The sequence below is a fragment of the Anabas testudineus genome, chromosome 6, assembly GCF_900324465.2.
Source record: "Anabas testudineus chromosome 6, fAnaTes1.2, whole genome shotgun sequence".
NCBI lineage: Eukaryota > Metazoa > Chordata > Actinopteri > Anabantiformes > Anabantidae > Anabas > Anabas testudineus.
Genome location: NC_046615.1, coordinates 128,259 through 200,347, shown reverse-complemented (window position 1 = coordinate 200,347; position 72,089 = coordinate 128,259). Strand labels below are relative to the sequence as shown.

Here is a 72,089-nt window from a genome sequence, read left to right as displayed (position 1 = left end):
TAGAAGTGATTTAACTTGTTGAGAAAAAAGACATCTCTGCTATGGCAAAATTCTAAAATCTGGAGAGACCCCAGGCTTTGCAATTGCACTGGTCTTGATGGCAGTGTATCATGTAAATGGCAGGACGTTTTGAACAGACAATTTAACATCACTAGGCCTTTCAGCAGATCTAGAACAAAGGAAACATCATAATAATATTATGGCAGTAATAATGCTTTGGAATTCTTCTTAGTCAGTAGAAATCTACACTTTAACTATTGGTTTAAGTGTTTATGCAGTTTTTTGACATAACTAGTTGAGCCTTAAATCTTCCTTCTTGTTTGAGTTTGTGTGAACTTAAGCTCCACTTGAATTCACACACACTTACAATTAGAATGTACGCTTGAACACACATGCACTTGGAATTAAATCACTGCATGCATGAATACATACACGTGCCCCACACTTATGCTTCAGCACACACACTGACACATTCATGACACCCAGTCCGCTGCTACAGAACACACTGCTGCTGGCACATATTAAAAGACAAACACACACAAAGACAGTATGCATACTTTAGCACACAGAGACATTACAGGAATAATGTACTCAGTGGCACTACAGGAAGAAAAATGCTGCAGGATTTGCAAAGACACACTGCAGGGATCAAGTCATAACGTTTGGTGTTGTGGTGTTAAAAGAAATAAACTTTTTTATACAATTGACATTACACGTCTCAGCCAATGAAGGTCTCAATTGGTCTCAATTTAAACACTGTAATCCTATAAATGAGAGAACCTGGAGCATGTTCTTACATGTAAGTCTCAAATATAAACTGGCTACAACATAATTTAAGGAATCATTATGAACAAGTATCACTCACTGACTACTGTCTTATAGAGATTCACCTTGACTGAGCAAAACAGTTGTCACCTTCAATAATCAGCAGTAACAGTGAATGGTACAGCAATAAATTTGTATGCTAAAAGGACAAAAAATGGCCTTAAAGACTTAGACTTAAACCACTTAGCTGTTTACTTTTTGAATGGATCTTTTTGCCTTTGACTGATTCACCATGAAAATTTCATGACACGCAAGGGTGGCTGATTGTTAAACCAACTACAGTTATTGCTGTATAGGCTTGATATATCTAAGCAGCCAAGTAACATATACAGCTGGTTAGTTATTGTAATATTAATTATGATGAAGTGACAATGAAAAATATATCTGGATAGTGCAGGTCTGTAACCCCAGTTTCAAACCAAGCTCTGGTTTGAGACGGGCGTGCTGGTGTGTAGCTAACTCATTGTCATCTTGAAAAAATCCATTGATGGAATAACCTGGCCATTCAGTTAGTCAGTTGACCATTTAGAACTACAGCAACCGCAGATGAAAGCACTGCCCCCACAGGCTTGTACGGTAGGCACTAGGCATGATGGGTGCATCACTTCACGTGCTTTTTCTCTTACCAATTTGCTTAGTTAAGTCCGGGTGGTGTTTTCTTTATTTTTTGGACGGGCAGTGTATAGTGGAAATATAGACATACTTGAGTTGCAGTAATACATAGTAGATAACATCAAGGAACCCCTCATAGACAATTTTCTCATTGTCTGTGGGGTTTGTAAAATAATTATAAAAAGGCACTGCCACAAGTACACTGCTAAAACAATAAAATTATCAAGGTATAGCATCAAGTCAATTCCACGTCTGATCTGGTCAGTTAAGTGGCTGGTGTTGATGAAAACAGGTGCACTACAGATGAGAACAGGTTCACAGTGAGCACATGTGACAGACATGAAGGGGTACGGAGACATTATGTTACCTTCAACATTGTTGCGCATGACTGGTGGGTCATAGATGAGGTGCAGTCAGTGATGGTCCGGGGAGGCATATCCATGGAGGGATGTACAGACCTCTATAAGCTAAGACAGCTGATCCCACTAATTATCATTAACAGACCCCCAGGGCCCTACTCTGAATTTTAAGTCATTTCTGTAGACAAAGTGTTAATTGCTGGAGATTTTAATATTCACTTTGAGAGAGAAGACCCAATGAGAACAGCATTTATGCCCATACTGGACTCGCTAGGAGTAAATCAAAGTGTAGTCAGGTGAGTCAGGTCAGCTGCATAGCAGCTCTGCCATCGGTGTGTGAATGTGTGCGTGCTTGTGTGTGTGAATGGGTGAATGAGAAGCAGTGTAAAGCGCTTTGAGTACCAGCTAGGTAGAAAAGCGCTATATAGGTGCAGACCATTTACCATTTACCATTTAGTAGGACCCACTCTTCAGATTTAATAATATCCTTCTGATTAAGTGTAAGAGATTTATTCACAATTCCACTTTTTGAAGTTATCTCAGATCATTATCTTGTTTCAATTGAAGTGTGTCATATTAATGATGTATACCGGTGCTGCGCTACTACATTAAGCGTACATTCACATCAACTACCACACAGAGCTTTATCAGCAATCTCCCAGAGTTATCAACTTTGATTGGATCACCGTCTGACCCCACAGAACTTGATCAGGCAACTGAATATTTAGAGTTGACATTTCATTACACCTTAGATAATGTAGCTCCAGTTAAAAGAAAAGTCATTAGAGATAAGAAACTAGCTCCCTGGTATAACGATCACATGCGCACTTTAAAACAGACTGCTCGAAAATTAGAAAGTAAATGGCGCCAAACTAAATGAGCTATAAAAAAGCTCTCAGTGCCAGTCATTCACCCATTCACACACACACCGATGGCAGAGACCTGACTGACTCACCCGGGCAACTTGGGGTTCAATATCGTGCCCAAGGACACTTTGGCATGTGTCGTGGCAGCTGGGAATCAAACCACCAATCCTGTGATTGGCAGTCAACTGCTCTACCTATTGAGCCACAGCCACCCAGGCTGTTATCTAAATAGAAATAGCATACACAAACTGTATCAGTCAGGATTTAGGCCTCATCACAGTACAGAGACAGCACTAGTTAAAGTAGTAAATTACCTCCTCTTGGCCTCTGATCAGGGCTGCGTCATTATGTTTGTTTTACTCAACCTCAGTGCAGCTTTTGACACTATTGATCATAGTATTCTCCTTCACAGATTAGAAAATGTAGTAGGTATTAAGGGAACAGCCCTCTCCTGGCTTAGATCCTATTTTACTGATCGTTATCAGTATGTAGATCTAAATGGCAATTACTCTACATGCTCTCCAGTAGAGTTTGGTGTTCCACAGGGTTCAGTTTTAGGCCCACTGCTTTCTTCCCTATACATGCTTCCTCTGGGCAACATAATGCGTAAGCATGGTATTAGGTTTCATTGCTATGCTGACGACACACATTTATGTGTTTCATCAAAACTAGATGAGAAAAAAACAGCTTAAAGTTGAGCAATGTGTAAAGGATATAAGAGACTAGATGCTAATTAACTTCCTTCTGCTTAATCCTGATAAGACAGAAGTTCTAGTCATAGGACCACATGCAGCTAGAAGCAAGATTTTAGATCATACTGTAACTTTAGATGGACTTCCGTTCTATCTAGCGCAACAGTAAAAGACCTTTGTGTGATTCTAGATTCCAGTCTTTTATTTGAAGCTCATGTAGACAATATCACCAGGATAGCATTCTTTAGCCTCAGAAATTTTTCCAAGATAAGGAATATTTTGTCACTAAACGATGCAGAAAAATGACTTCATGCTTTCATTAGCTCTAGGTTGGACTACTGTAATGCCTTACTCTAGTTGTTCAAGTAGGTGCATAAACAAGCTTCAATTAGTTCAGAATGCAGCAGCGAGAGTCCTCACTAGAACCAGAAGATACAAGCACATCACTGCTATCTTATCTGCACTTCACTGGCTCCCTGTGAAATTTCGCATTGATTTTAAAATACTACTCTTGGCATATAAAGCATTAAATGGTCTCGCACTGCAGTATCTGAGTGAACTGCTAGTGCCTTATGATCCGCTACTTCTACTTCGATCAAAGGATGCAGGCTGCTTGTCATGTATTATGAAAACTACAGCTGGAGGCAGACCTTTTTCTTACCAAGCCCCAAAGTTATGGATTAGCCTTCCAAATAGTGTACGGGACTCAGAAACAGTCTCAGTGTTTAAGTCTAGGCTAAAAACCTATTTATTTAGCTAAGCATTTTTGTAAATAGATTTGCCCTAGGTACAGTAAAGACTCACGGACGTAGAGCATTATTGTGAACTGGTGTGTTTAGATGCTGTCTTCCCCACTCTCATTGATCACTCAGGTTTGTTGACAGTGGAGTCATTGGTTGCTTTACATCTCTGGGAGCCCTCATGTCTTTGTTTCCTTCTGGCTTAGAATAACTCTGGACTCTGTTTGTTTCACCTTGGACTGCACAGTTTGTTGGACCTTGTTTTCATTTGTGAGTTTATGTTTTTATCTGCCATTGCAGTGTTCAAATGTTTGTTAGTGTCTTCCTTTCTTAAGCAGTGACTTTGTATTTCTTATTAGTGAGTTTATAGTTCATAGTTCTGTGCATTTGATTAGTTGGTACTTTGTATGCTTTAGTTGGATTATTAGTTTGTATTTTTGCCTGCTTTACCACAGTGTTTTCAGTTACTTTGTAAGTCAGTTTATGATTTTGTTTGTATTTTTCTATCGTGTTGTTTTTTTGTTGCTTTGGTAATAAATAACCTTTTGTTTTATATTCATTCTCCCTCATCCGTTTTGTCAGTTTGTAACAACTAGACTATTAAATGTATCTAAGATTGTTCTGGTGAGATTGCAAAAGTGATAACAATATATAAATTGAGAAAATTATGTAGCAAGGTTTTGGTAGACTGTGTGCTGGAATATGTGTGTGTCACTGGGGGCCTTGTTGATAAGTCTAGCATCCGTGGGAAGAATCTTGTGGTGTATGATGAAGCACCTATGTGAAGCATCTAGCTGTTTATAAAAGATGAATACACAGAGTACATGTTAAAATCTATTAAAATAGTTAGCAGATTTGCTGGTGTCTGAAGTATATGAAGCTTTATTTAGGAAGCAGCTGCCTGGGAACTTCTGTTGACCAGCTGTGTTTTTCTGGCTCAGATTCACTGCAACACACACATCTCTTGCTGGTTCAGCAGTTTAAATCAGTGAAGTGTTTCAGAGCACAGCAAGATGCAACCCATCATCAATCACACACACACACACACACACACACACACACACACACACACACACACACACACACACACACACACACACACACACACTTTATGTCAACTTGATGTCTCTGTGTCACTAGGCCATTATAGAGAAGCAGGTGGTGGGCACTGTGTGTGTGTGCGCGCTAATTTCAGGGATTTTTTGTTTATGTGTGTGTGAGTGGTGCAGAGCTCAGATGAAGAAGAAATCTGTAGTATTTGGGCAGTAAGTACAGACATTTTAGGTGCAGGTGCTCAAGCCACAAAAAAGGGCTCTCTCTTGACAGTTATTTATGAAAAATGGTTTCCTATAGAAGCACATTTTATTTAAATATTTCATTACAGTAGAAGCTGTACACCATTATACTGCTAAATAAACTCAAAAGCAGCTTCTTGGTGTCTTGTCCTTACTGCTTACAATGCTGTTTAATAGTGCTAGATGCACTATATTAAAGCATTTAATTTTTTTCCACTCTATTACGCAAAGTGAGTCAGCAAAAGCAAGTCCAAGGGAGAGGGAGAAGGACCTGTGTGGTTTCTGAGTTGTTAATGTCTTGTTCAAAGTCAATACATTCTTGGTTTTATTTGATGCTATAAACAAAAGTTTAAAAAAATTAACATGAAATTAGAAATAGAAAAAAGAACCACCTTGAGCCCATCTGTGCCTGAATGTAGTTGAGTTTAAAACTAGGTGGAGCCAACAATGTAGGGAAGAAAGGTGTCACTGAAGTAACAAGTTTGACAAAGTCACAACTCAGATAATAAAATATTGAACAGCAAATAAGCTGGAAAGACACATATTTTTATCACCCTTAAAAACTACAATAGTCTTTATAAAGACTAGAATTAGAATGTAGAATTATTGGCATTGCAAGATAAGATAGTTGAGTTTAGGCTGCTATTTACTGTAAGGAATGCCATATTTAAGTCGTACAAAATCAAGTAGTGGCTGTTATTATAATTATACAGCCCACATAGATCATTAAAACAACATGGTGGCTTGTGCACCTTAGCAGAGTTTCATGGCATAATGGTTAATCCAGTCATCCAACTTGAATTTTTTTTATAAAAAAAAAAAAAACTGTATTTACAAACTTCTAATGAAGGAATGTGAATTTGAAGTAGAACAGGAACAGTGCTTCAGAGTGTACATTTAAGTAAACAAAACAATGTGTTTAACTGGTGTCTCACATGTAGAGTTTGGAGAGCGACCAGAGTAATCACAGGAGGAAATTTGATCCAAAGAAAGTTTACAATTTCAGTTCAATTTATATTTATATTACAAAATCACAACAAAAGTCATCTCAGGGCACTTTTTATTGGTTGGTAGGTTTAAGTCTTTACAAAATATAACCATATAGGAGGAAAAATCCTCTTTAATGAAAGAAACCAGGTACCAGGCTCAGGGTGGGCAGCCATGTGCCTTGACAGGTTGGGAAAAGAAGTGGAAATAGGAGAGAGAAAATAACAACAGACATAGAAAAAACAACAACAAGCAGACATACAGATGTAGCATTCATCAGAATTTTTTGCTATGGTGTGGTTGTGGTATGCTATCATTGGTGAGACATCAGTAACACACTATTTGGAACCCTGCACTAGGCTAAAAAAAATCCAATCTGTGGTTTTCCATTCTGCCACTTGGTGTTGCAGTTGCTCCCTTATCCCCACTATACAGTGTGGATGTTCCCAGGCTACAGTGTATTTGGCTAGTGAATTGCCAACTATATCTTTTATACATTTACTGCACATAGTAAATACACTGCCCGCTAAAAAAAAAACAGTTACACACTCTAATATTTGGACCAGCTTTAGATTTGATTATGGCACACATTAACCATGGCATTGTTTCAAACCACATTACTTCTTCCATTGCTCCAGAGTCCAATGTTTATGTTCGCTAGCAATTGAATTTTTTTCAGATTAGCCTCACTGACATTTTTTTTGTTAAGGCCACACAGCTGTTTAATCCCAGTCCCTTCGGTTCCTTTCGCATTGGGGAAATGCTCTTACCTTCACTATTATAAACAGCCATGAGTTCCACTGTGTTTCTCCAATTTGATTTCACCAAATGTTTAAGTGATAGCTGATCAACATCATTCAAGAGTTTTTTCCAACCACATCTCTTTCTCAAAGATGATGGCTCCCCAATGTCCTTCCAGTTTTTAATAGTGTGTTAGACAATTTTAGTAGTTTTAGCAATCTCCTTACATGTTTTCTTTGCTTGATGCATGCCAATAATTTAAACCTTCTGAAACAGATAAACATCTTTTCCACAGGATCTGACTTCTGACATGGTTGTTTAAGAAATGAGAATCTACAGTACTCACTGCATCACTTAGGGTTAAATAACGTGTTACCAGCCATGCAGTGGTGATGTTTCGGTCTTGAACGATTCGTTCAATATGAACGACTTGGAGTGATGAGTCCTCTCAGTGAGTGATTCGTTCATTTCCAGTTCATTGCAGTACCTTCTCTCGCCACATGGCAGAGAAGGTAAGCTCCATAAGCTCAGTCAGCAGGACAGGAAACAGAAATGATCAGTTCACGACTCACTCAACTGTGAGTCCGTACTCAGGTCCTCCTTCTTTTGTCACGTGACAGCCAGGCCGCTCAGGCTCTGTGTCAGCAGCACTACAGTCCGTTTACTAGTCGTTCATACGGATCATTACGGATTCGTTCTTTTGTTTATTTGTCACGTGACAGCTGTAGCTCCGCTACGGAGCTGTGGACTGAGAAACAAGGAAATGAATGATGTCTGATATCTGACGGTCATTTATTTATCACCTGACGACCAACATACATTATTTATTCATGGAATCATAATTAATTAGTGGTCTTTGATTCTTGTAGATGTGTGTAGTGATTTTGTATGAATAATGTAAATTATGTTTGTACATAAATACTTTCGAAAATTATAAACATGTTAATTGTGCTATTCTCGCCCATAAAATAATAAAATGTAACATTATTAATAACAACGACAATAACATCAACAATAATAATAATAATAATAATAATGATAATGTCGCGTTTTGGACACAATAAGTGCACCATGTAAATATTTTCGGGAACTTGTTACTTGTTGCTTTAAAAGTCTAACTCATTATCCAAATAAGTTTAACTTTCACTCGTCCTCTACCAGCCCTCACATGAAAAGCAGCTCAGGCTGCGGCAGCAGTAACTCGCTCTCGTTCTTCGTTCATCGTATGTAAAGGCTGTAGCAGCAGTTCACTCGTTCGCGGATCGGGCTCTTGTTCATTTGTCACGTGACAGCTACAAAGTCACTGCTGTGCTGTTAAACAACAATATCAGGGAGGATGCAGGAACACAAGTCACTTTATTGTGGTGTGTATTTGCTTTAGGCCTACTAGGGTTTCACATGGTTTGAATTGCTTGTGGCATTTTGTGTATGATAATTTGTCAGCTGAACAAACCATGTTGTCATAAGTATATAGTGTCTGAGAACCGCGGCCATTTTTACATCGCCCACTAGAGGGTTACACCGAAACCCGCTGTAAAATGAACGAAATGAACGTTTTTCCCACCTCTACCATGCAGTAATGGGGGGCTCTTACTTACTTATTTGCTAAATGCAGGTGGTGACCTTTTTTTTGGGATGAGCAGTGTAGTTGAGTCTATTTGTCATGTGTATAATTTATGATAAAAAAAACACATTATTTAGGTGTGAATGTGAGTGTGAAAGGTTGTCTGTCTCTGTATGTCTGCCCTGTGATGGACTTGCAACCTCGAACTAGGTGAGCTACAGGGTGTACCCTGCCTCTGGCCCAATGACTCCCATGACCCTTCAGCTCATTGGTTAAATTTGCCACATCTGTCACAGTCATTCTACTTGAAATTGAGTTTTTCTCTCTCAATAATTTTATTTAATTACAGTTTTAGTTTTCTCAAGTCATTCGTGATGTTATCCTGTGAGGAAACACCGCAGGGAATCTCTAGCAATTTAATTTCCTGCTCTAATTCTGATTCTCTCTCCACTTCTATCCCACCATTGACTGTAAATTTTTAGTTTGTTAACTTTGTGTCTTCTTTCTCCCTTAGTCCTGTTTACTCTTCTCTGTCTCTCTTTTTACCTTTCTGCATACGGCTTTGGAGCTGTATTTTTTGCCATTACTGGTCCTACCAACCTGTCCAGGGTTTTTGCTGCTTCTTGTTGTTTTTTGTTGCCTGCTGTCTTTTCTCTCTCCTCTTTCCACCAACCCCAACCAGTCTAGCCAGATGGCCGCTGACCCTTAATCTGTTTCTGTTTTTTTTTTTTCTGTGAGTTTTTTTCCTCTCTACTGTCTCATAGTGCTTGCTCAGGTGGGATTGTTGGGTTTTCTATATAAAACCAAATTACTTGTATACTTGGGTTTTTGAGTACCCTGATTACTAATGTGTATGTAAGCATTATTTTAATTATTTCATATCCAAGTCTCCCCCAGAAAGGCTGGTTGGTTATGGCAGCAATCAAATAATACTAGAAGCAAAAAGACCTTTTCAGATATGCCCACAAATAATATAATTATATAAACATTATTGTCTGGTCGCAACCAACTTGCCTCCGTCATTTTGCTCTCTGAATGATCTCTGACTCGGCTATCTGGACCTAGACTTGAACATTGGACCATGGAACACTGTGAGTTACACTGTGAGTTTCTGGAAATTTTTTCTGCCTGCTTATTACAGTGATTTTTTTGTTTGTTGTCTTTGTCTCATGCTTGTTCCAACATAACCGAAAACTCAAAGTCATACCAGTTCATGTGGAGAACACCAAATAGGAAAATAGGAACCTGTCATATTGTTCCTTGAAACCACTACTCCCAGAATTCATAATTCAAAACATGCTAACTAGAGGATTCAAATGCACCATAGCACATAGTCTAAGAACAGGCCTAGCTAGTCGGTGACTACCCAGAGCTAAGGCCAGGGAGCAGACAAACAGGCTAATCCAAGCGTCTGCTAGCTGCACAGAGTCGTCACTCAGGGTTCAGCAAATTGAGACAGTGTCTGTCCCCCAATCTAAACAAAAAGTTAGAAAAACCCAGAAAGTCTGTTTTAGTAATTTAATTAACATAGTGACTTGTACAACAAACTGGACTGGACCAAAAACTCATCAGCATTGTACAGAAAGGCTCAGAGCCGGATGTACTTCCTGAGGAGACTCAGGTCCTTCAACGTCTGCAGCACCATGCTGCAGATGTTTTATGAGTCTGTGGTGGCCAGTGTCATCTTTTATGCAGTGGTCTGCTCGGGCAGCAACATGAAGGTGGCAGACACTAACAGACTAAATAAGCTGATTAGGAGGGCTGGCTCTGTTCTGGGGGTGGAGCTGGACCCTTCACATGTTGTGGCTGAAAGGAGGATGCTGACCAAACTCCTCTCAATCTTGGACAATCCCTCCCACCCTCTGCAGAGTGTGTTGGCTGGACAGAGTAGCACATTCAGCCAAAGACTTATTAACATTAAATGTTCCACAGAGCGCCACAGGAGATCCTTTCTACCTGTGGCAATCAATCTGTACAATTCCTCCCCCCTCTGTAAGGGGTGGGGGAAGTGAAACTGTTATATACTTGCTGTGAATATATTGACCCAATTTAATTTATCTATTTACGTATTCTGTATATATATATTGAGTTTTTCGGTATTGATGTTATTGTGTATTTATGTTTGTGTATTTATGTTGGTGTATTTTTTTTTCTTTTTCCTTGGATCTTTCCTGGTTGTGGTTCCTTTTCTTTCTGTCTGTTTTGAGAACAATTTTTACAGACAATTTAATTGATGCAGATGATAAACTAACCACAGCAGATCAGTGCCTAGAATACTTTACTCCCCTTGAAGAGAATAAACTAATTTCTCTCATCTCTTCTGCAAAATCATCCACTTGTACATTAGACCCTATACCGACACATTTTCTAAAACAGAAATAACAGAACTCCTGTTGAAAATAATTAATTCTTCACTCAGCAGTGGGTGTGTTCCAAAATCTTTACTTAAATTACTCTTACTTCGATCAAAGGATGCAGGCTGCCTGTCAGTACCTCGTATCATGAAAACTACAGCTGGGGGCAGAGCTTTTTCTTACAAAGCCCCAAAGGTATGGATTAACCTTCCAAATAGCATTCGGGACTGAGTGATTTGCCTTAGGGAAAGACTCATGGACATAGAGCATTATTGTGAACTGGTATGTTTAGATGCTGTCTTCCCCACTCTCAACGATCACTCAGGTTTGTTGACGGTGAAGTGATTGGTTGCTCTACATCCCAGTGAGCCCTCATGTCTGTGTTTCCTTCTGGCTCACCCTTTTAGTTAGGCTGTCATAGTTAGTCCTGCCGGAGTCCCTGCTGTCCTCTACATTAAATATACATTTACCTCCTACATTATCTGACTGTAATCATACCTAACTGTTGTCTCCCCGCTTCTGCTCTCCCCTCTCCTCTTCCCTCTCTCTCCCTCTTTCTGTCTCTCTGTTGAGCTACACGTCGTTCCACCCTTTGCCCTCTGGACCTGTGTGACTCATCCTGGTGCCCCACTTCTGGTCTGAGATCTCGTCGCTTGGATGCCCCGTGTGGTCTCTATGGGATGCGTGTGGTGACTGGGGTTGGTTCCACGCTACCACGAAGACGGTGGACGTTGGTTATTATGATTCATATACATTTATTGCTCATGTAAACTTCCATAGTTTCTTTGGTTGTGTAAAGCTGCTTTGTGACAATGTCAATTGTAAAAAGCACTATACAAATAAATTGAATTGAATTGAAAAATGCAGAGACACAGGGAGGACAGGGTGCAATTCTCACCCTGTCCAACAAAAGTTTAATAACAAATAAATACAGTAAAACACAGATCAGGCTGGAAGAATGCAAATGACAATCCTGGTAAAAGAAATACAAAACCAAGGATCTCTGCAAAGCAAAATCAATACCAAGAAAGAAATTAAGACTGACTAACTACGCTAATACAATGCTTACTGGATTTGATGTAACAAGAGCTACAGGTCGGGGGGAAGGTAAGTGGAGGTAAGAAGGTAAATGAACAAGGTAGACAGGTGACGCACTAGTGTAGTCCAACTGAAACTGGACTAACTTGAATACAGACACATAGATGAGGGAACACAAAACACCTGCTAAAAACACACACCTGTTGCCACTTAGACCAGCCAAGACATGTTCTCGGAAGAACAAATAAAACCTAAGAGACCAAGACAAGATGCTAACGGAGACCCAGCCCCAGCTGGTTGAAGGTGGAAACCATAACACCCCAGACTATTACACTAGCAAAACCAAGTTTGACTGTTAGTATGATGTTCTTTAATATGAAATGCTGTGTAATCCTTGCCCATTTCTTAAGGAGGACAGAACAACTCAAAAAACAGTTCCGTAGTATTGAGTATCATCCAAAGGGGCGAGTGAGAGGGGAGCCATCTGAAATCCAAAACAAGTTTTAAGAAACAGGCAAACAAGTCAAATTGAAACAAGATCTGAGAGCAACTTAGAAAACCAATAGAGCAGGCAGAAAATCTGTGGTTTGAGGTAAAGGTCAGGTCAGGAAACAGATATCAGGCAAAACAGGAGACAAATGGCTGGAGAGTAGTTTCAGATATGAAATGGCACAATCTGGTCAATGGTGGGGTGAGGGCTGTAGAGGTGCTTATAAAGGCAAGGGCACAGTTGCAGCAGATCATAGTGACAGCAAAACCAGGGAGAGACAGTCAATTAAACTAAATATGCTAAATAACTAACTAAATATGGGCATTCAGAAAGAACAGAGGAGCAGCAACTGGGTGTTTTTGAGTTTGTGAACTGGAGCAGAACGGCAGGGGTGTGGCCAAGTCAGTATGAATAAGAGACTGTGGGTACATTCGAATTCCCTTAATTGATTATTCCTTGATCCTCACTTGCCCCAGAAGTTGTTCCGCTCCTCCATCTTGAAGGACATCCTAAAGCCTCTTATTTCATTCTGAGGAATAAGGATTGAGGATCCTGCAATATCATCATTTATTGATGATTATTCTCATTTATTGATGATTGATGACATCATTTATTTATCTTCATTTAAATTATTTGATTTAATAATAGCTTTCTGCAAACTGATATAATTAGAATCTGGATTAATGTGTCACAAATTTAAAAACAGAAAACTAATAACTGTAATGCAAATAATAGTATTAAAGTCTAAATTAATGATACACTGAGGACAGTAAAAATACAGAAGCAGGTTTTAATAAATAATCAGAACAAAAAATGCAATGGAGACAGCAGACAAAAGTGACAACAAATGTCAGACTGACGGCTGATCCATCGACATCAGAAACATACATCGCTCTAGATGATGTTTCAGAAGAGAGAATTTCTCAGTTGCCTTGGTTTGTCCCTCCTTATACCTTCTTCTTGTATACCTACATGCATCTTTAGTGGGAGGCACTAACACACAAGGAACAGCTTTTTTCCCTTTATGCATTAAATCATTATTTAAAAACTGCATTTTGCATTTACTCAGGTTATCTTTGTGTAAGATTACAGTTTGTTTGATGATCTATAAGTTGTGCCAGATATACAAGAAAAAAATAAGAAAGACAAATATTTTTCACAGCACTGTATATTTAGACTTACTCCCTGTGAACCTTTTCATTCACGACTTTAATTTTTTATGAAAGCCAAAATATTTTTTTTGGATCTAGGTATTTAGTGTGGCTAGCATGTAAGTTGTTTATTAGAGACAATAACAGCACCAGTGGGTTCAGTTAATGAGAGAACTCATTCTCTAGTTGTTTTTTAATGATTACTACTTTAGTTAACACCTTTATAATGAACAGCTGTTCTCTATTTGTTAAATGTGTGTGTGTGTGTGTGTGTATATCCTTCAGTTGGTCTGTATGTAGACAGGCTACATGGAACAAATATGATGTTTGGGTTAGTGATTCTGACAGGCACATTGTAGCTGTTTTTATTATTCTGCTTGTTTCTAATGTTTTGTATTGTCTTTGATAATTAGCATCATCTTTATGAACACAATAAGGGCTGTGCGTTCATGTGTGTGCATATTTTTGTTTATTTGGTACAATTTTAGTTTGATGGCATTACTATATAATTCGTTATGAAACTGTTATGGCACTTTGGTATTATGAGGACATTTTGATTAGTCCTTACAAATTCAAGAGCTTTTTCAGGGTAAAGCCATTGTTTTAGAGCTATAGTTTGTGTGTGTGTGTGCATCTGTCTGGTTGTTCTTTTCTGTCTTTAAGATTCAAGATGAGCCAGCGATTGCTGTTGTTATCATCTACTGTTTCTTTCGCTCACACATTTGTAATGAACAGCTGCTTTACAGCCGAGTTTGCTAGCCAACACACACTCACAAACATGTATGCATCATAAAAGTCTGACAAGGCTTTGTGTGTTCAAGGTCAGTAATAGGAGTTTTTTTCTCGATTTAAATTAGCTTTACAGTTAAATTTATTAAAAAACACACTTACAAACTATATTCTTGCTTTAGATTGTTGAATGTTAAACCTCCCTTTATCTTATACATTTTAAAATGCCACATAGGGCCGATAGGGGGTGAAGGCAAACTCAGATGCAGCACGTTGGTGGAAGCTCATGCTCACATTAATTAGCAGAAAAAAATAGATGAAAATACAATGGGGGCAAATTAGAATGACCTAGAAGTAGTTAAATAGGGACTATGTGTTGTTTAGGATGACATATTGTTAGCTGATGTGTTTTCCTGCTGAAAGTGGTACTATGACTAGTTTTGAATGTGGGTTTCGGCAGGCAGCTGCTTTCCTCTCTTATTAGTATTGTGTACAGTTTGATAGATCTTTTAGTGGTACACAGCACCAGACAGTACTGGGCTTATTTTACCTTTTGTGACTCTAGTATAAATACACCTGTATGTGGAATGTCCAATCACTGCTTACTCAGTAAACCAAACAAAACAAAAACCAACTACCATAGGAAATACTACCAAGTAGAAAACATCCCCACATCTGCTTTTATCCAAAGCGACTTACAAGTGAGGAACAAGGCAAGCAAAAAATCAAGTCAAGGAGAAAAACATCAAAGCAAAGTGCTATCAAAGAAGTGTTTCTTTTTCATGAGATGCAAGTATAAGAAAGTAGAAGTGTTTTGCAGCTCATTCCACCATCGTGGGATCAATGAGCTGAAGAGTTTTCCCAGGTGTCTAATGTATGGTGCTGGTGAACGAGCGGGGTTGTAGACTTGAATGATTGAGTTGAGGTAAGTTGGAGCTGTAGAGTTGACCACTCTGTAGGCAAGAGACAAAGCTTTGAACTTAATCCTTGTAGCCACAGGAAGCCAATGGAGAGTTCTGAAGTGTGGTGTGACATGAGACCTTTTTTAGCTGACTGAAAATGAGGCGTGCTGCTGCATTTTGGATTATCTGGAGGGGTTTGGTCGTGGAGGCCGGTAACCCCATCAGCAGGGCATTGCAGTAATCAAGACGAGATATGATCACCGCCTATACTGTAAGTTGTGTACTCCGACAGGTAGGGTCTGATTTTTCTGATGTTGTGGAGGGCATATCTACATGACCTAGAGACTGAGGCGATGTGTTCCTTGAAGGTCAATTGTCATCGATGAGGACCCCCAGTCATCTGGCGAAAAGGAGAGGAAAAGCTGTGTGTCAGCCACATAGCAGTGATAGGAAAAGCCATGTGAATGGATGATAGAGCCTAGAGAAGAATTATAGATAGAAAAAGGAAGAGGACCAAGGAATGAGCCCTGCGGTACACCAGTGAAGAGGTTATGAGAGTCAGAGTCACGCACCTGCCAGGATACCTTGAAGGTTTGTCCAGATAATTAAGACGAAGCCAGACTGGAGCTGATCTGTCTGGGTGTTTTGTCCTTAGAATGGACCAGATCTGTCTGTGTGTTTATGTGCAGGGATGCTGTGTTTGTTGAAGGTCGTCTTGAGCTTTAACAATATTCCTGCAGCATAAGGACCAACAATGTTGTTTTATCTGTTATTTCCTGCTCCAATTTGATCTTTTCCTAGATTTCCTTTCCTAGTTTTTTTCCTTTCCTTCTGTCCTAGTAGGAATACTCTGCCTGGTGATATAGGGTTTTAATAACTCCCAGTTTGTATTACGGAGAGTGATTAGAGTGAAAAAGTAAATACTGATTTGTATCTGTTGGTCTCATGTAAACTTCAGTGTTGAGGCCTCTGTCTCCCTCAATGTGCACTGCACAATCCAAGAAGGCAAAGCAATTGTCTGTGACAACCTCACACATGAACCCCAAGTTGACCCCAGTGAGTCAGGTCAGCAATCTTGGTGGAGGCATAACATCCTTCAGGATACCTTTGTCAGCATTTTGACATGGCATACTAAAAAAGAGATAAAAATGTGTATTAGTAATGACAGTGTTTGTGCTAAAACATCAATAATGAAAAGAATAGCTATAAATATATACACTGCGGCACTCCTGCTGAACTCCCTCGTACGAAAAGGTGTGTCTGTCCAGTCTGCCTTCAGTAATGGAAGCTGAAGTAGATAAAATAACAAACATCTGTCAGCATTCAGCAACACAGTGTGACAACAGCTAAGCTAAATCATGTAAATAACAGAACATAAGAAGCTTCACATAAGGAGGAGGTGGGACTGGTGAATCAGAATTAGAGTGCATTTCTTTCCGCTGATGAGGCGGGAAAAATTTGAGTAACTCGCATGTCTGTTAGCTCACAGCTGCTCAGTCTGGATCTCCCTCCTCAAGGTCCATATTTGATAGTGTCTTTATGAGTGTTAAAGTCTTTTCAGAACACAGTCATCTGGAGAGTTGAAGTAGAAATTCATATTTTATGAAATATGACAGAAGAATTCACAGCAACTAGTAGAGGCTGCAACACCTAATTATTAAAAACTTTATCTAGACCACCTGTAATATATTAGGCTACAGACCTGTTTTAATGTGAGGCTGAAGAGTCCTCAGAGACAGCTGTGTGTCAAAGGTAGGTAGTGTAGCAGTGCTGGGTCAGTCTGGAAGGTAACCTCCACTGTTTCAGGTTGATGTGCTGTCCTGTACAGAAAACAGTTGTTTACTTGCAGAAACAATTAGTGCAAAGAAATTGATTTATTTTCAGATTGAACACAAAAATACAATTAAGAAATTATTTGACTTTGAGCAGAGCTTGTGACAAATTTCAATTCCCTACATTCTTTAAAGTTCCCAGTATAACAATCACCAATAAGACCCACGAGTAACACTACTACAGTATTTTGTCAGTAATAACAGTACTGCAGTATTCTCTCAGTAGTAACTGTACTAAAGCGTCACTTCTGCTTCATGGTGTTAAGCATCAACTAACTTGGTGCTGAAGTAAAAACAGAGAAAGATACAAACAAAGTTTGAGATAAACCGGAGACTTTTTTGAGTAACCTCACTCTTATTAGTAACACAGGGTTGCTGTGCTGTCCCTGGAGTAGTGTCAGGGTCTGTCTGTGTCTGAGTGGATCACTGAGATTCTGTGGTAACAGCAGAAACAGCTGCTCTGTGCAAAGTTATAACAATGTTACATAAACATGCTACTTTAACACCATCCAACCAACTAATCCCATAAATGTAGCTTTAAATGTTTCACAAAATGTCTCTAGCACATTCTAACTCCCCCGCTGTGTAATTAGCTGTAATGCTGTAAGGTACAAGTTATCTTGGTTCACTAATATGACCCAATCCAGAGCTCATGTATAGTGGCTCTGTGAAGACAAAAAGCCATGTCCCGGGTTAATAGAGAATTGGCGGGGTAGCTGCGTTGGTACAGTTGCTGATGCCATTCCAGCTGTTCCCAGTGACGGAATTCTCCAGTCTCACAGATAAGCTGCAGAGCAAACAAAGCCATAGCCTGCATAAATGAACTGTCATTGCTGGGTCTTTTGACAATAAAGTATATGTTAATGCAATGAGCAGCTGGGCCCAACCTCCCTAATGTCATGGCAAAACAGAATGGCAGAAAATGTTGGTGTTTGTAGGGCGTTTGGAATTTTTGTTGTACCTTCATCTAACAATACAGCCCCAGATGGCAGTATCATTCAGGCCTTAGGAGGCCCAACTGTCGGGACAGGAATTAACCTGAAAAATGCAGGCGTGGAGGATCTTTTCACCTCCTTCATTGAGAAATGGTTTGGGAGATGGAGGGGGCCAATCTCTTCTCTTCTGGTCTCTATTGCAGTGCCCCCTTGGCTGTATGCAGATACTGCTTTATTCAGTGCCTCTGAGGACTAATGCAGAGGTAGATGCTGCCTTAAATAAGACTATGTACTGACAGGTTGCTGATGAGGATTAGAACCTTAAAGATGGCAACTACACAGAAACCTATATTGAATAAGTTCTAAGCATTGTGATACTTTCAAGTTCAATATTGAATCTCAGAGAAAAAAAAAAATCAATTTACTTTTACAATATTCAGTTACTGTTGGAATTCTTATTCACAGTTTTTGACATCCACTTTCATTTGTCACATCTGAATTACAATGTATACAATATGTATGTAAAAGTATAAATAGGGGGAAAATGTTAGAAAATAGTACAGATAGTTATTCTTTTACATTTGTTTTATCCTTTTACATTATTTCTCTGTGTAAAACTGTAACTTAAACTGATTCTTGTGAAGCATGCCTTTTCCCTTGTGAAAGAATGGACCAGACCTTTTATCATAGGAAGTCAGGTAAGATGAAATACACCTCAAGATGTGAACCAACTGCAATGTCAAACTGATATTTGTTACTTCCATAGAAAAACATATCTACCTCAGTGACCCAGGTCACAAATCATCTCTTACATTCGTTAGGGTCATAAACACAAAGAAGTTTTTTTGAGGATACTTGATCAAAGGGTGATGTTTCTGTGACTTTTCTTTCCTTAGGTGAGTTTCTTTGTTGGTTCTTTACCTAATCTCTAATCCCCCAACCAAATAAACACACAAAAACAAGAAAATAAATGCAAACAAAAAATATTTAAATCATCTTGGTCACTTTCACTGTAAGGGTTTCCAGGGGCCCATTCTGAAATATCATCCAGCTCTAATTGTGTTATCTGTAATGAATCAGTTGGTATTTTTACATACAAGGATGTTTGATCACCTCCCATGATTCCCAGTCAGGGTTATCAATTAGTTATTTTTTCTGTCTTAATAGACTTGTCCTTTGTGACATAGTGATGTCTTGTCTTTCCTCTGATTGCCTGGTCTCATCCCTTACTGTCACATGGATGCAGATGTGTAGTAGCCACTGTTCTCTCCTTGATGATTTTGTTGTATCCTTTGGGTATGATCAGTCAGATGATGAAGGCCACCAGACACGTCCACCGTAGTCTTCCCTTAGTCCCCGGCCATCGTTGTAGTGGAGGCATCATGTGGATATGGTTTACAGTGGGATGCATGAATCAATGTATCCCTCTCTTCTACCTGGATTGCGGTGTTGGTGGTCAGCACCACCTGGTATGGTCCTGTCCACTGGGACTGGTACAAGTGCTTTATCCTTAGGTCCTTCACCACAATCCAGGCATCAGGCTGGATGTTGTGGAGTTGCCCCACTGCAGGCTCAGGAAGCACAGCTTTTAACTTGGAGAAAATGCTCTTAAGAGTATGGTTAGGTGCACAACAGTATTTTAACATCTCATCATCCATGCCTGCCAAAGTCAACCTATTTTGGGGAAACGGTATATTAGTCATTCGCATAGGTCGACAAGTAAGTATTTGATATAGGGATAGAGTCCCGTTTTTTTAAACATTAATGCCAAAGGTAAGACTTAAACATTTAACATCCGTGGGTTAAACAGGAACTTCAGTTTTTGGGTTTGTCGATAAAGGCATCTTAGTGGTTATTTGTAGCACAAATTATACATTTTCAAGCAAAGACTGAAAACCCTCACGCATACCATAGCCTATTTACAATATCCATCTTCCCCCCTTTTGACACATGGTCAGGAATATGAGTCAACTTTGCTAAGAAAGGGGAAAATGGATCTCTGTACTACTGGGGGACCCTGTAGATCTGGGGTGGCCAACCCTGGTCCTCAAGAGCCTCAGTCCTGCTTGTTTTCCAACTATCTCTGCATTTCCTGCTTCTGATTGGCTGAACACACCTGATCCATGTAATCAGCAGAGGGTAGGGCAGAAATAGTTGGAAAACAAGCAGGGCTGAGGCTCTTGAGGACCAGGGTTGGCCACCCCTGCTGTAGATTTACCCAGACACCTGAGGAAAGGTTTTTGCAACCCTTCTTTTTCCAGGAAGCTTGTTCACCAGCATCAGTCCCTGCCTGCAACAAAGAGACATAATTAAGGGAAAAAACGTTATGCTGGACAGAAATGGGCATTTGCAGAATTGGGGAGACAGGAGAGAGCAAAGTAGCAGCAGTGCAGCATAGCAGCAGCAGCAGCAGCAGCATTTCCTTGCAACACTGGATCCTTGGTAGGTGTGTGAGCTTGACATTTGCATACCGCTGCTAATATAGGAAGCAGTGATGCATTCAACAAGTTAATGATGAGGACCTGATGAGCAATGGGTTTACCTGTAGAAGTTAGAAAACCACGGTTTTATGACAAATTCAAAGCATATTGTGAATCTGTGTACACTGTGATATTTTTTCCAGCTCCTTGAATGAAAATTAGAGGTAGAACAAACTGCCTGAGCAGACAAATTAACATTTGGCATCTGGCATTTTCGATGATCTCCATGTTGCTACATATGGCACAAGCAACACAAGGTGAACCATTTGAGGGATTCCTCATTGCAGATCCATCTACAAAAAACACAGTCAGGATTACATAAAGGTGTGTCAAACAAGTTATCACGTGGAGTTGTCATAGTTTTTACAACTTCCATACAGGAATGGGGGTCAGCTATGGGAAGTAGAGTTGAAGGATTAAGAACAGTGCATTGTTTTAGTGTGACATGAGACAAGGTTAGTAAGACACTTTGCCAATGCAGTAACCTAGCTGGCGTTAGAAGAGCAGTTTTTGTTTGAAGAATTAGTGAGTGAACTGCATTTTGAATAGTACTGTACAGGTCTTTGTTTGTCACCATTAAATTGTGTAGGAACAGCTGACATAAGGCCATCATGTTCAGGCAAAAAAAAAAAAATTAATGGTTAGGTGTAGTCTGGAAGTCTTTAGCATGGTGTGCTTGCAAGAGCTAGTTTCAAGTCATTAGATGCAGTCTCTCTGCTTCTGTAGTCAGTCAGATTGTCAGTCATGGACATGTTTCTCCCCCCCCCTTGGAAACCAGAATGAGTTTAAAGAGGTTTATTGCAGAAAGAAATACAATAATATTGTGATGAGCTCCAGTAGTGTCACAGCAGAAGAGGGGTGACATCAGGTGTGGATGCACGTCTAAGAGAGGAGACAGTAAGCCGGCTTCACACTGCATAGAATACAGACTCACTGAAGTATGGTGGGTGAAGCTGTGCCAACTGACAAGTGGTTGACCTGAGTGAGAGCAATGAGGCGAAGTGGTGTGGAGGCGAGTATGACGTCACAATCCAAGATGGTCGATGCAGATCAGAGAGAACGTGGAGCTGAGGGAAACAGAATGTTCTGGGACACAGCTAAAACCTACTGGCTGGTGTCAGGAATGTAAAAAGATAATGCAGAAGCACAGTGATCAAACAATCCGACATCCACATCAGAGTGATAAGGCAGTCAGTGGTCATACACAGAAAGGGTGTCCCAGAGGTGGTTGATAGAGCATATCCGAAGGCAGAGTGTAGGAGACGGTCCGAAGTCATACACTGAGAGGTCCAACAATGAGGCAGAGTAGGGCACAGGGAGGAATGGAAATGGGAGCAGATCAGATACAGGGAGGCAGGCAGGTCAAGAAGGAGAGCAATTCAGGTAAGGGGAATACACTCACAGTACTGGAGGTTCGGGCTGAGGCAGATCCCGGTAATGGGGAATGTGAATCCTATCCTGGGAGACAGAACGAGGAATGACAGTTCAGAGAGGGAAACACTCACAGTCCCACAGGTTAGCAGAGGCCGGTCAAGACAGAAGGCAGGTCCAATGAGGGGGAGTCCAGCATAGACAGGCTCTCAGGCAGGGGTTGTAACAGGTGATCAGTTAGAGGATAAGTGCTGGAACTAGGCAAACTAGGAGACCAACGGACCTGCTAATAAAAGGGAAGGGGAGACACAGGTGCAGGCAATAGGCAATCAACAGCCTGACAGAAGAGAGAGAGTAAACAGGGAACAGGCCAACTCAACAGGCGTTGCTCCTTAAATATCCTCAAAATCAAATTTGCTTGGAGCCCACAATTTGCTTGGCATTGATGACAGGCTTCATTTCCTGAGGATAATGTAATTTGTGTGATATCTGTTTTTGGCTTGGAACATTAACTATGTATAGATCTAGTACATCTTGCTTTGATGTTAATGCAATGTGGTGTCTAATGAAGGACAATATAAGTTCCCTCTGTATTTTTGTTCCCAATCCAAGGCCTCTGATACTTCTTGAACCCTGAATCAATACCTGAATCTGCTGAAAAAACACTCTCATACGGGTCCGATAATCAGTAGCTCACTCACTGTCTTTCTGTTTGGTGTTATGGATTTCAGGCCAGCAGTCTCTCAAAGGAAAAGCAAAAAATAGTATACAAGTATATATATCTGTCTTTTTTCTCCGCATTATCATTCATAGTGAAATCATCTCCCTACTGTCACACAAACATACAGTAGTCCACAACATTTTACCTTCTTCCAGACAATCTGACCAATAAGTAGAAAGAACATTCTCACGCAGTTTGAAGTGAAGTGTTTTGGTACACTTGGATTTTTTGTGTGTGAAACAAAACTGAACCAAGTAGAAATTGCTACAAGTTTAAAAACTCAACAACTGATTCGGACCAAAGCAAACAAATTAAGGTGTGAAAGCACCCCAAGGCTTGAAACTTTGAATAAAGCCCAGGTTTAGGCCACATTTGTCATAAAACCGTGGTTTTCTAACTTCTACAGGTAAACCCATTGCTCATCAGGTCCTCATCATTAACTTGTTGAATGCATTACTGCTTCCTATATTAGCAGCGGTATGCAAATGTCAAGCTCACACACCTACCAAGGATCCAGTGTTGCAAGGAAATGCTGCTGCTGCTATGCTGCACTGCTGCTACTTTGCTCTCTCCTGTCTCCCCAATTCTGCAAATGCCCATTTCTGTCCAGCATAACGTTTTTTCCCTTAATTATGTCTCTTTGTTGCAGGCAGGGACTGATGCTGGTGAACAAGCTTCCTGGAAAAAGAAGGGTTGCAAAAACCTTTCCTCAGGTGTCTGGGTAAATCTACAGCAGGGGTGGCCAACCCTGGTCCTCAAGAGCCTCAGCCCTGCTTGTTTTCCAACTATTTCTGCCCTACCCTCTGCTGATTACATGGATCAGGTGTGTTCAGCCAATCAGAAGCAGGAAATGCAGAGATAGTTGGAAAACAAGCAGGACTGAGGCTCTTGAGGACCAGGGTTGGCCACCCCAGATCTACAGGGTCCCCCAGTTTAGGCCACAGACAGTCAGAATCAATCCATCTTTAAACTTTAGTCTTGAAGTGAATCCAGCAGCCACAAATGCTTGGAACTTCACACACATAAAAAGCACATATATATTGGACTTCTCTGTCAAAAACAAATACATCCACAGCTTTTTTTAGATCTTGAGAGGATGGGAGGAAGGAGAGTGTCCATGCTTTGCACTCAGCTGTTATGCTGTTGAGTGAGTCTGCTACAGCCAGGAAAACCGAGTGTTCGGACAGATCCTGAGCAGGGATTGGGTGCCTGAGATTCAACAATATGGTAGTATTGCAGATTAGACCACAGACAAATCAATACAGTTCAAATGAGCATTTATTCTAAAATATTAAAAATTAATATTAATATTAATTCATTTTTAAGCAGGGTACAAAGTCACCATTTTTGAGCGTGTATATGTTTGTTTATCTTGAATGGTCAACCCAACTCTTTTGTATAGCAGCTAGGTTACTGTGATCCTGCAATCTGCCTGCAATAACTAACTGGACTCCACATTAACTTAAAGACATTAACTGTTATACTGGACTGCCTGCTGCCTACACAGCATGTAATCACCCATATGAGGATGGGTTCCCTGTTGAGTCTGGTTCCTCTCAAGGTTTCTTCCTGTTGCCTTCTCAGGGAGTTTTTCCTTGCCACTGTCGCCCTCGGCTTGCTCATCAGGGACAATCACATTATTATGACTCATACACATACACTGTTCATGTACTGTTCTTTGGTTGTGTAAAGCTGCTTTGTGACAATGTCAATTGTAAAAAGCGCTCTACAAATAAAATTGAATTGAATTGAATTGAATTGAATTGATCCAAGTTGCGCTCTGATTGAATGTCCATGGTGCTGTCCTAGACAAATACACTGAATTCCACTCCAGAAACACATTCTATGCACATTATTTTTATTTATTACTCATTGTGTTGTGTTGATATTTGATTTAAATAATGTAGGTGGTGGTTGAACAAACTAAGCAAGTTGGAGCAGGGGAAGCAGAGAGAGATTGAGAAGCCATTGCTAAAATATGAGCTACTGTAAATGGTAAGATAGCTGACCTAATAATAAGAAGAGTAATATGTATTTAAGTGAACTAATACCCTAACATCAGAAACATAACTTGTCATAACATCATATTTAAATACAAAAGCACTGCTAACTGGAGTCTCTACATAAAGTTAGATTAACATATATGTCAGTGTACTGCACAGTATAAAAAGACCAGAGTTTAATGAAAATGATGACTACAGCCGCCCAATTTGACAGTGAATATTTTGTTGCCTGACTAATTGAGCATTAATTTGTCCAAAATGAAGAAATAATTAACCGCACAACAATGTCAGACACTCTGTGTCTCTCATCTCACCACCTCCCTCAGTGTTTTTGTCTAAGGCCATAAGTGAGTGACAGACAGGAAGTTGGATCATAAAGGTGTCACTTTGTCACCTCATCTTTCTTATTACTATTTCAATTAACAGATTGCTCCTGAGCCATATTTCTCAGCATGTGGTCCTGTGCTGCTCTTTTCTGTCCTTTGTTTTAGAGTTTTAGTAGAGGAATTAAACAATATAAGCTTTACTTTCTTTTTTTTTTTTTTTACTTTTTACACTTATAAGTACAATATAAAAATCTAGGTCTAGGTGTTTTTACACATTGTGGACAACCAAAGAATGAAAAAATGGTGGTAATTGCCTAATCACTTTTAAATGAATGGATGAGTAACAGTTGCCTGATTTTGTTCAAAGAAGGTATGAATGGTATGTAGAAAGATGATTTTGGAATCTTATGACTTAAGGTGTTTGGAATCCCTGGCAGGGTTCAGTTAGTAGGTGTTTATGTTTAGGTTTATCTGCAGGGGCTTTGGATTAGTTGAACAACGATGCCCTATTATTTACCCAGCAGAATTTTTATGTCTATATTGTATCAAGTAAAGTATACAGCTAATTCAGGTCTTGATCTGCAGGGAGACATCCTCCATTAAATTCTTGTTTAACAAGGCAGTAACATTGCAGGTGAAGCATCCACTTTTAAATGAGGCAATAAGGGCTCAGGCAAGAAAAGCAATTGGTACTGCACACATGCAGAAACAGCTGAATGCTGAACTGATAGAACGTTGACAAAGACAGCCGCACTGGCACAACCTCCTTCTGCTGAATACTGGTAAGTAATAAATGTCAACTGGATTTGACCCCCTCCCCCTTTATTGGCAGGAAAAAAAAAAAGAAAAAAAAACAAACCCTTTCTGTTACCTCCTCATCATTTACAGCACGAACGAAAAAATGCTATTGTGTAGGCTCCTGGCAGACCTGAAACTCCTTTAACAGGTTTACATGGAATGTCTGATGTCTTTTGACTCTCTTGGCATAAAAGGTTTATGTGTGACCTTCTCGTTGCATTACTTCATAAGGTCATGCCAGATTTCGTAGAAGATTTCGTCTCCACCCCCAGTGTCTGGCAATGTCAATTCAGCAGCGTCCCTGTCACTAGGGTTGATTGGTGGAGGGCCATCCCGCCCTTTTCATCATCCCCAGTCCGGGCAAGCAGGTTGTAAGGTGCCAGCCGGTCCCGGTGCAGCACCCCCCTCCGCCTCTGACCAGCCACCTGAGCCCGGAAGACCACCTCCGAGAGCTCCAAAGCTGGGTGGCCAGGGTGTGGTTGAAACGCTCTACCGGCACTTCGCCAGTAGAGAACACCACTCAACCCACCCTTCTCTGTCAGCTGATGCAGGGGGCTGGCGATGGTGGCGAAACCCCGGACAAACCATCGGTAATAGGAGGCAAGCCCCAGGAAGCTCCTTACCTCACTGGCAGTGGTCGGTGTCGGCCAGTCCCAGACTTTAGTCACCTTGGCTGGATCAGTGGACACCCTGTGTGCACTGACCACGTGCCTCAGGAATGCAGTTTCTCTGGCCAGCAGGTTGCACTTTGCCGGGTTCAGCCGGAACCCAGCCTGGCGGTTGACGGTGAAGACCTCCCGGAGATTGGTGAGCACACCCTCGAAGTCTCTGGCCTGCATCAGTCTCAAAATATCTGGCATGCACCTGTGTGGTGTCTAGGTACACCACACAGTGGCTCCGGGGAATGTCCTTCAGCATTCACCCACGAGGCGCTCAAAGGTGTCGGGAGCATTTCACATTCCAAACAGCATGACCTGGAACTGCCAAAGTCCCTGGCCGCTGGTGAAGGCTGTTTTGGCTAGGCGCACCCCAGCGCGTCTGTCATGAGCTGCATGAAGGACTCCATGGCTGGAGATGTGACAGGACAGGACGGAGTATTGAATCTTTATTTACAGCAATGGATACAAGAGTCACTAGATGCAAGGAGATGATGTTGGGCGAGTATGGTAGTCTGGGTCAAAACCGGAAGTGACGTCACGACCAAGATGGCCGACCAACAGAGAGCACTTGGACAAAATGGAGGACAATGAAGAAGGTTCAGGAGTGTAGCAAAAGTATTACCCAAGAGAATATAGTCCAATCCAACGTGATGCAATCATGTCTAAACCCAGTGTGGGAAAACAGGATGGGGTTATGAACACATACTGTCCAAACAATGAAACAAAAAGGCTAAACTTAGAGGTCTAGGGTAATCCAGGTCATACACGGTAAAGCAGTTCAGAGAAAGGTCCGGCAGGCAAAATCCACAACAGTAAGACAATTCAGGTCAAAACACAAAAGCGGTCCAAACAGTTGTGGAAAAAATACAACGAGGGACAAAACCGAACAGAGAAAAACACTCACTGAACCAAAGGGGTGGACGGGAAGCAGAGACGGGTCAGACTGGTCCAGTGAGAGGGAATCCGGGGTAGACAGGGTAGAAAGGATACAGGTCCGGGAAAGGGAATCAGGCAGATTCAGGTACAGGTCTGGTACTGTGAGCAGGGGGAATGACAGGGAATAAACAGAACTCACAGCACAGGGGTCAGGCAAGAGACGGGGTCCAGAGCAGGCAGGGTCCGAAAAATCCAAAATAAGTCAATCCAAGAGAAACGCTTGATAGTGTCTGTGAGTTAAGAACAGACTATCTGGCAGGGGAGACAGGTGAGCAGGCCGGTATTTATAGAGTGGGGGAAAACAGGTGTTGTCAATTAAGTGAGTGTGTGTAATCAGACTGGGAAGAGGAAACAGGAAGTGGCAAAATAAGAGCATGGGGGAAATCACAAGCAGCAACAAGGCTGGAATCATGACAGCGTCAGCAGGTCCAGGCCAATGAGGTACCCATCGCAGATGTCAGGAAGCCAAAGCTCATGGCTCGCCCTTTGGACCCCTACAGCGATGTGCAGCACCCGTTTTCCCAGCATCAATTCAATTCAATTCAATTCAATTCAATTTTATTTGTATAGCGCCAATTTACAACAGAAGTTATCTCAAGGCACTTTACAGTGTAAGGTTTAAGACCTTACAGAAAATATTTATACAAAAAATTATAGAGAAAACCCAACAATCCCATTTGAGCAAGCTTTAGGCAACAGTGGAGAGGAAAAACTCCCTTTAGAGGAAGAAACCTCCAGCAGAACCAGGCTCATAGTGGGCGGCCATCTGCCTTGACCGGTTGGGGTGAGTGGAAAGAGAAGAGAGAAAAGAATAGCAGGCAATAAAGACAACAACAAGCATCAAGAACATTGGGCAGATGAACTGGATTCTGGAGATGTACAGCTCCAGGCCGAGGATACCTGCAGAAAAGTACAGAGAGAGGGAGACAGAGAGGAGGAAACACAACTAAAAGAGAGAGAAGACACAAAGTTAATGACATGCAATGGTGGCATTTGCATTGATACAGGAGAAAGGAGAGAGGAGAGGAGCTCAGTTTATCAGTAGAGGTCCCCCAGCAGAATAACCTATATCAGCATAACTAAGAGATGGTTCAGAGTCACCTGATCCATCTCTAACTATAAGCTTTATAAAAAAGGAAAGTTTTAAGTCTAGTCTTAAATGTAGAGACGGTGTCTGCCTCCCGAACCTGAACTGGGAGCTGGTTCCACAGGAGAGGGGCTTGGTAGCTAAAGGCTCTGCCTCCCATTCTACATTTGGAAACTCTAGGAACCACAAGTAAACCTGCAGTCTGAGAACGGAGAGTTCTGCTTGGAAGATAAGGAACTATGAGGTCTTTAAGATAAGATGGAGCCTGATTATTAAGGGATTTATAAGTTAGGAGAAGAATTTTAAATTCAATTCTGGATTTAACAGGGAGCCAATGGAGAGAAGCTAACGTTGGAGAAATATGATCTCTCTTGCTAATTCCAGTCAGAACTCTGGCTGCAGCATTTTGGATTAACTGGAGGCTCTTTAATGAGTTATTGGGACATCCTATTAATAATGAATTACAATAGTCCAGTCTGGAAGTAACAAATGCATGGACTAGTTTTTCAGCATCACTTTGGGACAGGATGCTCCTAATTTTAGCAATAGTCATTAATTTTAATCAGAGTCATCAATTTTGTTGCAGTGTGTTATTAACTAAATTTACAGCAATATTTATGAACTTTGTCATATGTAACATCTAATTCATATGTGAGTCATACGTATTGTAACAGCTAGTGCAGATCAGTTGTTGTGAGCTAAGTTAAGCCAACAAGGTTGAGGCCAAATCGGTAGGGTCACTCCCACAAACACTCCTTACGCATCAAGTAATTTTAACACACTTAAGGGTCCTCTATGATGCTTTTTAGGCTAAAGTATATAGGTCCTGGATGTCCCAAGAATGTGTCAATGTAAATGACATTGGGGTGGCTGTGGCTCAATAGGTAGAGCAGTTGACTGCCAATCACAGGATTGCATAGCAGCTCTGCCATCGGTGTGTGAGTCTGTGTGCTTATGTGTGTGAATGATATGCAGTGTAAAGCGCTTTGAGTACTAGTTAGATAGAAAAGAGCTACTGTATATAAGTGCAGCCCATTTACCATTACCATTTGCAATGCTTTGTTTCTCTTAGCTGTAAGTGCCCATAGTCAGGAAACAGTTCAGATCAGGAGAATTGGTCCTGCAGCTTCTTGTGACCTAGTTTGAATTAGATACGGTAAGTGTCATTGTATATTAGAAATACAGCCAGGTAGGTTATGAATTTACCAAAACGGAGAACATATACCGTTTCCGCTTCTTGGAGGACGCGCATGTTTTTTCGTCTGAGAGCAACAGCGGAATTTTTAAACTCTACACAACATTTCTACTACATTTCTACAACTCAGGTACGTTAAAATGAGTAATATTCAGCTTGTTCAGTGTGTAGAGTGCAGAATGTTTAGACCGTCTTCCTCCGTTGTTAGCGGTAATTTTATCTGTGACAGGTGTGTGTTAGTTAGCACTCTGACGAAGAAGATAACAGCGTTAGAGTAGGTAGGTAGCCAGTCCCCGACTCCGGAGTTAGAACCCTCACAGCAGGGCGTGTGGGTGACGAGTCGGCGGCATACTCGCGCAGCCAAGGCTAAGGCAAGCCCGCCGGAGCACACCACCCCCGCGCTTCACGTGTCCAACAGGTTTGCCCCTCTCAGTGATTCACCCGCTGAGAAACCTGGAAGAACTCTGGTTATAGGAGACTCCATCATGAGACAAGTGAAATTAGCCAGACCTTTAGGGGCTCCAGCGGCTGTGGTCAGGTGTATCCCGGGGGCCAGGGCACCGGACATTGAGGGCAATCTTAGGGCCTTAGGACAGCATAGCTTTTCAAAGATAGTGGTACATGCTGGAGCTAATGATATATGCCTTCGTCAGTCTGACGTTACGAAGAATAACTTTAAAGAGGTGTTTAAATTAGCGAAGGCGATGTCCGAAGTGGTAATCTGCTCTGGCTCCCTCCCAATGAGACGAGGTGACATAACCTACAGCAGCTTAGGGTCGCTGAACCGCTGGATGTCCAGGTGGTGCTCCGAAAACAACGTGGGCTTCATAGATAGTTGGAGTACCCACTCGGGAAGGTGCTGCTCTCATTTTGTGTAGCATAGCTCATAGTCTAAGATCAGGCCTAGCTAGTCGCTGACTACCCAGAGTCCAGGCCAGGGAGCAGACAAACAGGCTAAACCAAGTGTCTGCTAGCTGCACAGAGTCGTCACTCAGGGTTCAACACATTGAGACTGTGTCTGTTCCTCGAGCTAAACAAAAAGTCAAGAAAACCCAGAAAGTCTGTTTTAATAATCTAATTAACATAGTGACCTCAAATTCAGAGCACACTGATTGTGCAGCCAGCACCTCTGATCTGAAGTTAGGATTGTTAAAGATTAGATCTCTTACATCTAAAGCTCTTACTGTTAATGAAACTATCACAGGTCAGGATTTTGATATACTCTGTTTAACAGAAACCTGGATCAAACAGGACGAATATGTAGCTTTAAATTAAGCAACTCCTCCTGGATACAGCTACATTCACCAGCCTCGTCTGACTCGTAGAGGAGGAGGTGTCGCAGTTATTTACAATGATAAACTGACTATCGTACAAAAACATGTACACAAATTTGAAACTATTGAATGTCTTTATAGTAACATAACAAGTGTAGATACAAATATAAAGTCTGCTCGGCCGATCCCGCTAATTATCATTTACAATTCAATTCAATTCAGTTTTATTTGTATAGCGCCAATTTACAACAGAAGTTATCTCAAGGCACTTTACAGTGTAAGGTTTAAGACCTTACAGAAAATATTTATACAAAAAATTATAGAGAAAACCCAACAATCCCATTTGAGCAAACTTTAGGCCACAGTGGAGAGGAAAAACTCCCTTTAGAGGAAGAAACCTACAGCAGAACCAGGCTCATAGTGGGCGGCCATCTGCCTCAACCGGTTGGGGTGAGTGGAGAGAAGAGAAGAGAGAAAAGAACAGCAGGCAATAAAGACAACAACAAGCAGCAAGAACATTGAGCAGGTGAACTGGAGTCTGGAGATGTACAGCTCCAGGCCGAGGATACCTGCAGAAAAGTACAGAAAGAGGGAGACAGAGAGGAGGAAACACAACTAAAGAGAGAGAGAAGACACAACGTTAATGACATGCAATGGTGGCATTTGCATTGATACAGGAGAAAGGAGAGAGGAGAGGAGCTCAGTTTATCAGTAGAGGTCCCCCAGCAGACTAAGCTATATCAGCATAACTAAGAGATGGTTCAGGGTCACCTGAGCGTTAATTGCTGGAGATTTTAATATTCACTTTGAGAATCCAGAAGACCCTCTGAGAACAGCCTTTATGTCCATATTGGACTCGCTAGGAGTAGATCAGTGTGTAGTAGGACCCACTCATAAACCGGGTCACACCTTAGATATAATAATATCCTTCGGTTTAAGTAAAAGAAATTTACTTACACTGTCTACACTGTCTGAAGTTATCTCAGACCACTACCTTGTTTCAACTACAGTGTGTCATATTAATAATGTATACTCAGCGCTGCGCTATCGCATTAAACGTACATTTACATCAACTATAGCGCAGAGCTTTACTAGTAATCTCCCAGAGTTATCAGCGTTGATTGGATCACCATCTGACCCTACAGAACTAGACCAGGCGACTGAATATCTAGAGTCGTCATTACGTTATACTTTAGATAATGTAGGTCCAGTTAAAAGAAAAGTAATTAGAGATAAGAAACTTGCTCCCTGGTATAACGATGACACGCGCACCTTAAAACAGACTGCTCGAAAGTTAGAACGTAAATGGCGCCAAACTAAATTGTTAGTATTTCAGATAGCATGGAAGGAGAGCATCCTGAACTATAAAAAAGCTCTTAGTGCAGCTAGATCAACATATCTCTCCACTCTTATAGAAAACAACAAAAATAACCCTAAATTTTTATTTAATACAGTAGCCAAATTAACTAGAAAGAAGACCACTGCAGATATCTCCGCAACAACTTTGTGCAGTAGTGAGGACTTCATGAACTTTTTCAATAGCAAAATTGTAGATATAAGGCATAAAATTTCAAGCTTTGAATCCAGACAATTTAGTTGACGCAGGTGACGAGCTAACCACAGCAGATCAGTACCTAGATTACTTTACTCCTCTTGAAGAGAATTAACTAATTTCACTCATCTCTTCTGCAAAATCTTCAACCTGTACCAACCTGTAGACCCTATACAACACACTTTCTAAAACAGATAGTGCCAGAAATAATAGAAACCCTGCTGACAATCATAAATTCCTCACTCAGCTGTGGGTATGTCCCAAAGTGTTTTAAATTAGCAGTTATTAAACAGCTAATCAAGAAACCTGATCTCGACCCCTGTCAGCTGTCCAATTACAGGCCGATATCAAACCTCCCCTTCATCTCAAAGATTCTCGAAAAGATAGTAGCTGGGCAGCTATCCTCGTATCTTTATAGAAATAACATACACGAACTCTATCGGTCAGGATTTAGGCCTCATCACAGCACAGAGATGGCACTTGTTAAAGTAGTAAATGACCTCCTATTGGCCTCTGATCAGTGTAGCATCACTATGCTTGTGCTACTTGACCTCAGTGCAGCTTTTGACACCATTGACCATAGTATTCTCCTTCACAGACTAGAAAATGTTGTTGGAATTAAGGGAACGGCCCTCTCCTGGCTTAGGTCCTATTTGACTGATCGTTATCAGTATGTAGATCTAAATGGCGATTACTCCACATGCTCTCCAGTGGAGTTTGGTGTTCCACAGGGTTCAGTTTTAGGCCCACTGCTTTTTCCCTCTACATGCTTCATCTGGGCAACATTATCTTACAGATAATGTTATTATATATCATGGTATTAACTTTCATTGTTATGCTGACGACACATAGTTATATGTTTCATCAAAATCAGATGAGATCAAACAGCTTAATAAAGTTAAGCAATGTGTAAAGGATATACGAGACTGGATGCCAATTAACTTCCTTCTGCTAAATTCTGGACAGAAGTACTAGTTATAGGATCATCTGCAGCTAGAAGCAAGATTTTAGATCACGCCGTAATTCTGGATGGCCTTTCTCTTTCATCTAGTGCAACAATAAAAGACCTTGGTGTGATTCTAGATTCCAGTCTTTCATTTGAAGCTCATGTAGATAATATCACCAGGACAGCTTTCTTTCACCTCAGAAATATTGCCAAGATAAGGAATATTTTGTCACTAAATGATGCAGAAAAATTAGTCCATGCTTTCATCACCTCTAGGTTGGACTACTGTAATGCCTTACTGTCTGGCTGTTCAACCAAGTGCATAAACAAGCTTCAGTTAGTTCAGAATGCAGCAGCGAGAGTCCTCACTAGAATCAGAAGATATGAGCACATCACCCCTATCTTATCTACACTTCATTGGCTCCCCGTGAAATTTCGCATTGATTTTAAAATACTACTTTGACATTTAAAGCATTAAATGGTCTTGCGCCGCAGTATCTAAGTGAACTGCTAGTGTCTTATGATCCACCACGCCTACTTCGATCAAAGGATGCTGGCTGCCTGTCAGTGCCTCGTATAATAAAAACTACAGCTGGGGGCAGAGCCTTTTGTTACAAGGCCCCAAAGTTATGGAATAGCCTTCCAAATAGCATTCGGGACTCAGACACAGTCTCAGTGTTTAAGTTCAGGCTGAAAACCTATTTATTTAGTCAAGCATTTTTGTAAATAGATTTGGGAAGGACTCATGGACGTAGAGCATTATGGTGAACTGGTATGTTTAGATGCTGTCTTCCCAACTCTCACTGATCACTCAGGTTTGTTGACGGTGAAGTGTTCGGTTGCTCTACATCCCAGGGAGCCCTCATGGACCTGTCTGACTCGTCCTGATGCCCAACTTCTGGCTGGAGATCTCGTCGCCTGGATCCACCGTTTGCCCTATGGGATGCGTTTGGAGACTGGAGTTGATCACACACTACTATGAAGTCGGTCTTGGCCTCGGCGGACGTCGGCAGCTGTTTCTCGGAGGTCTCGACTCAACACTCGATAGTCCAGGAATGGAACAAGTCTGCCTGCAATTAACTAACTGGACTCCACATGAACTTAAAGACATTAACTGTTATACTGGACTGCCTGCTGCCTACACAGCATGTAATCACCCATATGAGGATGGGTTCCCTGTTGAGTCTGGTTCCTCTCAAGGTTTCTTCCTGTTGCCTTCTCAGGGAGTTTTTCCTTGCCACCGTCGCTCTCGGCTTGCTCATCAGGGACAATCTGTTTTCATGAGTCATACACATTCACTGTTCATGTACTGTTCTTTGGTTGTGTAAAGCTGCTTTGTGACAATGTCAATTGTAAAAAGCGCTCTACAAATAAAATTGAATTGAATTGAATATTCGGTAGACACCCTGGCAGAATTGTGTTGAATAAGCAAAGATTTTTAGATATGATGAAAACGCTATTTCTGATGGATGACCTAAGTGGATCTTAAGTAGTTACTGCCTGAACACAGGTGAAAATCATCAGCGCTGATTGCATGAAGCTGGAGGCAGGAGAGTAGAGGCCTACAGGAAGTAATACAAAATAAAAGTGCAGAGGTGTTGCCAAGATCATGACAAGGTGTATATTCAATATTATTCACTATCTTAACTCTTGTTAAACCCTTTGGTCTCTATGAATGTTGAAAAGACCTTTGATAGGATTAAATAGGAGTATATGTTTGAAGTTTTAAAATAATATGGTAATAATTTGGTATTGGGCCCAAATGAATGTTGAAAAGACTTTTGATAGGAATAAATGGGAGTATATGTTTGAAGTTTTAAAATAATTTGGTATTGGGCCCAATTTTTCAAGATGGGTTAGACTTGTATACAAAGCACCTACAATATCAATTTAAACAATTGGTCTGTTATCCACTTCTTTTAAATTACACGGCTTAAGGAAGGCTGCTGTCCCTTCTGTTATTTGCTTTGGCTATAGAAATATAGACCAAATTCAAATATTAATGGTGTAAAGATTGGTGTTAAACAATAAAAGATCCTATGATATGCAATGTCTGTGTCATTGACAAACCCTATTAAATTATTACCAGTCTTGATTGATTGTGTTGAGGAGTTTGGCCTAATCAGTCAGTAATAATGCCCATGGGATAATATGCCCTTGGGACTGAATCTGCCACAAATGTGAAGCCTTGTCAGTGACCTCCATCAGGGTTTATTATTCAACAATTAAAGTTATTCCCAAAATTAGTCAACTATATTCATTGCTAATGAACAAAAAATGATCTGTTACTCAGCTATTTTTCAGACCCTCACTCACTTTCTCACCAAACTCCTGCTATCTCCATGGTCAGGGTCAGAGACACCTGACTTTGTATCGTCTTACACCCTACATCTCCATGGTCTATTCTAAAAACATATGCTCCTTAAGACATGAAATCACAGGAGAAAGATATGTAAAATTTGTTAATGATACAATAACTCTTAGCACACTAATAATATTGATCATATTATGATCCCATAAACAACCAAAAAGTATTCACACAACATATGAAGCATCAGATTTGCAAATTCAACAGATTCAGAACATACTATCATTAGTCATATGCTGGAAAGCAGTTGCTGTTCTTTCACAAGCTATGATCAATCTAACATATAACATCATACGCATCATTATCTCTATCTACGGTGCCTTTAAAAAGTATTCATCCCCTTGGATGTTTCATCCTTTTATTGACATTATAAATCAATCATGGTCAAAAAATATTGGTGACTTGTCCTGTACCTTAACAAGCTTTCCAGTGCCAGCTGCCAAGAAGCATCCCCACAGAATCATGCTGCCACCACCACCGTGTTTGACAGTGTATGGTTCATATGTGTTAATGTGCACCAAACATAGCATTGCCTGATGGCCAAAAAGCAACATTTTGGTCTCATCAGACCAAAGAACCCTCTTCCACGATGGACGATGGAGTTTTCTTCAGTAGTGGCTTTCTCCTTGCCACTCTCCCATAAAGCTTTGACTGGTGAAGAACCTGGGCAACAGTTGTATGTATAGTCTCTCCTATCTCAGTTGCTGAAGATTTGAACTCCTTCAGAGTAGTCATCTGTGTGTTACTGGCCTCTCTCACTAGTGTCACTCAGTTTGTGTGGACGGCCTGTTCTAGACAGATTTAGACACGTGCCATATTCAATTCAGTTCAAATCAATTAATTCAATTCAATTCAATTTTATTTGTATAGCGCCAAATCAGAAGTAATCTCAAGGCACTTTATAGTGTAAGGTTTAAGACCATACAACAGAGGTGTCAAACTCAGGCCCATTATATTTAGCCCGCGAGATCATATCAAATGTGTATTAGAGTTGGTCAGCATATGGCGCATAAACCGCTAATACTATAAATCCCAGAATGCTATGTTAGTACGTTGGCGCCATCGCCAACTTATTCTACCCCTCGCCAGAAATAGCCAAATGAAAGAGGCCATGTGCACAGTTCGCAAAAAAAACACCCAGCATACTCTGTGCCGAATTTACCCGGCGATTTGCTGAATTTGATGCCCAGAAATGCAGATTTGAACTGCTCAGTGCTGCTTTGCTGGGCATTGAAGACTCATCATTAAGACTGGATATGATTTAAACCACCCTAGTGCTGTTCCTTTAATCCAAATGGCATGTTCCAGTGTGTGCAATAAAATGTTGTGATCTATAGTGTCGAATGCAGCACTAAGATCTAACAAGACGAGTATAGAGGGTAGTCCATTGTCTGATGCTAACACAGATCGTTAGTTACCTTTACCAGTGCTGTTTCTGTACTATGATGTACTCTAAATCCTGACCAGAAATCTTCATACCAATTATTCCTGCTTAATTACTTAGAGACCACCTTTTCAAAAATTTTAGAGATAAAGGGCAGATTGGATATTGGTCTACAATTTACTAAAACCCCTTCAGAGTAGGCTTTTGTGGGGCTCAGTGAATATTCCTTCCATTTCTTGATGATGAATTTCACTGAACTCCAGGGTATTTTCCGTGCCTTGGAGATTTTTTGAATATTAATGCAAACACCAATTTCACCTTACACATTTTTATTTGATTGACATTATTTTGTAGAAATCTGTTTTCATATTTAGAATTTAAATATTGTCTATATTTAGGATTTAGAGTTATCCTTTGGATTTTGATGAAATATTTAGGATTTGGATTTAATATTTAGGATTTAAGTAAAGGCTATATTTACAATTTAGATTTATATTTAACATTTAACTGTGATTTAATAATGACCAACTTCACAAATTCTGCTGTAAATGGAGTAAAAATGTGTCTTAATTTTTTCAGACACTGTTTTGTTATGTTGTTTTTGCTTAACTGTGGCAAAACTGAGCTGTTAATTTATTCATGATCAACTTTACAATCAACAAAGAGAGAGACATATTCCCTTGGAATGCTAGATAATTTTAGACACCTGCCAAAACCCACACCCACAAAGTTGACAGTAGGTTGAGTTATAGTTCATATACATTATTTTATTCGTTTTTTCTATGAGTATAGTATACCTGTTGAACATCAGTAAAGCTTTCAAAAGCTCTAATGTAATACATTTTGTCAGCTAAGCACACACACTCACACACCAGACGCTTTAGGCTCTTCGAGATAAACTGCCGGCAGATCTTAGATCAGGTGAACGCAATGTGGTTCCCATAGTGACCTGTGTTTTTGCAGTCGGTGGAGAGCAACTGCCGCGCCTGGCTGCTGCCGGCTGGGTCTCGCGAGGTTATCGTTGCTTACGCGTGTATGACGTATGAGTAAGTCGGGATCAAGAGGACAGAAAACTAACCGGCATGCACTACGCGCAGACCATCGGTTATCGAATCTGCGTAGAACCTGCTGATCTCGAACGAGCCCGTTGTTTCTTCTTCGTCAGCGGAATAAGGGTGGATCGGAACTTGTTTTCAGGGGGACTAACACCGTTGAACCCAACCCGTTCTCTTTAATACATCAATACATTAAACGTATTGTTCACGGTATGTTCAATGATTTACACAAAATACATATACATGAAATTACAGAACTGGCAGACAGAAGAAAACATGACTGTTTATTGTGCTTTCCATACTATCTAACAAACAATTACACATTTCTGGATATATATATACACGTTGTATGTATTGAACGTTTGTTCAGCTCAGAGCAAACTCCTGCCTAACCTTCTACGTTGCTAGTCATCATCAAGGGTGTTTTTTGGTGCAAATTAAAACGGAAAGCTATCCCGCATTAACAATATATTGCTCCTTATTGCAACATTCTGCTTCACTTTTGCAGTTAACATTAGATCAATAATACACATTACATAATGTTACAGTATTTTTGTTTTGTTAGACACAGGATAGCATTAAGCTGCTCCTACACTAGTTTCAGTTCAGTCTGTAACATGTAGTTATCTAAGTTAACAATATATTGTCTCCAGCCTGTCACTGTCATTCAACATCCAGTGTTTATGTTCTCTCACAAAATACAGTTGTAAAAGCACTTAGGTAAATTAACAAATATTAACATTTCAATTTGTTTGTTTAATGTTAACAGTGCAGTGTTTGTATTCCATGTTGAACAATTTCTATAATGTACTGTAGCCTAATTTTTTTACTGCTTTGCATAGTGTCTGTAATGACAGAAATCTTAGTCTAAAAGCAAAAGAGAGGTTTGAACAGGAGCTGGACAATTATTTTCTCAACTAACAGTTGCAGCATAATAATAAAACAATAATATTAAAACAATAATAAATAAAAATGTACTAAAAATTTAATCATGAAAATTAGACATTGCTTTTGAGTTGTGGTATAAGAATAATAATAATAATAATACATTTTATTTAAAGCGCCTTTCTAAACACTCAAGGACACTGTACAACAACAACAATAAATCAACACAATAAATCAAAAACAGACTAAACAAGTAAATCAACACAATAAATCAAAACCGACCATACAAGTACAAAAGTAGATTAAAGTGAATAGGCAATCATGAACAGGTAGGTTTTGAGTTTGGATTTAAAGATAGGAAGAGAGTCAGTGTAACGGATTTCCTGTTGTAGTGAATTCCAAAGAGTAGGGGCAGAACGGCTAAAAGCTCTGCTCCCCATGGTACTAAGACGGGAATGGGGGACATTGAGGTGGATGGCGGAGGATGACCTGAGTGAATGAGAGGAAGAGGCAATGTGGAGGAAATCGGACAGATATGGTGGGGGCTAGGTTGTGAATAGCCTTAAAGGCATACAGAAGGATTTTAAAGTCAATTCTATATTTGACAGGAAGCCAGTGGAGTTGTTGTAGAACAGGGGTAATGTGTTCGGATGTGGAGGTTTTGGTGGTGATGCGACCGGCTGAATTCTGGACCAGTCAGAGCTTATGAAGTGATTTTTTTGGGGAGGCCGAAGAGAGTTGCAGTAGTCGATAAAAAAAAAAAAAGTATTTAAAAAACAAACAAACCACTGACACCACTAAAACTGGCCTGGAAAAAAATGATGCAATCACTGCAATTGAGCGATTTCTGTAATTCTTCAGTTAATACCTGTCGCCAGGTATTTTAGCCCACTCCTTGTGAGCAAACTGCCTTTTCAAGAATTTTAGAGATAAAGGGCAGATTGGATATTCGTCTACAATTTACTAAAACCCCTGAGTCCAGAGTAGGCTTTTTGAGCTTATTGAATATTCCTTCCATTTCTTGATGATGAATTTCACTGAACTCCAGGGGAGGTTAGGGTTAGGGTCAGCTAACTCCAGCTATCTCAGGTTTGAAGGGGGCCTACTCCAGACTGCATGTTTCAGCTCTTGCCACAAATGTTCATAGAAGAGCCACTTGTAAATAGTTCAATGTTTTGTTCTTAGTCATTCTTGGGCATTTTTAGCTGTGTGTTTTGGGTTATTATCCTGTTGGAGGACCCACGACCTGTTACTGAGACCAGGCTTTTTGGTGCTGGGCAGCACGTTTTCCTCCAGGATGCCTTGATAGACTTGAGATTTTATTGTACTCTGCACAGAGTCACACCCTGTCCCAGATGCAGCAAAGCAGCTCCAGAACATAACCAAGCCTCCTACATGTTTCACAATAGGTACAGTGTTCTTTTCTTTGTATGCTTCATTTTTGCGTCTGTTGACATTTTGTCTCATCTCTCCAAGGGACATTCTCCTAGAAGCTTTGTGGCTTGTCAATATGCATTTTCTTGTTTTTTCTATGATTTTGCTTTCAACAGTGGAGTCCTCCTTGGTCGTCTTCCATTAAGACTGCTTTGGCTCAAACAGTGACAAATGGTGTGATCTAAAACTAATGTAACTTGACTTTGGAATTAATCTCTAATTGTTTTTGGAAGTTGGTCTAGACTCTTTGGTTGCCATTTGTATTATGTGGTTTTTCAATGAGCCATTAATTTTCCTCTTGCAGTCACATCTGGGGAGGTTGGCTACAGTCCTGTGGTCCTACACTTCTGAATAATATGTGCAACTGTAGTCACAGGAACATCAAGCTGCTTGGAGATGGTCTTATAGCCTTTGTGGTTAACATAATTTACGGTTAACATTTATGTTTTTTTTTTTTCTAATCTGCTGAGACACCTCTCTCCTTAAATTTCCATGTTCACTTAAATAACTTCGAAACTTTTGTCAGTTTCGAAGTTATTTAAGTGACAATTGTGGATTTTTCTTTTTTTAATGGAAGGGTACCAACAATTTATTCTGTAATGACCACATGATGCTTGATGTGTTAATGAGAGCCTTAGATATCATTATCTGTTCCTCCTTTTGTACTAGTCATTCACTTGAAGTTTTGACCATTATATTTAAACTTCAGTGTTTTAAGAGAGTGCTAAAGATCTGGCAGTTTTTAACTTGGATATTATTTTAGATATGCAATACATTGGATGCAGCAACTAAGCCACTGATGCTTATACTGTATGTAAAGGCGGGTAGAAACAGCATTAGCTTTACTAGCAGAGGCTTATAATGTTGAATTGTCAGTATAATGTAATTTTTTATTTTTAGGGATGTGTGATGCAGCTGAGAAAGACCTCTATGTTGTCTTGGGAGCAAGCCCCTCAGACTCGATTCAGCAACTTAGACACAGATATCAGCAGCTGGCCTTACAGGTAAAAATCACTGCTCTATCTGTTCATGTGTCAATCTGAGGCAGCACACAACCATTGCTCCTGCATGTTGCATGACTCAGCCCTTTTCAAGTAAATCTTATTACAGCACACAAAGCCTGTCTCTGTGGAGAGAAATGAATGTCATTGAAATCATTCCTCCTCTTCATACTGATATAAAGTCATCCTTGGCAGAGGTACATGGTATAAGATGTGCAAAAGCACATTCCTTTTTTAGTGTACAAAAAGAAAACAAGATTCTTAACTTTAGCTAAAGATCATTTCAACGTGAGTTTGACAAAGTGTCAGCAGATACTTTACACATTTATATTATTTCTAGTAGGAAACTGTGTGTATGTGTGTGTGTGTGCGCGTGCGCCTGTGTGTGCATATGTGTGCAGTACCACCCAGACCGTCTTCAATGTGAGTGCTCTCCAGAAGCTGAGTCTGGTATAAAGAAGTTTCTAGAAGCTGATGCGGCCTGGAAGATTCTTGGTGACCAGAAAACCAGGAGACAATATGACCTGCAGAGAAGAGGTAAAACTTATAAGATTTATTTTTGGGGTGGCAAATTCTGGTACTTGACAGTACTGCCCTAAATGGGGGAAAAAAATCAGTTCTTAGATGTGATGCAGAGGTGAATAATTATGCATCAATTCACAAATGTCAAAAATTAATTTTCTAAATGTTCGACGTAACACAAAAGGAGAAACACGGAAGTGTAGTGCCCAAACAATCTATAGCGTGCACATAGATGTTTTCCAAGAATTTCCCCTTAAAGTTAAGACTAAATCCTAGTAAAGATAAAGAAGATTCACAAAGCATCTTAGCCCTTAAAAAACTCATAATAGAAAAAACTGTTGTAGGACGGAGGACTCTTAAGAGGCCGAAGAGTTTCTTTAGCAGAGGACAAAATGATGGAAGGATGAAAAGATAGAAGAAATATTCTCCAAACACAGAATGATGGTCATAACACCTGTAGATTGTATGTAGGGATAATGCTTGTGGATGATCTCAATAGAAATGTGCACATATCACCCTCTTAACACAGAAGCTCTGAAACACCAGAAACTAAAATGTGATAACATCTTTAAACAGTGCAGCAGAGATGACTTGCATCTGTTACAACCCTACGTCAGCAGAGTGACCTTAAAAACTCTTACAGCATTTCTATAGCTTCATATTGTGACTTACATGTGCCTACTTTAGTTCCACTGGACACTCAGACCATGCCTAGCAGACTTCCCGGACATTCTTGATATAATTGATGGGACATACAATGACATAACACCATTTTTTGGCTTAATCTTTAATTTTAAGTGGACAGTTTTAAGGACAGTTTTCATTGGGCACTACATGAATCAGAAGATGTTTTTTTCAGGAAAACCATTGTGAAGGGGATTGACACTGGTTCTGCCTCTTCTACACTGAATAAACACATAGACAGATACTAATATAATAATATTATTGTTGTATCTCCAGCACAGGAACTCAAACAGGATTGGCCAGTAGATTGTACAATCATTTTAGGGGACATGACATGGGACCAAGGTAAGTATACATGATATGAACTAAAACACATACAGTGGCTTGTAAAAGTATTCATACCCCTTGAACTTTTCCACATTTTCTCACATTATGACCACAAACATAAATAGATTTTATTGGAATGTTTTGTGAAAGACCAACACATGACACATGACATGGCATACATTTGTGAAGTAAAAAGAAAATCATACATGAGTTAAATTTTTTTTTTTTTACAAATAAAAAAACTGAAAAGTGCAGTGTGCAAAAGTATTTAGCCCCTTTTTCTCTGGTGCCTCCAATTGCCTGATGGTTGCTGACTGATTTAATGTTGACCTAATGACTGAATAGAGTCCACCTGTGTGTAATTTAATCTCAGTACAAATACAGCTGATGCGAAATACTTAAATGTGATTTTTACAGGTCTTAAACATTACAGTTAAGTTAGGTTCAGTTGATTATTTTAATGTAAAGTTTTTCTTAATGTTGCATAATTTCCCAGGGAAGTAGTAGTGTTGCCTGTTAGCTCCCAGAGTCATGTCTTTTTGGGACTGTTTCTAATAAAAATTTGAGAAGTGTCCTTGAGTGACCTTCCCAGGCCAGTTAGGAGACATAGTCCCTCCAGCGTGTCCTGGTTCTTAGCCTGGGCCTCGTCCTGGTGGGGCATGTATGAAACACCTCCCCTGGTAACCGTCCTGGAGGCATCCCAAACAGCTGCTCAAACAACCTGAGATGGCTCCTCTTGTAGTAAAAGAGCAGTGACTCTACTTTGAGCTTTTCAACCTATCTCTAAGGGTGCTCCCAGCCACCCTGTATAGGTAACTCATTTTGGCCGCTTGTATCAGGGACCTTTCTTTGGAAAATTGAGAGCTTCTTCAAGACAACATACTTGACTGCATTGCTGCTGCCAATGCACTGATCCGTCTGTCAGTCTCATTCTCAGTTTTTTCCCTAACTCATAAACAAGACCCCAACATCCTCAATTTAAGGCAAGACACATTTTTCTAGTGGAGAACCATAATCTTGGACCTTGGAGGTACTGATTTTCATGCCAGCCACTGTGCAATTGGCTGCAAACAATTCATCAGCAAAATCAGGGATGAAATCCTTAGGTCCCTAAACCAGACTTCCTCCAGCCCTTAGCTGCACCTAGAATTTCTGTTAATGAAAATAATGAACAGAACTGGTGACAAAAGCAGCCCTGCTGGGGAACATGCACTGGAACAAGGTCTGACTTAACGTGAGCAAGGTGAAGCAAACTCCTCCTCTTGTTATACAGAGGCTGGACAGCCCTTAACAGAGGGCCCTGTATTTCCAGAGCAGCCCCTACAGGATGCCACAAGGTACATGGTCAAATGCCTTCTCCAAGTCCAAAAAGTACATATGGACTGGTTGGGCGAACCCACATGAACCCTCAAGCACCCTAGTCCCCTTTCTTAAAAAGAGTCACCACCACCCCAGTCTGCCAGTCCAGAGATACTGCCACGTGATGTGGCAAAGGCGTGTAAGCCAAGACTTCTAAACATTTAGAGACTTAAGATGCACAGGGCTTATCTCATCCACCTCTGGTGCTTTGCTACTGAGGAGCTTATTGGTTATCGCAGTGACTTCAGCCCAGATGATGGATGAACCAATATCTGAGTCCTCAGCCTCTGTTTTCCCTTCAGAAGGTGCATCAGCAGGGTTGAGGAGATCCTTGAAATATCCCTTCCACTGTTTGACAGTGTCCCCGGTGAAGATCAACAGCTCCCCACCACCACTACAAACAGTGTTGGCAGTACATTGCTTCCCTCTCGTGATTTGCCGGAATTTCTTTGAGGCCAACCAATACTCTTGCATGGTGCTTGGCCTGCTGGTACCTATTATCTACCTCAGGATTCCTACAAGCCAACCAGGACTCCTTTTTCAGCTTGACAGCATCCCTTACTGTCAGTGTCCACCATTGGATATGGGGGTTGCCGCCATTACAGACACAGCTCCAAACAGCCACATCTACAAAGGAGGCAGAAAACATGCTCCACTTGGACTCAATGTTCTTAACATCCCTCGGGATCTGCTCTCCTGAAGGTGGAAGTCGAAGACCCCTCTGACACAGTGCAATTTGGGACTGCTAAGTCTGTCCACCTTCCACCTCTGCCACTGGATCCAGCTCACCACCATACTTCACCTTCATCATCAATTCCCCAACTATCTCATTATGTTTAATCAGCAGCATAATCCTTTCCTTCAGATTCCTTTGATATACAGTAAAAGCTCCTGATGTCTGAATCTCTGCAACCACTTATGAAGCAAGAAGAGCATTTACTGCACACTTACAGACCTCAAGGACATCGCAGACCCCTTACTGGATCCAATGCAGTTCACATACAGAGCTAACAGATCTGTAGACATTGCTGTAAAAATGGAAGAACAAGTACAAGCTATAAAGGCTGAAATGGAGTGTAACAGAGATTAACCACATTTTTTGGAAAGCTGTGTTAAATTTCACTTGGCCCACAGAGGCCTGATTACTGCCAGACCTGTTCAATCAAGAAATCACTTGATTTCCACTTTGACAAAGTAAAGCACACTAAAAGATCTTAAGAAGCAACACATCATGCTACGATCTTAAGAAATGAAAGAACAGATAAACAAGAAGCATAAGGCCCAGGTACTCCCCGTCAGCCCAAGTGGATAACCCCTCCTGCCAACAATTACCTGTACCTGCAGGAGAGAAAATAAACAAGATAAAAACATAGAGGCCAGAGGATTGTCACATATTTGATTATTTGTGATTATTTGATTATTTTATTTATACGTGAAGCTAAATTGATTTGGGTTGCGCTTATTGTTTAAATCCACTATTTACTTTTGTAGCAAGGTCTGCAGGTTATCTGGGTTTCTTCTTAAAGTCAAATCAAAAATAAAGCAATTCTTTTAACAGGATTAAGATTATGATTAAGATTATTATCCGTCTGCTTGCTATGCCTATGCTACAATTGTATGGATGAATTAGTTTAGTTTAAATTGTAATCCAAGTTTCAGGTTGTAGCTCCAATGCGCTGCCACTTAAAACTCTCTTGATAATCTACAGATAATGTATACAAACCAGTGATAGCCAGGGCCAGAGGCATTACATTTTTGGGTTGTCCTTTTGTAAAACCACCCAATTCTTGTGAACACATTATATAAAGAATGCTTGGAAGGAATTGCCTCAAGCATAAAGCATTAAGCATAAATACATACAGTCTACAGTTGATACAGTTTGTAGTTCTTCTATGTCTCTATAGCTCAGCTCACAGCCAGTCGACTGGAATATCTGCTATCTTCAATGGATGCTGTCCTTCGTTCAGGTTAGAATTTCACAGTTCAAAAAACCCTGACCATTGACTCACACATCCAGACCCCATGAACCGTGGATCACAGTAGGGCTTGACTCACATTACAGCAGTTTTCAGATTAACGTTAAGAGCAGAACATTCATAAGAGGGGACAAGCTACACCAGTTCACTTATGAAGGAAAGAGCTGCTGATTGGCCACTACTCTACAACAATTGACATGATTGGCTCATTACGCAAGAATATACACATAAGGAACTTCTTTACAATTAAATCTTACTCATTACTGCACTTACATTATAACAATGATAGTTCAAGTTCAACTTTAAAATATATATTCCTACACAAACTTGACTGGTTCCATAGCAGGGGCTACATTAACGTACCATTGACTTTACATTGATTCAGTTTTTGTTGTTGTTGTTAAACAATATGTAATGAATGATTTTGAAGGAATTCCTTCGTATTTGACACAAATTTGGGGTCAAGAGTGAACTGATTAAACTTTGGCTAACAAAGGTCAGGGTCACTGTGACATGATATATGTGTCATTCCCATCAGTGGTTAGTAATTCTAGTTTGAGATTTATTTATTCACAATCAACTATGCCTATTGTGGTGTGTGATAGAAAGTCCTTAACCCATCAACAGGGCTGGTATCTGCTCCTTTGTGCAAGAAGGAACAAGATGACAGAGCCCTAAAAATGAACTCCAGCAGGCCACTTTTGTGAATGTCTCTGACCAAACAATCAGAGACAGACTTCATAAGGGAGGCCTGAGGACCAGACGTCCTCTTATGGGCATTGTGCTCACTGTCAGGCACCGTGGAGCTCCATTGGCATTTGCCATAGAACACTAGAATCTGCCACTGGGCAGACATGAAAGGTCTGGAGAAGCTGTTGAGAACGTTATGCTGCCAATTATATCGTTTAACATGACCTGTTTGGTGGTTGATCAATGATGGTATGGGAAGGCATATCAATGGAGGGATCCACAAACCTCTACAGGCTAGACAACAGCACCCTGAGTGCCATTAGGTATCGGGATAAAATCCTTGGACCCAATGTTAGACCCTACACTGGTCCAGTGGATCTTAGGATGCTCCTGGTGACAACAATGCCTAGCCTCCTAAATCCAATAAAACACCTCTGGGATGTTATATTTTGGCCCATCCAATGCCACCAGGTTGTACCTCAGACTGTCTAGAAGCTCAGTGATGCCTTGGACCAGATCTGGGAGGAGATACCCCTGGGCATCATCTGTCGTCTCATTAGGAGTATGCCCCGACTTTGTCAGGCATGCATACAAGCACGTGGAGTACCATTTTCAGTTTCCACTTTGTTTTTCACGGTGTCTTTGAATTCAGTCCTATGTAGGTTGATAATTTTAATTTCCGTCATTCCTAACACATCAACCAGTCCATATCAGTATAAATATCCAGCATGAATTTTCCCCATTGAAATCTGATGTGTTTTCAAAGTGTATGTTCACCGATAGCGACCCACTGGGTCTAATTTGGGTTCAGTGTCTCGCCCAAGAATACCATACAGTCCTGTGTACACCTCAACAATGAATTTGAAATAATTTGAAAACACTCAAGATGTGAGTCAAGACTTTAGTTTAGTTAAAGGGGATTGACAAAAGTATGGCAATAAACATTCAAGAATTACAGTCATCATTATTCTGAAAAAACAAAATAAAATCGATCAGAGAGATTGTAAAAACACTAGAAGTGGCCTCTAAAACCTGAAGCCCACAGCAAAAGACTTTGAAGACCATGGACAATAACTGAAATGGATCACTACAAAATTATATCCATAGTGAAATAAAACCCTTTCATAACACTCTTGATGAGGTAGGCATGTTATTGTGAGAATCTTTATGCAAGAGGCAATTTACGTATGTACAGAGAGTTCACAACGAGATGCAAAACAATTGTAATGCTGTAAAACAGAAGTGCCAGATTAGACTTTGCCAGATAACAATTAAAAAACATCTGGAATAAGATTCTTTCGCTGATGAAAACAAGATTAACTTGTACCAGAATTAAGGGAAAAGAAGGATAGGAACAGCTGGTTTTTATTAAATGACTAACATTTTGAAAATCATTGGCAAAAAAATGCATGCATGCACAAATCATGCATTTTTTTGCCAATGATTTTCAAAATGTTGGTCATTTAATAAAAAATATGAGCAAAACTAAGCAATCCCTCATGCTTCAACTAAGTGTTGCTAATCATCAGCTTATGATTAGTTGATCATCAGCAGCTGTGCAGACCTTTGAAGCAGAGGTTTTGGCAGTCTGCTGGTTTTGAGCATTTTAGGTGTGTATTAATACAACGCTTAACTGTGACTAAAGACTGTCAGAAAAATACCTCATTAATGCCATAGTGAAAACGGGTTTCTACAACGTGATGTCAATTATATAAAAAATATGTAAGGTGAAATCAGTGTTTGCATTAATATTCACCCCCTTTAAAATGACTGACCTAATCCAACAGATATCCAGATATTTGGTGCTAGTAGTCCCACAATTAGTGAAATGTTGATCACCTGAGTGCAGTGAATGTGTCTCAAGTGATTGCAGTATAAAGACACTTGTCTAGAAGGTCCAGTCACTGGTTAATCAGTATTCCTGGATACCATTAAACCATGAAGACAAAAAGAACACTCCCAGAAACTCAGAGAAGAGGTCATTGAAAAGTGTAAGTCAGAGAATGGATACAAAAAAATCTTCAAAGCAACTTCCCCCAGGAGTTCAGTGAAATTCATTATTAAGAAATGGAAGGGATATGGCACATGTCCAGATCTGCCTAGAACAGGCCGTCTACACAAACTGAGTAACCGTGCAAGGAGACTAGTGAGATAGGCCACTAACATACAGATGACTAATCTGAAAGAGTTACAGTCTTCAGCAACTGAGATAGGAGAAACTGTGCATAAAACTGTTGCCCAAGTTCTTCACCAGTCAAAGCTTTATGGGAAACACAGTGGTGACAGCATCCTGCTGTGGGGATGCTTCTTGGCAGCAAGGCAGAGGGTAAGATGAATGTGGCAAAATATAGGACAATCCTGGAGGACAATTTTATTGAGTGGGCAACACAACTACACCTTGGGAGAAGAATTGTTTTCCACCAAGACAGTGACCCGAAGCATACAGCGAAAGCTACACAGAAATGGTTTACCAACAACAAGGTGAATGTTCTGGAGTGGTCGCGTCAAAGCCCAGAGCTCAGTCCAATAGAGTCTAATAAAATTGAGACTTATCCAGGCAGACTCCATATTGTGATTGCAGCCAAAGGTGCATCTACTAAAAACTGCCTTGAAGGGGGTGAATATTAATGCAAACACTGATTTCACCTTACATATTTTTCACATCACGTTGTAGAAACCTGTTTTCACTGTGACATTAATGAGGTATTTTTCTGACATGTTCATGTTTATGAAGGGGAGCTGAATACTTTTTATAGGCACTGTAGTCGCACATCGATGTGGAACAGGTCATAACAAGTAGCTTGTATAAAGTTGTACAGTATCTTAACTTTATATGACAAGTAACTTGTAAGGTAATGGTGTAACTTTTAAATTAAGCTATGCTTGAACTTGACATAATCTTACTATTAACTACAGTCACTTGTTTGTTTTTTATGGACATTCATGGAGCTCAGAGAATCAATTCAAATATGTGTGTGTTTTCAGATGAGCATGTGTATACATATTGCTGTCGCTGTGGAGGTGGTTTTGCTGTATCAGAGGAGGACACACAAATCAGGCAGAGGGATGATAAAGTGGAGGAAACAGAGGAAGGACGGCACAGAGGATTGGTTGTTTGCTGTGACACATGTTCCCTCAGTGTATATGTCATATGTTCATTAGATAGAAAAACTTAAATGTTTAAATATCAATACATAATTGTCTGGACAATATTGTGTGGAAAAGGTCCTTTATTGTATATTTAGTGGATGTGTTTTTGTCAAAACTTTTATAGTTCTGAATATTATCACAAAAATAAAAATGAAATGATTTAAATAGTAATAATGGTGTTGATGTTATGGCAAATTCTGCCACTATAGTGAGATCAATAAAGAGTCACAAACCCAATCCGTCTTTGTGTGGTTTTAAAACAGCACACAAGGTTCTCAAAGTGTAGTTCTAAGGTTATTGGCTACATACATTACTTACATATAGTTCAGCATCCCATCTTGCAGCTCTTTCTCATTGGCTATACTTAGTTAAATTTACTTTTATGGTAAAGAATATATAGTATCGAACAATCGAGAACAAAGCATGTTATCTATCAAGGCGGGAACTGGATATGCCTTGGTTCCTTCACTTCTGGCAGTTCCTGTCACACCCTGGTACAGAAAAACAAGTCAATTTTATTTGTATAGCGCCAAATCACAACAGAAGTCAATTATACGGTTTAAGACCTTACAGAGTAGAGAAGAAAAAAATATTTTTGAGGAAGAAACCTCCAGCAGAACCATGCTCATGGTAGTCGGCCACCTGCCTCGACCGGCTGGGGTGAGTATAAAGGGGAGATAGAAAAAAAACAGCAGGCAACAAAAAACAACAAGCAGTGAAAACATTGGGCTGGTCAACTAGATCCTGGAGATATACAGCTCCAAGGCTGAGGATACGTGTAGAAAAGTAAAGAGAGAGTGTGAGAAAGAGAGGAAGAAGCACAACTACGGGAGAGAGAAGACACAAAGCTAATGACATGCAATGATAGCATTTGGATGGAGAGAGGAGCTCAGTATATCAGTAGAGGTCCCACAGCAGACTAACGTATAGCAGTATAACTAAGAGACGGTTCAGAGTCTTCTGAGCTATCTCAAACTGTAAGCTTCATAAAAAAAGTATCTAGTCTTAAATGTAGAGAGGGTATTTGCCTCCCGAACCTGAACTAGGAGCTTAATAGCGAAAGGCTCTGCCTCACACTCTCCATTTGGAAACTCTAGGAATGTAAAGTAAAGAATAGAAGATAGTTGTGCTGGAGTAAAGTTAGGATGACTGCCCTCCTCTGTGTTGGTACACGGCTTTAAGAGAGTTTTGGGGAAAAACTATTAAGTGATCGATTTTAACACCATATGTCAGAACAAGATCAAGGGTATGATTAAAACAGTGAGTGGGTTTATTTACATTTTGGGTAAAATCCAAAGAATTAAATGATTAGAAATGATGAGATTAAATGCAGTGTTGAGGCAGTTAACATCAACATAGATATTAAAGTTACCCACTATAATGACTTTACACTAAGAACTAAATCAGATAGAAAGTCTGAGAATTCAGTTAAAAACTGAATTCCTTGATTGTTGATTAATAAGCTTGAAGATTGCTGCTACTCCTCCACCCCGACTTGTGCTTCTAGGAACATGATAATTAATATGACATGGGGGGGCTTGACTCATTCAGACAGAAAGATTCATCCTGCTGCAGCCAGGTTTCAGTAAGACAAAATAAGTCTATTTGATAGTCACTTATCAAATCATTCACTAACAGAGATTTAGACGAGAGAGATCTGATATTTAACAGTCCACATTTGATTTATGATTTGTTTTCTTTTGTTCTGTGAGAGGAGTTGTCTTTTATTTTTATTTTTCATTGGCTTTGTACTTCAGAGATTCCATATTAGATTGTAAACTGTAAAACCAGCACAGCATTAACAATGTGCACACACATGCAATCTTTGTTGACATTGTTACAAGAGCTTACAATAGGAATGTCCCAATCGAGGTTTATAGTTGGGACACTTTTTTATTTTGCTTGTCTATAAGAATTCACAACCTTGAAAAGGTTCACCAGTTTAAGAACACTTTTTACCTATTGCTAAAACCTCTGCAACAAAAAGAAAAGTTGGAATGCTTTGTAAATTGTAAATAAAATCCCAATATAATCATTTTCAAATAATTTTAAACCTATACTGTGATTTCAGCTGGTGCTGTTTTTTTCTACCCCAACCACTTACCACAAGTTATACCTCTTTAAGAAATACATTAAATTAGATCTGATTATTTATTTAAATAGGGGCCATATTCACAAAACAATCAATAAATAACTTTATTGTCCCCTGCAATTATTTTTGTAGCAGCATAGTACCACGTGACAGAGAGAAAACAGACACATTCAATATAGAGTACGTATTAGAAGGAGGTTGTAAAGGGGTTACACTTCATTTCATCACCGTATTCTCACTGAGTTCACCATACTGATCGTTGACGGTAGAAAAGAGCGTGTTGGTTCCACTTGTATCAATCCCATCCACCTCTACTCCCTAGAAATATCACCAAGTTTATAAGACGACCTAAACCCTGACTTAGGTTCACCTTCATTCGTTTGCTTTGGTCTGAATCAGTTGATGAGTTTGTAAGATTGTAGCAGTTTCTCCTCGGTTCGGTTTCGTTTCACACTGAGAAAAATCCAAGCAAACCTTTGGGGGTCTCAGTGCAGTTGTTTTGGTGCAAACTCGAGTGTGATTACCATGTTCACACCGGACAAAGCGAACTGCACCAAGAGGGAAAACAAACTTAAACGAACTAAATCCTGTAGGTGTGAAAGCATCCTTACACTAACCAACTGCCAAAACCCTATAGAGACAATGTCTGCGTCCCGACCAGCTAAATTATATATTTCAAAAACCAACACAAGAGGTGTGATTCATAGGAACTTAATAAAAATAAAGATGACTCCCCTCACATACCAAAATGAAAAGAAAACTGTCAAATGTGGACTGCTAAGTATCAGATCTCTCTCATCTAAATTCCTGTTAGTGAATGATCTGATAAGTGACTATTAAAAAAACTTTTATAGTCTTACTGAACTCTGGCTGCAGCAGGATGAAAATGTCTGTCTGAATGAGTCATCCACCCCCCTCTTTTCTCCTCTCCCCTCCTGTCCTCTTATCCATTCAAATGCTACCATTGCATGTCATTAACTTTGTGTCTTCTCTCTCCTGTAGTTGTGCTTCCTCCTCTCTGTCTCCCTGTCTCTGTACTTTTGTGCAGGTATCCTCAGCCTTGGAGCTGTACATCTCCAGAGTACAGTTACTGGCCCTACCGACCTGCCCAGTATCTCCTGTTTTCACTCAACCAACCGGTCGAGGCAGATGGCCACCCACTACTGTACTGCTGGAGGTTTTTACGTCTAAAATAATTAATTAATAATGAATTGACTATAACAGAATTAGAGAACTTCTTACAGTCCTATATAGGAGAAAAGAGTAGCACTGAACTGTTTCAAGGCCTGATAAATGCCAAAGAACACGACCATGAAACACCACAAAAGTGTTACATAGAATCATGGGGCTAAGGCAGAAAGTTATTATTTATTTCTCCCCATCTGTGGCACTGTTTGAAGTTGGTAATTCTGACCCAAAACTGGACCAGCAAGACCTGGGTGATTGCCTGGTTGAAGTCCATCACACAATTCAGCCTTATGTTGAGATCCCTGTGGACAATTCCACCCAGTATAACATTATGTTGGACAGTTTCACAATATTGGGCAATATTCAGCCTATTGACAAGGTAGTTGAGACACATCAGACTGACAGCACTGAAATCAGAACCAGGCTCATGGTGGGCGACCATCTGCCTCAACAGGTTGGGCTGAGTGGAAAGATAACAAGAAAAGAACTGCAGGCAAAAAAAAAACAACGACAAGCAGGATAAACAATATGCCAGTGTTACATACCATAATTAGACGATGTTCTCTGTTATGCTAAGACATTTGAAGATCATGTTGTGGGCCTGAGAAGTGTCCTGACTGTTCAAGAGGGAGGTTTGCTAAGCTGGACGACTGGTTTCATCTGAGGGGGTTCTGATTGACCCTAAGGATCTGGACGGCATTTAAACTTTGAAAGACAAGACACCAAACAAAGTTGGAGCTGTTTGAAAACTGCTCAGATTTCTTAGCTATTATAAACCTACATTCAGGGGTCACCAAGCCAATGTATGTGCTCTTGCAGAAAAAAAAGTCAAGCTCTTCTCTTTTTTAGGTTTTTGGAACATCCTACTACTAGTGAATTACAATAGTCCAGTCTAGAAGTAACAAATGCATGGCCTAATTTTTAACAGGATGTTTTTAATTTTAGCAATATTCCTCTTTCTAAAAGTTTTCTTTTAGATTTCTTTTATGTATGATGTAAAGGAGATATCCTGGTCAAAGATAAGTACAAGATTACTCACAGTATTACTTGAGGCCAATGCTATGTCATCTAAGGTAACAACATGATGAGACATCATGAAGAAGCTACTTGGATGAATGGTGAAACGTTTCGAAAAATTGTCCAAAAATAATACTATGAGTCGTTAATCAATTATTGAGACCCCTGTATTGATATTACAAGTTATATCTGATTGTAATGGCAGTGGCATGTAATGGTTAGCACTATTTCCTAGCTAGAAGGACCTGGCTTCAAATCCATGGTTGGCCAGGTGCCTTTCTGTGTGAAGTTTGCATGTTCTCCCTGTGCTTGCATAGGTTTTCTCCGGATACTCTGGCTTCCTATTACAGTCTAAAGACATAAAGTTAGATTAATTAGTGAGAATACAAGTGTGATTGGTTGTCTGTTTTTATATGATGACACTCCTGTAATAGACAGGGTGACAGCTGGGAATGGAAAAGTGGGATAATACATGTACAGATGAATGGATGGTTGTATTAGCTCAGTTCAGGACAGTAAGTCTCTACATACATCTGTTAGCTGATTAATTGTATAGCAAATCCATATCCTATGGCCCTGAAAAATTATCCTGTGGTCCTGAACCAATACTCTAAATGACAGAACTATACTCCTTGCAGTATTGCTGCAACAAACACAAAGCGATAAAGACCGGTAATGACTCTGCTTTCTCTCTCTGTGGTGACTCAGGCTGCAAATGTCACATGTGACAGAAGCTCCAAGTGATGATCATTCTCTCCTATTCCATCCTTCCATATCTGCCCCCTTCACAAAAATGATGTGAATCAGGGTGGCAGGCAAAGAAAGTTAGAGGCTGTTAGAAAAGAAGGAAGAAAGGGGGTTTAGATGTATTATTTGAACTCTTTGCTAATTATTTGCTCACTGCTGCTTTGGTCAGAATCAGAAATAGTGGTCAGTTGTGTGGGCGAATTTCTACTGACACACTGAAAGAAAGTATTGGGGGTGGGGTGAGGTGACAATTGATGTTTAAATAAGGGGTTGGTAGAATGTTGATTTGACAGACCCTGAAACGTGCTGGGACACAAAATGATTTTCACTAACACACCACCTACAATTACAGCACTTTAGATCACTGTCTACCAACCAATCCCCCAACCACTCCCACTCTCCCAGCCCTACCTCCAAACCAACCCCCACATACCCCACATGTTTTTTCACTGTAAAATACTTTAATCTAAATAATTAAATAAACTCAACACTAATTTTTTGTAATTATTTAAATGGATGAACTACAATTTATTATAACTTGGGTGTTACTTTTGTAATTCTGTTAATTATTTCTGTCTCTAATAACATATAACATGATATAACAATGAGAAGTCAGACTGCGTAGGAAACTGTTCATGTTAGCCAAACATATTTGAGGAAAAGAGGTAAATTGCAAAATCATTAAAAGGCAATGTTTTGGTTCATTGGTCCACCTTGTGAAGAGATTGTTTTTTGTAATTTTTTAAAATACTTTTTTGGCAGGTTTTATTCAAATGAGCTTACACTAGGTGCAAGCACCATTAACAACAAAAGCTAAATATTTGAAAAGTTTATTCATTTATATGTTTGAGGGTAAATGAGTCAAGAGAACCTAAAACCCTGAATAAGACTTTTAGAATATTGTATAGAAAAGTGCTCAAAGTGAAACCCCTTAGCAGCATAAATGTCACTAACATCTATATACTTGTGTATACTGCTTATAACCTATGTTCATTGTGACTGATGTACTTAGAATGTCTTCACTCTCTAATGCCATGTCATGTACTGCCAAGTAGCACGCTTTCCATAGCCATAGAGGAGCCCAGACAGTACCCTTTTTTTCCTGCACTCTTTCAGGGTCATAAACTCCCTCTTGTATCTAGAGGCATATGAATTTGTTACACACTCGCTATCTTGCATGTCACTCTGCAGACTACTCTGGCATTCTGTATGCTTATACATGTCTTTGCAAAAATAACATTGGATGCTTACCACCCCACAGTGGGTTTTTTTTCAGTTATGTTGTAGTTTACACACATCTGTTCAGACACATAAAAAAAGTAAAATCTAACAGATCTAAGTAAATCTACTGCAACAGGCTGCCACCCAAGGCATGAGTCCAAGTGAATGTGCCAGATGTAATGATATACCTTACAGGTATTTCTGAAATGTAGCAGTGATATGAATGGGACATGGGACTTACAAAATCTTATCAGTGCATCCTTCACCCTAAGTGACAATTTGTGCCAGACTTAAAATTCCATCAAAACATCACATTCACAAGAAGAACTGGATGAACATGAGGTGATTGTGACCTTTGGCCAACAAAATGTAAAGAGTTCATCACGTCCAACTGGACAGCTGTAGCAAATCAGGAGAAATTCTATTAACACATTCCTGCCATATCAGCTCACAAGGATTGGATGAAGGTAAGTTTACAAACTTGACCTTTGGCCACCAAAAACTAATCAGTTCATTACTGACAATTTACTGACCAATAGGTCACTTTTCAAATTACTTCATAACATGCTTTATATTTCGCATTTACATGAAGGAGCATGAAGCCAGAGTGACCTTGACCTTTGACTTTTGGCTAGACATAAAATGTCTTTGACGTTTCTCAGTCATTCAGGTAATGGTTATCACAAAATTGCTATTTAGTTTCAACTGGACTTGTTTTAAGTTCTTGAAGACGTTTTGCCTTCTATCCAGAAGGTTTTGCCAGTTCTGATGAACTGACTGGAATAACTATGACCTAGATGACTGAGAACCTTTACAGACATTTGCCTTAGATATTGCATTTACAAGAATTGGGTGGTCATATGGACCAATTAGTTTTACAAAAATCTGCAAGAGAAACAGAACTTAATTTTTATTGTATTGCAAGCATTATTGGTAAATGCTTTTATTCCAGCCAAAACTGTTACATTTCTACTTGTTTTTGACCACTTATTACTAAAATTATGTGATTCAACTACAGCTACAGATGACCATATGCTTACATGTTTCTTCCATCTTCTGTTAGAATTAGGACTGTGTCAGTACCCAAAACAAGTATGCATAACACATGTTGAGACGAAAAGATGAATGTAAGACTTCAGAATACACAATCTCTAAAAAAGGTGAAAACTCTTTTTCTCAAGTGTATTAAAAATCTAACTAAAGTCTCTTATACTCTCTCTCCCAACCTGACCCAAGATTGTATTCCCCAAGGGTCTAATTGAAGATTTGGTATTTGGGCGACATGGTTACAACTTCTTATGGTATAGTTTATGGTGTATCCTGTCCCTGTCATTCAAAGCCCAACATCTTTCTATCCTGTAGGCAAAGCCCTTAGATCACTTTGTGTTTCTCTTTGTGCCCTACTTTTCTTCTCCTCTCTTTATGTTATCTAACTCTGACCCCCTGAAAATATACCTATTTAGTCTACCTTCACCCTCTGCTGATACCCACTTCATTTTATTTCTTTTCTGAACTGATAGAGCACTGAACAAAAAATAATTTATTAAATTCTCAACATGAATGCAAGAAATTGCAACATGGCTATGATAATTGCCACATGTTGAACCCTTGTTTTTTTTAAATCTGTCTTCTTTTCAGATTTACATGTACACTGCACTTTATACAGTATGACACCAGCAATCAGGCTATATACTGTATGTAAAATCCTGTCAATCTAAGCAAGGGTGGCATATTAATTGGTAGATGGAGGATAGTCGAGCAGTATAACTCAGAGAGTGTCAGAGTCACCTAAGCCACCTCTAACTAGCTTGAATGAAAGCATGTTTTAAGCGTAGTCTCATTTTTAAATCACCACCTGAAGTCAGACTGACTGAAAATGAAACTACCACAAAAGTGCAAAAGTCCTAGAAAACTAAGTAAGTCACCATGAATGTATTTTAGTCATACAGTTCAGGCATGTTCACTCTCCCCCTGCACTGTGACTTTCCAGCTTCACACAGCAAAAATCAAACAAACAAACATCTTTTACACAGAGCTCCAGTGTTGGCATAGAAGAGGGTCTACAATGACACCCTATTTGTCCTTTTATGCGGAATGGCGTGGTGTCTAGAAATTTATTTTTTCTTCTTCATGTGTGCTTCACTAAATAATGACTGAATGCAGAATTTTTGTAGACTAATTTAAATGTGTGTCTGATCATTATTATTAATTATTAATTAAAGTACAAGAGCTACAGTAAATACCACATATAAATTACAAAGGAGTTGTTAAAAAATAAAGCAATAGAAAATGTACACCTCAGTCTTCATTGGTTTGGCTCAGCATTGAGGTGTGTAAGCTACATCCTGTTCTGAGTGTACAGTTTAGACTTGAGACATGATGAGCTAGCTAGTTAGATGTTTAGCATATGTCACTAAGAGGCACAAACACAGTGGATGAGGTGCATAAGAGATTGAAACTGAGATTGCAGTGATTTATTTTAGAGTGACAGTGAAGAAACTTTTATATTAACATGCTGCTCTGTAAGCCTCTGTAAGAAGAAGAAGCAGTAGTGGGCTCTGAAAAAAATACAAAAAGTGCAATTGACTTTACAATTACATAAAGTCAGCTGGTATTAGTATTACAACTTGGGATGTGTTGAATGATTTGCGAGTGGGCAGTGATTATTATAATATAACATATATATATATATAATATAATAATTAAAATAGAAACTAAAGTTTGTAGAGAATAGTAGGTAAAAATACCTGGATGGAAATTATATAAAGCTGAATAGAATGAGTTTCAGGCTTTAACTACAACGAAATGTCAACAACTTCTTAAAGAGGGTATAATAGTATAATAGATGGAGATAAACTTAACTCAAATCTGGTATCAATTATAAGGAACAGAGGAAACAATTTCTATTTAGCTCAACGCCCATGAGAAAGCCCAGGAATGACAGAGTTAATTGGAAATTAAAAGATTGCAAATCAAAGCAGAGTTCACAGTGTTCATTCGACAGCTGAAGCTCACAACCCAATCAGCTGCATAGCCCGCAACTCCTGCATCTATTCCTGCTCCAGCTCCAGTCACTCAATCTACATTTGATGTGAGTAATGTTCTAAGTCTAAGCCTTTAAAGAATCAGAAGTGGATGCATACTTTGCTACATTTGAATGTATTCCTATAACTTTGTAGTGGCCAGAGGAAGTTTGGCCACTACTGATTTTATGAAAAATGCATGGTAAAGCACATGATGTTATTTCAGCACTCCCTTTTGCTGACAGCTTAGAGTATGAAAAGTTAAAGATAGCATTGCTGCAGGCCTATAAGCTTGTGCTAAAGGCATATTTTTAGAAATTCAGATGTATAACTGTTAAGAGAAAACTGTAAACTGACTGCATTTTGCCCTGTTTATATGAGCAAAAACAAAAAACCTTGTGCTCTTCTGCAGTTCAGTGGAGGTGTATGTTATAACCCACAAGCTCCACCAGAGCCAAGAGTCAAAGGCAGAGAACCCAAAATGGGAAGTAAGGAAATGATTTTACTTTTATAAGCCTAGGACATAATCACTAATTGCCTTACATTATAATTAAAACAAACCCCCTATGGAGGTAGACTTACCGTACTGCATGCTTCTTGCCTATCCTCTTTTCTCTTTAAACCATAAATATAAACTATAACCAGAACTGGAGATGATTTGCACACGCCTGATTATTGTCTTCATCCATTTGTTCCTGAAATTAAAATATCTTTCACAATCAAATTTAGGCACCAAGAAACAGTTGAAGTGTTGAGAGAGTAGAGAGAGAGTGTTAATTCTTACTAATACACTGCCATTTTCCTTAGAGGCAGCGTGTGGGTACAGTGCTATGTTGCAGCGCAGAGGATTTTAATGTTTACCCAGACCAGTTCATCACATTCACATTCAGTTACTACTCATTAGAGGCTATTGGCCCTTGATAGCCTGTGACGAACTGCTCATCAAACCATAAAAACCTGTGCTGTAGTGTTTACTGTTGCTGTTTTAACTCACATGTTTGCTGCAAATAAGCATTTAAAAATAAAATACCACTTCCATCCACCTTAAAAATATTGCATTCATTGTGTTTATTCATGACTTTGGTCAGCTTAAAATTTGTGACCAATTTATGCAGAAAACCAAGAAAATAGTTAACTAATTTTTTCTTGCAACTATGTATTCAGTGTGTGTGAGTAATCTGTGGTGGCTCACAGGCCCCAAGTATCTCCAGTCTCTGCACTCTAACTCTAACTCTAACCTCTGCCACATCGTTTATTATGCATGAGAGCAACAGAGGCTGTACAGATGAGGCCAACAACCTTAGAGAATACTAACATTTTTATTTATTTAAAAGTTTTTTTGTAGTTTTTTTGACAGAAATTATTTTTAAATACAAAAATATTTGTTAAGGCTTATCTTTTAAGATTATTTCCATGTCAGAGCAGTCTGTAAGTGTTTGATTTCTGTAATTTTTTATTGTGTAATTTTCCAACAAATTAGTAAACAATGAAAACCACAATTATTATTACACCATCAAATGCTGCAAATGTTTGACTTTCAGTACAAATATGCAGTATAATATGGCTACACATCAAGGATCTCAAAATACTGCTCTGAGTAACCAACATACAGTAACCGTGTGTGTGTGTGTGTGTGTGTGTGTGTGTGTGTGTGTGTGTGTGTGTGTGTGTGTATGTGTGTGTGTGTGTGTGTGTGTAAAAAATTATGCATATTACATTAAACATTAAATACAAATGTGTATGTGTTCCTTTTCAACTAACCTTTGTGGTGACTTTTTACCATTTGTCTCTGAAGTTGTGTTGATGTAATGATTCAAAATTGTCCTTCTAACTTCACTTTACTTCACTTTTCACTTTCACATTATCTTTTAGTACATCACCCCATAGATTGTAGCCTCGGATTAGCTGAAAGGTAAAGTGTTTACCTTGCAAACACATGAGGTTTTTTGTGGCATGGTAGCTGTCCAATAGCAAGCCAGAAAAATGAACCCTGGGGGGAAATTGCTTTGCCTTGTTACAGCTGCTCTCTGCTCAAAAAGCAAAACATTCTTAATATTTGAAACAATTCATATCTAAGTTGACAGTGCAATTTGCAGTCATGATAAAGCAAGGTTATTAAATGAAGGAAAGACATACTGTAATTAATTGCATTGAGATGTATTCAATTATATTGATATTACACAGAAATATTTTTAGCATAGAAAATGATCTGTAGCATGGTCTGCATTTCTGCAGAAAATACATCCAGCTTTGGCCTTTTTTTGTAAAGTGTCATAAAAATTATTTAGTCCAATAATCAATCATTCAAAGGTATTGCAAGCCATGGAAGAAATTGTCGGTAACAGAATATTACCACTGTGAATCATCACATCGTCACATTCTCATGGTAAAAGTCTTTTGTATTGTTTTACTTCTCTTCAGTAAGATATATGTATGACATTTTGTGTATGTCTTGTGTTTGCATGTGTGATTTGGTCATACCACTGAAGGGAAGTGTTATGACATGCCTGTTACTATAGAAACCCCACAGTTGGGGTATCTGTCAGGAACCATTTCTACTCCCTGAGAGGAATACATGCAAACATAGAGTTGTTTTCCAGTGTGTGTGTGTGTGTGTGTGTGTGTGTGTGTGTGTGTGTGTGTGTGTGTGATGAGGCTGGAATTATCTCTTGGGTTATCTCTTTGTGTGTCAGTTTGGTCACCAGGGGTCTATAGGATAACAACTGTACTCACCAGGTAAATGATGACAAATACTGTCTAGGATACTGACTGTGACTGTGTGTGTGTGTGTGTGGGAAACAGATTTTAGCAGCTGGACTCTTGCCAGTCTTCTTTTAACACTCATTTATCTATTTTTTTCTGTTTTCCTCTCTGGAGCCAGTTTTCAAAAGCTTTGAATATTATAAAATGATTTGGTCACCCACTATTTAAAACAACAAAGCAACTTATCTGAAGTCTGAAGAAAAAAAGCGTATATTTGTTTGTGATTGTTTGTTTGTGGTTTTACTCCTAGCCACACTAATAAAATCAGAGAAGCATGACTCATAGTTGAACATTTTTATAATTACTAAGTTAGTAGTTTATTGAAAAGGAATATAAAAAATATTATAATTTTTATAATTTTATTACAAAATAGAAGTTTTCAATTGTCAGCAGTAAATTCTTTATTTTCCCAGTTTATAATTTATTTTATTTTGAGTATTCATCAATCTTTAAACGTGCTACACAAAGGCATTTAACCTTATAAGAACCCACAGTAACACAGGTGTCACCAACACCTTTTTTTTTTTTTTTAAGCCATGTCCTGTCCTGCAGCGTAGCATGCAACATGAAGTACTGGATGCCTTGTTGTGCTGGTGCATTTTAGCTTTGTCAAGTGGAGTGTATTTTCTTAACATTCATTGTGAAATCATCTCTCTACTGTCACACAAACGTACACACGTTTTCCACAACACTTCACTTTCTTCCTGTATTTATTTTTTTGTTCCTGACAGACACATCTGACTAATAAGCGGAGAGAACGTTCTCACTTAGTTTGAAGTGACGTGTTTTGGTAAGCTTAAATTTTTCTGTGTGTGAAACGAAACCAAAGCAAGGAGAAATTGCCACAAGTTTACAAACTCATCAACTGATTTGGACTAAAGCAAACAAATTAAGGTGTGAAAGCACCCTAAAACTGCCTTCTTCCAACTGAGGAATATTGCTAAAATTAGGAGCAACCTGTCTTAAAGTGATGCTGGAAAACTAGTCCATGTGTCTTGTAGAATTTGCTGTTGTATTACACTATTAATAGGATGTTTAAAAAGCCTCTAGTTAATCCAAAATGCTTCAGCCAGAATTCTGACTGGAATTAGCAGGCAAGATCATATTTCTCCTACAATAACCCCTCTCTCTCTATTGGCTCACTGTAAAATCCAGAATAGAATAATCTTAATAATCAATCTGTCATATCTTAAAGACATCATAGTTACATATTTTGGCAACAGGACACTTTTTTCTGTGGTGGTGTTCAATCTGCTGCCAGTAGTGCAGGTCTACCTGTGGTAAATAGCCCTACCCTAACCCTAATCCCTTTGGAATGATGGAGCTGTAGCTCTAAAACTCTATGAAATCATTGTACAATATGTGAATGTCTCTGCTTTCATTAGAGCTGTGTTTCATGTGTTCTGCTGTGATGTGTTGTGGCAGTTGAAGAAAAACATTTTGTGAGTGGGTTATCTAAGCAGTGTTGTATGAAGTTTGATATTAATGTATTTGTTTAGATGGTGATGATTATCAGTTCACTGATCATAAAACACGTCTTGCACCTTCGCTGTATTTTAAAAAAAATAAAATTTAGAATTAACAAAATTTGTTATTTTGTACTTCTCAACAATAAACAATTCCCAAATCTTCTTCTATCATCTTTTGCAATTTGTGCTTAAATCTTTCTTTCATAGAAATGTCAGATTCCCAAGCCACAGCTTTAGTAAGGATCACCCATAATGCAAGTGCCCCTGGTTATAGTGATTCTGTCCTGAGGCTTTAATTGATCACTTGATCAGCAGATGCCCTGCTTCAATCTTTTTGTTTGAGGTCTGTCTTTTAAGTATTCAGGGTGGGCTGGATGTCTTCATCAGCTCTCTGTCACCTAGCTGTCGATTGTACTTAGGTATTGTATTCAGTAAAAGCCTCCTATTCAACCTCCCTCCTTCACTTCAGCCAGTTAAGATTAGCCACAGTCAGTGCAACAGTTCTTTTGGACTGATCCATGCTCTCTACAGTTGTTTATTGTTTGACTTTCATTCAACCAGCGAGTAGCCAAAGCCTCTTGTGCTGCCAAAGGAGCCTGTGAGTAACTAATGTGACCTCAATGGCCTCTCGCATTAGTAAACCTCTTATTAGACCTCTTTTTCAGTTTCAACTCAATACTAATTAATACATCAACTGTCAGAAAACTGCTCATTTGGTATCAACACATTAAAATGACTATTTTAATGCTGTAGTAGGGATATGGTAGACATAAGGACCCAGGTTTTTGAATCATATGTCAATCATATATTGGTGGCTGGTTAGTGTCGTGGTAAGATTACCTCCTTCCATGTGGGAGACTGGGATTCAAATCCCAGCTGTAGCCTACCTCCAGTAGGGGTCCTTAGGCAAGACCTCCTCACGCTCACCCTGCCTACCCTTGTAAGTCGCTTAGGATAAAAGCGTCTGTTAAATAACTAAATGTAAATGTCATATGTTAGAAACAATTGAAATTACGACAAATTTTTGTTTTTGTTGATATTATTTGCATTTATTTGTAATAAAGTTAAAAGATATCAATTACAAGTCAAGCTAGACCAATAAAATATCACCATTTACATAAACTTTACATACTACTTACATACATACATCAGTGCAAATAAATGAAAATGAACAAACACTTGAGAAATAACTAGAAAACCATTACCTAAAGAAATTTCACTGTGAATACAGAGGCTAAGCACAACAATTTCTGAATTGTGCTGAAGTCTCAATAGTCACCTGTAAATTATATTGTATTAAATGTAACAGCTGAGTGTGTTGTTTAAGTTAAGTAGCTTAAAATGTTTGGTGCAGAGAAGCTTTGTTCTTCTACTACTACTACTAATACTACTGTAACTATAGCTTTTAGTCTTTGATTGCACAATAGAATTTGTTATTTACATGGAATGATAATGTACAATAGATGGCAAAACTATATGCTGTGTTCGTCTAGTGGTGCATATTGATAATTGTGGATAATCAGTGAAGACTCAGTTTTTAAAAGTCTCTTTTAAAATACACATTTTCACAAAGCCATCATATTTTTATGCATTGACAATAAATTTGCTGATTGATGTTGGCCCAGTTTTTGATCCATTTCAACTGAAAGCAATCTCACCAAACATTCCCTGTGCAGCACCAGTGTTAATCTGTCTCTATCTTTTCTATTCCTGCATTTGTAACATACAGTTCTTGCAGCTCCAAACATTTCCAAGGATTTGGAATTTTTAATCTTCACCTCCCTTTCTCATGGATTAATCCCTTACATTTTATTAATGAACTCTCCATCACAGTAATGAAGCATTATAGTGGCAGATCTCACGATGAGTGAGTTTGTATGTTTATTTATGGGATGTTGATCTTCCCATAATGCCCTATGATTTGCTGTTAGTATATGGTAAGCTGGAGATTTCGTATGGGTGTCTTGCAAATGAAAAGAAAGAAATATTTACAGAAATCTGTATAGTGCCCTTTCAGTGAAGAATGTAAATAAGAAAAGCTCATTAGATGCCTAAATACAGTACACTGGTAGACTCATGCATAGCTAATGCTTAATAGTGTGCAGTTTTCATAAAGTGTTACCAGATATTTTGCCACTGATGAAGTTTTATGAGACCTGGAAAGGAGCCTTTTGAGTAATCTTGCATGTCTTTTCCCATTAAGCAAACATTTCCAAAAGGGATGCATGAAACAATAAAATAAAATTGCACAAATACAACTAATCATTTAGCATGCACACAAACAATAAGCTGATTTACAACAGTTCTCATTATCAATAAACTGTTGAAAACATCATGGCATGTTGAGTTTTTTCTTTCTCAGTGTTGTGCTTCCTCCTCTCTTTGTCTCTCTCTCTGTACTTTTTTGCAGGTCTCCCTGGCCTTAGAGCTGTACCTTTCCAGTATATATCCACTGCCTCTACCAAGCAGGGTTTTTGCAGCTTCTTGTTGTTTTTCTTTTGTTGCCTTGTTGTTGTTTGTTGCATTTCTTTTCTCTCTCCTCTTTCTACTCAACCCTGCCAGTCGAGACAGAGACAGGAGTTTTCTTTATAATTTTATATACAGTTATATTTTGTAACATCCAAAACCTTACTTTATAAGGTGCCTTAAGATTACTTTTGCTGTGATTTATATTTATAAACTGAATTGAATTTAACTAATTCTTGTCCACCATCTTCCTCTCTGCCTGGACCTCCAGACTGTCCAGTTCCAGTCAACTCCAAATTTTGGCTTCTTGGTCAGCATGTTCAATCTACTGACCACACCAGCCTTGATGTTACAATCTTTACTTTCTCTCCTAGGATGGTGAGTTTCTACTATTTCTATAATCTACCAGCCATAAGCTGTTGTTGCTGCACATCGAGGAGAGTTTTGGTGTCAGCCTTGTAAAGGTCTTTGAAACCAGTGTTAGAAGCTTTTTTTCAGGAAAAATACAGGTTAAGCTGCTCTGCACATCAAATGTGGAGGTCAAACTAATCCACATAAAATACAGAGGCTGGCCCAGGCTACAGAACACACAGCGAGGTTGCACTGGGCCACACACTAGACATTTAATCTGTGGCCTGCTCTCCTACTGAGACACAGAGCTCAGACAACCGTGTAGACTTAACATCACCTCTGGCAGCTTGAGTGCTCATTCTCTTTACAGCTTTTTTTCTTTTCTTATGTACTATGGGCAGTCTTCTTACAGCACAATAGCATGGAAGATCCCTTTACACTACAATGTCGTACTGCTGCAGCATGGACAATCCTGTCTAGCTACAAAAGATGACATTCTCTGCTGCTCAGCTTCAATTAGCTGTGCTCTGATACATCTCAATACACCTTCAATACAGCTTCAGTACAATTTAAATATGGCTGAAAACATCTCAATTCAACTTCAGTGCTTTTCAATGCAGCTTCAGTACTCCATCCCTACGTCTTAATACGGCTCAGTACGTTTCAATACAAGTGCAGCAGATCTAAATACAGCCTTGGAGCTGGTCTATGAGACCATTCAGGAGCTGAGATTCACTACCTGAAGACCTCACCCTTCTTGGCTCAGTTTATTACTACAATCAGTGAATACGTGGCAGAATGGAGAGATTGATATTCTGTCAAGAGTTCAGCTTGACTCATAACGACAGGAGCTTAACACTGACTTAACAAACTGAATGGTTGTCAATGCTAGAAACTTAAGTGTTTATCAAAGGTAGTGACCGTCCAGAGCCAACCAACATACTTATCCCATGTGCAAGTGTTTACGGTCCTTTTCTGAGCTCTGAATAGCAGAAAAAACACCTTTAGCTTAAAAGTTTAACCATGTAAAGCACAGTACAAAGTCTTTTGGCTGTCCTATTAAGCAATTGGCATACATTACATTACATTTGGTCACTTGACTAACACTGTTATCCAAAGCAACTTATAAGTGACCTAGACAGCAGCCAAAAAAGCCAAATAATGATAACACATTGGAAGCAAGGTGCCATGAGTGCCATACATAATAAGGTGTAGAGAAGTGGATAGAGGAGAAGAGAGGATCAGGAAGGTCTTCCAAAAGACTATTTATGTTTGACTAATATGAGTAATTATGTCTATGGCAGCAATACTAAGAGATTAAAATCTTTTGGAGCAAAGCATGATACATCAGGAATTTAATATAGCTTTTTTTTATACGGATGGTAAAATTTGCACTGGAATTAGGCAGTGAGCTATCCAGTAAACAGGGCAAGATATTGAAGACAGCCAGACAGAATGCTCGCTAAAAAAACAATCCAGGCGATGTTTTACTACATATTAACTAAATCCATCTTTACAAGATACAATTTGTAAGTAGTTTAGGATTAAGGCAGGAGAAAAATGTGGTCAGTTATTTGGATAACCCAACCATTTGTGTATTGTTATCATTAACCAACGTAACGTATATCCAAAGAATTTCATGAAAGCGTAACTGTAGTGTCCATCAACACATATGAGCCTTGCTGTTCCAGTACCAAAGGAGGTAAGCGCATATTTGTAACTTTGCAGTTTGTTACTGTAGTTTTACAAAATGCTTACAAATGTTTTACAAAATTATTTTTCAAATGGGACTTTTGTTTATTTTACACATTTAATACTAGTGTTTTAAATATAATAAACCTGATGTTATTATTCATGTTTACCACTTAATTTTCTTTATTTTAATATTCAAATACACAACTGTAGTGCAAAATAAAAGTTTTAATTGTTTAGTAAGTATATTGTTCATTTTATTTTTTATACGGTTACCCTAACCCTAACCCACATTATTTAGTGCCCTATAGGGAAAAACATTAAAGTGATAAAATGAATTTTCTCTTTCCACATTTTAAATAGGGAAAATGTGGAAATGAATCACATATGGATTTGATGTATACCACATGCATGAGGAAAAATCAATTATCTCTACCCAGTAAATATTAGTATGGAGCCTTGAGACTTTGTGTAACAGTACTAATGGTTAAATTGCTTTCATAGGTTAGCTCCATTGATTAAATAATTCCCTACTGGCACAACAACCACAACTGCTAACTCTTTTATTCAGTTGTAATCATTTAGTTGCAGAACAGAGCTTTTATTTTAATAAATGTTTATTAATTAAGACTTATGTGTAGAGATTTAAATTAAGATGTCAAACTGAATCTGACATTAAGCTGATTCCCATCTGCTTTGTGTGGTTTAATTTAAGTCTGCTTTTATCTATTTGTCTGTCTATTCTGTCCATCCATCTCTTGATTTGTCTGTGAAAAGACAGAATGCTTTCCTGTCACAATACCACCCTGCCATGATTACTATGCAAATATATTTCATTGGGATGTAAATGATCAACATAATGATGATTCTTAATTAGAATGTAAATGATGATTATTTGTATGAAGATGTCAGAAGCTAGGGGAGTGGACTGTGACAGCAAGCTGTTGTCTCTCTAACCAACTGACTGAATGTTTGGACCTATGCTTTTTCATTCAACTAATAATGTAATGTTCTTCCATCCTCCCTCTCTTTCTTTTTATGTTCTTCCTGCTGGAGCACACACACACATTTACGTATTTAATTCACTGAATAGCAGTAGCTACGAGACATTCACACTTAAAGTGACAAATTCCTTGACCAACAGTTTGTTTTGTTTTGTTTTACACATTGTCAAAGGAATCTATGAATAATCACTTTGTACACCCCACTGTGCTAGACAAAGGCAAAAGGAACCCAGCTAAATGCCTGGAAAAAGAAAGCTTCACTTTACGCCGCATGAACACTAAAACAACAAATTGCCAGACTTTGGCGAAACAGTAACTGTAGGGTTAGATTGTGTGGAGCACATTATATACATGATATAGACAAGCACCAAACTAGGACAGGAGATCTACTGAATAAGTAAGGGTTGTTTGAAATTTGATTGTTAGTTTCAGAGGTAGCAGAGTTTTTGTCATTTCTCTCTGGTCTGATTTAGCCTGTTTGTCAGTATGTTTCAATAAGTATTAAGAACTGTAGTTAGAGAGTTTTGGTCTATTGTTGGTGGTACTTTCAGCTTAGTAATCACTGAGCATTCACACACATTTATCCACCTACGTCACCGACACAGCCACGGACAGGCTCTGTGATACTCTTTCGTTCTGCCTGGATAGTCTGTGCCCGGCATCTACTAGACCTGCTCGTCCTTCAGCTTCCAACTCGTGGCTTACTGACCAGATCCATGAACAGCGCATGGTGCTCAGGAATGCTGAGAGGAAGTGGTGCAAATCCAAGTCTCAACCTGCTCTAACTGAGTATCAGGATTTGCTTCAATCTTATTCTTACAGTGTCACCAGGGCGAAGACTGAATACTACCAGGACAAGCTCAGCAACACCACAGACATCAGAAAGCTGTTCTCAACTTTCAAATCTCTACTCTATCCACCCCCACCTCCACCACCCACCTGTCTCACAGCTGACGACTTTGCCTCCTTTTTTACCACCAAGGTGGCAGCCATCAGCTCCCAGTTCACTCCTCCTGACAATGACATTCTGCTTACAAAACCTGACGATGCATCTCACTTCACTGTTTCAACACTGTTTCAACACCTCATTCAAGCAGGCCCAGATCCCTCCCTTGTGGAGAACTACAGACCGGTCTCTCTTCTTTCATTCTGGAACGTGCAGCCTTTAATTCAATTCAATTCAATTCAATTCAATTTTATTTGTAGAGCACTTTTTACAATTGACATTGTCACAAAGCAGCTTTACACAACCAAAGAACAGTACATGAACAGTGTATGTGTATGAGTCATAATAATGTGATTGTCCCTGATGAGCAAGCCGAGGGCGACAGTGGCAAGGAAAAACTCCCTGAGAAGGCAACAGGAAGAAACCTTGAGAGGAACCAGACTCAACAGGGAACCCATCCTCATATGGGTGATTACATGCTGTGTAGGCAGCAGTCCAGTATAACAGTTAAAGTCTTTTAAGTTAATATGGAGTCCAGTTAGTTAATTGCAGGCAGACTTGTTCCATTCCTTGACTATCGAGCGTTGAGTCGAGACCTCCAAGAAACAGCTTCCGACGTCCGCCGAGGCCGGGACCGATATCATAGTAGCTTGTGACCAATCCAGTCTCCAAACGCATCCCAAAGGGCAAACGGTGGATCCAGGCGACGAGATCTCCAGCCAGAAGTTGGGCATCAGGACGAGTCAGACAGGTCCAGAGGGCAAAGGGTGGAATGACGTGTAGCTCGACAGAGAGACAAGAAGAGGGAAAAGAGAGAGGGAGAGGGAAAGAGAGAGAAGAGGAGAGATTGCAGTTAGTTGTATTCACAGTCAGATAAAGTTTGAGGTGAATGTATATTTAGTGTAGTGCAGCAGGGACTCAGGCAGGACTAATTATGACAGCCTAACTAAAAGGGTGGGTTCAGAAGAAAACACAGACATGAGGGCGCACTGGGATGTAGAGCAACCAAACACTTCACCATCAACAAACCCGAGTGATCAGTGAGAGTTGGGAAGACAGCATCTAAACATACCAGTTCACCATAATGCTCTACGTCCATGAGTCCTTCCCAGATCTATTTACTCAAATGCTTGACTAAATAGGTAGGTTTTCAGCCTAGACTTAAACACTGAGACTATGTCTGAGTCCCGAACGCTATTTGGAAGGCTATTCCATAACTTTGGGGCTTTGTAAGAAAAAGCTCTGCCCCCAGCTGTAGTTTTTAGGATACGAGGTACTGACAGGCAGCCAGCATCCTTTGAGCGAAGTAGGCGTGGTGGATCATAAGACACTAGCAGTTCACTTAGATAATGCGGCGCAAGACCATTTAATGCTTTAAATGTCAAAAGTAGTATTTTAAAATCAATGCGAAATTTCACGGGGAGCCAATGAAGTGTAGATAAGATAGGCGAGATGTGATCGTATCTTCTGGTTCGAGTGAGGACTCTCGCTGCTGCATTCTGAACTAACTGAAGCTTGTTTATGCACCTGGTTGAACAGCCAGACAGTAAGGCATTACAGTAGTCCAACCTAGAGGTGATGAAAGCATGGACTAATTTTTCTGCATCATTTAGTGACAAAATATTCCTTATCTTGGCAATATTTCTGAGGTGAAAGAAAGCTGTCCTGGTGACATTATCTACATGAGCTTCAAATGAAAGACTGGAATCTAGAATCACACCAAGGTCTTTGACTGTTGCACTAGATGTAACGGAAAGGCCATCTAGAGTTACGGTGTGGTCTAACATCTTGCTTCTAGCTGCAGATGATCCTATA

The 72,089-nt window shown here is 39.5% G+C and overlaps 1 protein-coding gene across 2 annotated transcripts; it reads left to right on the top strand.

Moving 5' to 3' along the window:
* The first annotated feature begins 38,284 nt into the window (after positions 1–38,284).
* On the top strand, positions 38,285–50,532 carry dnajc24 (DnaJ (Hsp40) homolog, subfamily C, member 24). 2 transcript variants are annotated; one of them, XM_026365422.1, is made up of 5 exons: positions 38,285–38,477; positions 41,487–41,590; positions 41,989–42,124; positions 43,070–43,138; positions 50,131–50,532. In XM_026365422.1, the coding sequence occupies exons 2-5, from the start codon at positions 41,489–41,491 to the stop codon at positions 50,319–50,321; spliced, it is 498 nt and encodes a 165-aa protein (XP_026221207.1). In that variant the 5' UTR covers positions 38,285–38,477; positions 41,487–41,488; the 3' UTR covers positions 50,322–50,532. The 2 variants fall into 2 exon arrangements, with proteins under 2 accessions (XP_026221207.1, XP_026221208.1); XM_026365423.1 differs by lacking the exon at positions 50,131–50,532 and adding an exon at positions 46,384–48,922.
* The last annotated feature ends 21,557 nt before the right edge of the window (positions 50,533–72,089 follow it).

Excerpts from the sequence above, each read along its gene's own strand:
- dnajc24 (XM_026365422.1), top strand. The coding sequence starts at position 41,489 with ATGTGTGATGCAGCTGAGAAAGACCTCTATGTTGTCTTGGGAGCAAGC. Across the intron at positions 42,125-43,069 it reads ATATGACCTGCAGAGAAGAG|CACAGGAACTCAAACAGGAT; the intron begins GTAAAACTTATA and ends TTGTATCTCCAG. Across the intron at positions 43,139-50,130 it reads GGACATGACATGGGACCAAG|ATGAGCATGTGTATACATAT; the intron begins GTAAGTATACAT and ends GTGTGTTTTCAG.